The 71,061-nt window shown below is 43.7% G+C and overlaps 2 protein-coding genes and 2 non-coding genes across 5 annotated transcripts; 3 read left to right on the top strand and 1 right to left on the bottom strand.

Moving 5' to 3' along the window:
* The first annotated feature begins 18,025 nt into the window (after positions 1–18,025).
* Positions 18,026–36,410, top strand: AMMECR1L (AMMECR1 like). 2 transcript variants are annotated; one of them, XM_055398666.2, is made up of 9 exons: positions 18,026–18,291; positions 19,713–19,822; positions 28,583–29,027; positions 31,209–31,319; positions 31,620–31,734; positions 32,363–32,453; positions 34,062–34,158; positions 35,021–35,074; positions 35,772–36,410. In XM_055398666.2, exons 3-8 carry the CDS (start codon positions 28,621–28,623, stop codon positions 35,046–35,048), a joined length of 849 nt encoding a protein of 282 aa, XP_055254641.1. In that variant the 5' UTR covers positions 18,026–18,291; positions 19,713–19,822; positions 28,583–28,620; the 3' UTR covers positions 35,049–35,074; positions 35,772–36,410. The 2 variants fall into 2 exon arrangements, with proteins under 2 accessions (XP_055254641.1, XP_055254640.1); XM_055398665.2 differs by lacking the exon at positions 35,021–35,074 and having other exon boundaries at positions 18,030–18,291.
* TRNAY-GUA (transfer RNA tyrosine (anticodon GUA)) lies at positions 27,391–27,462 on the bottom strand. Its single transcript has one exon. It is a non-coding gene; the product is annotated as a tRNA-Tyr (tRNA).
* A 5,539-nt stretch (positions 36,411–41,949) lies between the features above and the next one.
* POLR2D (RNA polymerase II subunit D) lies at positions 41,950–55,283 on the top strand. The gene is made up of 4 exons (XM_055398668.2): positions 41,950–42,068; positions 43,850–44,030; positions 49,057–49,152; positions 52,093–55,283. Exons 1-4 carry the CDS (start codon positions 41,996–41,998, stop codon positions 52,169–52,171), a joined length of 429 nt encoding a protein of 142 aa, XP_055254643.1. The 5' UTR covers positions 41,950–41,995; the 3' UTR covers positions 52,172–55,283.
* On the top strand, positions 48,606–48,678 carry TRNAG-UCC (transfer RNA glycine (anticodon UCC)). The gene has a single exon. It is a non-coding gene; the product is annotated as a tRNA-Gly (tRNA).
* Positions 55,284–71,061: the final 15,778 nt, after the last annotated feature.

Genomic DNA, 71,061 nt, shown 5'->3' with positions numbered 1-71,061 from the left:
GTGATGGATGGGCTTGGTTGCACTGCTGTATGTGGAATCTTTCCAGACCAGGGATCTATGAACCTCTGTCTCCTGCACTGGCAGGTGGATTCTACCACTGAGCCACCAGGGAAGCCCCTTGTTAGTTCTTTTAATAGAAAACATCATCTACTGGCACACATAAATGATGAGTCTGGAGGTAGCTGCTACCTCCAGGCATGAACTGTTTCAAACAATACAGTCAACATGGTTTCTCTCCAGCTCCTCCAAGGTCATGAGCTACAAGGTGCCACGACCCCAGCCAGTAGTGCCAAGCGAAAGGTAAGCTGCCACTCTTGCTCAGCAACTGTTTGTGGCCTGAATTAGGTCATGGAGTCAGGCCTGACCATTCACTAGGATGAGAAGGATGAGATGCCAGACCTAGTCCCAGCCTGTCCTTACAGTGAAGAATGAAGCTGAGCCAACCTGAGGGCTGGGCGAAAGTGTGGTAAAGGTATGTTCCTGGGGATCTCACAATACACTACCCCAGGTCTTCACCCCGGAGCTCCCTCTGGCCAGGTCAGCAAGAGTTGGTTCATTTTTATGATTGAACAGTATTCTAGTTTTAGACTAGTACAAATGAAGCTGCTGTGACAATTATATAAAGGTTTTTGTGAAGACACAATTTTTCAATTCTCTACAATAAATATCTGCTGGTGCAATTGTTGGGTCCTATTGGGAACTGAACTGATTGGGCTTCCCAGGTGGCTCAGTGATGATCTTCTTGCCAATGCAGGAGACACAGGTTTGATCCGTGGGTTGGGAAGATCCCCTGGAGAAGGAAATGACTACCCACTCTAATATCCTCACCTGGAAAATCCCACAGACAGAGGAGCCTGATGGGCTACAGTCCATGAGGCTGCAAAGAGTTGGACATGACTTAGCAACTAAACCACCACCACTATGGAAAGTATACGTTTAGTTTTTAAGAAACTGCTGAACAATTTTCAAAATGATTGAACCATTTTACATTCCCACCAACACTGTATGAGGGACCCACTGTCTCTGGATCCTTGCCAGTATTTTGTATAACCACTACTTTTTATTTCAGCTCTTCTGACAGGTATGTAAGAAAATTCCAGTATGGTCTTAATTTGCCCAGTGATACTGAATATCTTTTCATGTGCTTATTTTCCTTCCATATATCCTCTTCAATGAAATGTTTATTAATGCATTTTGACAATTTCCTAATTGGATAGTATGTTCTTTACTGTGCAGTTGTGAGAGTTCTTTCTATATTCTAGATATGAGTCCTTTATTGAATATGTGACCTACAAAATTTTTCTTCCTTTCTGTAGTTTGTCCTTTTATCCTTTTTGAGAAGGTCTTTCACAGAGAAAAAAAATTTTGTGAAATCTAATTTATCACTTTTATTCTCTTATGGATGGTATTTTTATTTGTCTGAGAACTGTTCCACAAGCCTTAGATTCTGAAGATTTTCTGCTGTTCTTTTCTTCTAAAAGTTTTATAGTTTTACACTGTAAAGTCTATGATTCATCTTGAGTAAATATCAAGTGAAAAAGCCTTACTGTCAGGTAAAAGTTGCATGGTTATGCCAAGATTTGCTTTTCTTTTCCTTTTCTTGTTTTCGTGTTGTCTGTCTAAGGATGTCTAATTACTCCAGTACCATTTGTTAAAAAGACTCTCTTTTCTTCCACTGAACTGCTTTCTCATATTTCTGAAAGAAAACAGTTGGCTGTACTTCTGTAGGCTATCTCTGCTTTCTCTATTCTGTAACCTATTTGTCTCTTAACCAATTCCATGGTCTCTTTTTTCCCAGTTTCACTGAGAAATAACTGACATACATCACTGTATAAGTTTAAGGTACAGAGCATGATGGTTTGATTTACATATATTGTGAAATGACTACCATAATAGGTTCAGCTAACATTCATCATCTCATATAAATACAATAAAAAGAGAGGAAAAAAGGGAAAGAAAGTTCTCTTTGAGATGAGAGCTCTTAGGACTTACTTTTAACATTGTTCCTTTATGTCAACCATGTATAAAGTGTTAACTATAGTCATCACATTGTGCACAATATCTCTAGCACTTATTTGTCTTATAGCTGGAGCTTTATACTTTTTGACAACCTTCTTCCAATTGCCCCTTCTCACACCCTTTGCCTCTGGTAACCACAGTTAGTTCAGTTCAGTTCAGTCGCTCAGTCGTGTCCGACTATTTGTGACGCCATGAATCACAGCACGCCAGGCCTCCCTGTCCATCACCAACTTCTGGAGTTCACTCAAAATCATGTCCATCGAGCCGGTGATGCCATCCAGCCATCTCATTCCCTGTCGTTCCCTTCTCCTCCTGCCCCCAATCCCTCCCAGCATCAGAGTCTTTTCCAGTGAGACAACTCTTCACATGAGGTGGCCAAAGTATTGGAGTTTCAGCTTTAGCATCAGTCCTTCCAATGAACACCCAGGACTGATCTCCTTTAGGATGGACTGGTTGGATCTCCTTGCAGTCCAAGGGACTCTCAAGTCTTCTCCAACACCACAATTCAAAAGCATCAATTCTTCGGTGATCAGCTTTCTTCACAGTCCAACTCTAACATCCATACATGACCACTGGAAAAACCATAGCCTTGACTAGATGGACCTTTGTTGGCAAAGTAATATCTCTGCTCTTTAATATGCTGTCTAGGTTGGTCATAACTTTCCTTCCAAGGAGTAAGCATCTTTTAATTTCATGGCTGCAATCAGCATCCGCAGTGATTTTGGAGCCCCCCAAAATAAAGTCTGACACTGTTTCCACTGTTTCCCCATCTATTTCTCATGAAGTATTGGGACCAGATACCATGATCTTCGTTTTCTGAATGTTGAGCTTTAAGCCAAACTTTTCACTCTCCTCCTTCACTTTCATCAAGAGGCTTTTGAGTTCCTCTTCACTTTCTGCCATAAGGGTGGTGTCATCTGCATATCTGAGGTTATTGATATTTCTCCCGGCAATCTTAATTCCAGCTTGTGCTTCTTCCAGCCCAGCGTTCCTCATGATGTACTCTGAATATAAGTTAAATAAGCAGGGTGACAATATACAACCATATAAGCAGGGTGACAATATACAACCTTTACGTACTCCTTTTCCTATTTGGAAACAGTCTGTTGTTCCATGTCCAGTTCTAACTGTTGCTTCCTGATCTGCATACAGGTTTCTCAAGAGGTGGGTCAGGTGGTCTGGTATTCCCATCTCTTGAAGAATTTCCCACAGTTTATTGTGATCCACACAATCAAAGGCTTTGGCATAGTCAGTAAAGCAGAAATAGATGTTTTTCTGGAACTCTCTTGCTTTCTCCATGATCCAGAGGATGTTGGCAATTTGATCTCTGGTTCCTTTGCCTTTTCTAAAACCAGCTTGAACATCTGGAAGTTCACGGTTCACATATTGCTCAAGCCTGGCTTGGAGAATTTTCAGCATGACTTTGCTAGCGTGTGAGATGAGTGCAATTGTGTGGTAGTTTGAGCATTCTTTGGCATTGCCTTTGGGACTGGGATGAAGACTGACCTTTTCCAGTCCTGTGACCACCGCTGAGTTTTCCAAATTTGCTGGCATATTGAGTCCAGCACTTTCACAGCATCATCCTTCAGGATTTGAAATAGCTCCATTGGAATTCCATCACCTCCACTATCTTTGTTTGTAGTGATGCTTTCTAAGGCCCACTTGACTTCACATTCCAAGATGTCTGGCTCTAGATGAGTGATCACACCATCGTGATTATCTTGGTCGTGAAGATGTTTTTTGTACAGTTCTTCTGTGTATTCTTGCCACCTCTTCTTAATATCTGCTGCTTCTGTTAGGTCCATACCATTTCTGTCCTTTATCGAGCCCATCTTTGCATGAAATGTTCCCTTGGAATCTCTGATTTTCTTGAAGAGATCTCTTGTTTTTCCTATTCTGTTGTTTTCCTCTATTTCTTTGCATTGATCGCTGAGGAAGATTTTCTTATCTCTCCTTGCTATTCTTTGGAACTCTGCATTCAGATGCTTATATCTTTCCTTTTCTCCTTTGCTTTTCACTTCTCTTCTTTTCACAGCTATTTGTAAGGACTCCTCAGACAGCCACTTTGCTTTTTTGCATTTCTTTTCCATGGGGATGGTCTTGGTCCCTGTCTCCTGTACAATGTCACGAACCTCCGTCCATAGTTCATCAGGCACTCTATCTATCAGATCTAGTCCCTTAAATCTATTTCTCACTTCCACTGTATAATCATAAGGGATTTGATTTAGGTCATATCTGAATGATCTAGTGGTTTCCCCTACTTTATTCAATTTAAGTCTGAATTTTGCAATAAGGAGTTCATGATCTGAGCCACAGTCAGCTCCAAGTCTGATCTATTTTTCTATGAGTTCTTTTGTTTGCTTATTTTTAAATTCCATATATCAGTGAGATTTTACAGGGTTTGTCTTTCTCTATCTGACTTACTTTACTTAGCATAATGCTCTCAAGGTTCATCTGTGTTGTCCCAAGTGGTAGGATTTCTTCACATTTTATGACTGAATAATATTCCGTTGTCTACATACAACACAGCTTTTTTATTCATTCATCCATCTGTGAATAATTAGATTGTTTTCATGTCTTGGCTACTATAAATAACACTGCTATAAACATGGGGGTGCAGACATGTTTTTGAGTTAAGTGTTTTTGGTTCCTTTAGATATGAATGAATGGAATTGCTGGATCATATGGTAATTCTGGGCTTCTATGGTAGCTCTGGGAAAGAATCTGCCTGCCAATGCAGGAGACGTGGGTTTGATCCCTGCGTCAGGAAGACTCCCTGGAGAAGGAAATGGTAACCCATTCCAGCATTCTAGCTTGGGAAATCCCATGGACAGAGGAGCCTGGCAGGCTACAGTCGATGGGATTGAAAAAGAGTTGGACACAATTTAGCATCCAATGGTAATTCTATTTTTAATTTTTTTGAGGACCCTCCGCATTGTTTTCCATAGTGGATAAGGACCCATTTATAATCCAGTCCTTAGTTCACAAAGGTTCTCTTCTCCATGTCCTCCTTCAGTTCAGTTCAGTTCAGTCGCTCAGTCGTGTCCGACTCTCCGCGACCCCATGAATCACAGCACGCCAGGCCTCCCTGTCCATCACCAACTCCTGGAGGTCACTCAAACTCACTTCCATCGAGTCGGTGATGCCATCCAGCCATCTCATTCTCTGTCGTCCCCTTCTCCTCCTGCCCCCAATCCCTCCCAGCATCAGAGTCTTTTCCAGTGAGTCAACTCTAGCATTTGTTTTCTCTTTTTTTAGGGTGGTTATGATGGTCATTCTAACAGGCATGTTAACTCATAGTGGAGTTTTGGGGTTTTTTTTTAGCTATTATGGTTTTTAAATTTATCTATTTATTATTGGCTGCACACAGGCTTTTTCTACCTGCACTGAGCAGGGGCTAGTTTTCATTGTGGTGAATGGGGTTAGTTGCTCCAAGGCATGTGGGATCTTCTTTGCATCAGACCACAGCACCAGGGAAGTCCTCACTGTGATTTTAATTTGCATTTAAAGGCAGAGGAACCAGAGATCAAATAGCCAACATTCGCTGGATCATGGAGAAAGCAAGAGAGTTCCAGAAAAACATCTATTTCTGCTTCATTGACTATGCCAAAGCCTTTGACTGTGTGGATCACAATAAACTGTGGAACATTCTGAAAGAGATGGGAATACCAGATCACCTGACCTGCCTCTTGAGAAACCTGTATGCAGGTCAGGAAGCAATAGTTAGAACTGGTCCTGGAACAACAGACTGGTTCCAAATAGGAAAAGGAGTACGTCAAGGCTGTATATTGTCACCCTGCTTATTTAACTTATATGCAGAGTACATCATGAGGAACCCTGGGCTGGAAGAAGCACAAGCTGGAATCAAGATTGCTGGGAGAAATATCAATAACCTCAGATATGCAGATGACACCACCCTTATGGCAGAAAGTGAAGAGGAACTCAAAAGCCTCTTGATGAAAGTGAAAGAGGAGAGTGAAAAGTTTTGCTTAAAGCTCAACATTCAGAAAACGAAGATCATGGCATCTGGTCCCATCACTTCATGGGAAATAGATGGGGAAACAGTGGAAACAGTGTCAGACTTTATTTTTGGGGGCTCCAAAATCACTGCAGATGCTGATTGCAGCCATGAAATTAAAAGACGCTTACTCTTTGGAAGGAAAGTTATGACCAACCTAGACTGCATATTAAAAAGCAGAGACATTACTTTGCCAACCAAGGTCCATCTAGTCAAGGCTATTGTTTTTCCAGTGGTCATGTATGGATGTGAGAGTTGGACTGTGAAGAAAGCTGATCGCTGAAGAATTGATGCTTTTGAACTGTGGTGCTGGAGAAGACTCTGAAGAGTCCCTTGGACTGCAAGGAGATCCAGCCAGTCCATTCTAGAGGAGATCAATCCTGGGTGTTCATTGGAAGGACTGATGCTAAAGCTGAAACTCCAATACTTTGGCCACCTCATGCAACGAGTTGACTCACTGGAAAAGAGTCTGATGCTGGGAGGGACTGGGGGCGGGAGGAGAAGGGGACAACCGAGAATGAGATGGCTGGATGGCATCACCACTCTGTGGACATGAGTTTGAGTGAACTCCGGGAGTTGGTGATGGACAGGGAGGCCTGGCGTGCTGTGATTCATGGGGTCGGGGAGAGTCGGACACGACTGAGCGACTGAACTGAACTGAACAACTAGTGATGTTGAGTATCTATTCAATAACTGTTGGCCTTTCATATATTTTCCTTGGAAAAATGTCTGTTCAGTACCACAGCCCTTGATTACTGTAGCTAGACAAGGAAGCCTTAGTATCAGGTAGACTGAGTCATCCCATTTTTTCTTTTTCAAAATTGCTATAGATATTCTAGTTCCTATTCCTTTCCATATAAATTTTAAATTAAGATTTTCTATGTCTACAAAAACCCTTGGTAGAATTTTTAAAGGAAATGCAGTAAATCTTTATTTATATAGATTAACTTGGGGAGAATCAGTATCTTTATTATATTGATTCTTCCAATCCATGAACACACTGTGTCTTTTTGTATTTTTAGATTTTTTTTTACTTCTTTCATAAGCATTTTATAGTTTTCATGATATTGATACAAGCCTTTACATATTTTATTAGATTTATATCTAAGTGTTTGATTTTGGGGAGAAATTGTAACTGATATATACATATACATAATATATACACATATATGTTTATACAACATATAATTTTTATATATTATATATTTTATTAATATTTGGCTGTGTTGAGTCAGTTGTTGGACACAGGATCTTCCTTGCAGCATACAGGCTCTTAGCCATGGCATATGGTATCTAGTTCCCTAATGAGAGGTCAAACCGAGGCCCCCTGCAGTGAGAGCATGCAGGTTAACCACTGACCACCATGGAAATCCCTAACTGGTATATATTTATAATTTCAGCTTTTATTTCTAGGACATGGAAGTATGATTGATTTTTGTGTGTTGATTTCTTTTATCCTGTGGCCTTGCTTAACTCATTTATTAGTTCTAGAAGTTTTTGGTAGTCCCCTAGGGATGTTCTACATAGACAATCGTGTCATCTACAAATGGAGGCAGTTTTCTTTATTGCCTTCCAACTTATATCCTTTTATTTCCCTTTCTTGCTGTATTGTGCCGCTGAAAATTTCTAGGGCTGTGTTAAATACATACTTCACTTTTTAAAATCCTTCTTTTGCTAACAATAATTTTTCTTCTCGTAAATCATCTTCAGCGTGTTTATTTTTAGTCTACCTGTTAAATATTTACTGTGCACATACTATGTACGTGCATGCCTGTATGCTGCGAGCTAAAGGGATGGAAGTGAAACATACCCAGTTCTGTTTTGGAAAAGCTCTCATTCCAGAGATAGAAACAGACCAGGAAATACATAGTAGCCCTCCTGGGAGGGACCAGCATCCAAGAGGGTGAGTAAGGCTACAGGTACAGGCACAATGGTTGCTCAAAGGAGCCCGTGTCTCCTCCACCTCCGCCTCCCTGCTAGTTTGGGCAAGGGAACTGGGGGCATGGAAACCTGTGGAGAGGCCCCAGTCATTCCCAGCACCTAGCTTGGGAGCAGCTCTTCCTCACAGCACAGTGGATAATGCAATCCAGAAGATCCAAAACCTCACTTCTCTAAGGTTCCAGCTGTATAAAGAAAATGAAAAGGAGAAAATTCAGTTCTCAAGGGGGATTTTTAAGTCCTCTCTGAGTAGGCAAGAAATAACTATATAGTGGCGGTCTTGTGTCTAAACTGGGCTGCTGGCAGGGGTGGAGCAATTGTTGTCCTGTCAAGGTGCAGAGTCAAAAATACCCATGTTCACTCTCCAGTCGACACAGGGAGTAGTGGGCCTACTGGCATGTCCACCCATGCACAGGTCTGCCCCCTTCCGCCTCCCTGAGCAGAGACACGCTTCCCCTCCCCATCCTGGGCCCTCTTTGCTTGTTCTCCTTGCATCCTCCTTCCTACAGCTTCGTGGATGGAAGAAAAATAATCATGAGACTGAGATGTCTGGGCTCTCTGCTTCTCTGGAGAAATGTGTGCCATGGTTCTAAGGCTCTAAAGCTTAGAGCTTTTCCATCAGTTAAGATGAGAAGTAAGAAAATACTCATAGCCTTCGAAATTCACGTTTGTGCGTCCAGTGCTATAGTTATGTGGTACTTCATGCTTTGACGTATTCGACATATCAGCTGCTTGGCTTCAGCTGGAAAGCCTTCACAACAGGGGTCGGTGAGCAAAGACGTCTTCAGGCATAGCGAGTGGCTTTACTCTGCCTTGGTGTGCGCTCTCAGCGATTCAGTGTTTTCTGCTGTCCTCTGTCTGCTCAGTGACTTCTGTTCAACACGGTTACTTCTGTTTTCCCTGAGCAATCCCCAAGTTAACTGCCATTTTCCTGAGCATGAATAAGTCTCTGGGCTTGTGGCTTCTCACTAGCTCCTTCCTTCTGGGGCCCTGCCTCCTGCCTTTCCTTCTGTATTGGTTAGATGTTAGCTGCTTATTCAGTCTTATTTTCCCCCATCATGTCTGCACATCAAGATCTCAAAACAGAACAGTGAAGGAAAAATAGATGTCTTCAATTACTCTTTTTGGTTTCCATCTCTGAGAAACACAAAGTAATTATATTAAAAGACTCCTTCTTATATTTGTAAGGCATTTACTTTTTTTAATTAATTAATTTCTGTGGTTGTGCTGGATTTTAGTTATGGCACGTGGGATTTAGTTCCCTGACTAGGGATCGAACCCAGACCCCCTGCATTGGGAGTGCACAGTCTTAGCCACTGGACTACCTAGGAAGTTCCACGTAAGGCTGGACTTTTGTAATGTGCCCACTGACCTCAGAGAGGGCAAAGAAAGGAAAGCGTGTCTGATCTCTGGCCCTTTCCTTCCCCTCATGTGTATCTGACCAATGCAGCTTTAGGAGCTATAAGTTCAGGAAGTCAGCAAGCCCTAAGGTACTAGACAGTTCAGGGATGGTGCCAGCTTTCAGCATTATTGGAATAAGGCTTCAAACTTCAAAGATTTTAACCCAAACCTGAAGGATGTGCTACTGGCATATTCCCAGTAAAACAGAGGGCAATCTTATTTTGGAGGAACCCTGACCTGATGGCTGTGCCTGTTACCTGTTACTGCTCAGGCCAAGCCCACATTTCTCTATTCTGCTCTGTGATGCTAGGACTGGAATCTGTAAACTATATCTCCTAGAAGCCCTTGCCATCTAATTTCTTGTCAGGTTCTGCCAATGAGACGTGCTGGTGGGAGACTGGAAGATGGTAAAGAAAGCAGCCCCTCTCATCTTTGGCGCCTGCGGCTCTCCTCAAGGGCTCTCCTACAGACTCTCTTAAGAGATCTCAGCACCAGACATGCAACAGTCTGTCAATCCGGCACCAGCCTGTGGTGGCCCATCCATTTTGTCTGAAACACCTCATGCATTTCAAACAAAAGTTTCTATTTCCTAGATCTTAACTGATAGGATACTTGTTACCAAGATTAGGAGTTATTTCCGACCTCCTGGAACATTCTCAACTTTCTAATGCATCTGAGGCGCCTGCCACTTCCTGCTCCTTGGTCTATGCAGGAAGATGTCATGAGTGTGATGATCAGGGTGATGTTCTGTGGAACGCCAGGAAGATTCAGTTCTCTGCTGGCACAGTGACGGCAGTGAGGAGAGGTGACATAAGCCTGAGGCTAGACAACTGAAGATCTATTGCTGCCATGCCTCCTCCTGACTGGGTCCTGACGATACAGCAGCCATTTTTAGGATATGTATTTGAGGATGAACTACACTGAGGCTGCCAAAAAGACAGGATATTTTGGGGGAAAATCTTAAAATCGCCAGATTCAGAGAAAGGAATGATTTTTCTTTTTTCCTATTTTTTTGGTAGTACCACGTGGCAGAAAATTGTTTTAAAATAACTCTGGATAGACAAATTGTGGCATATTCATTCGATATGTATTGAATAACATAGTAGTTTATGAAGTAAAGAAAAGTAGTGAACTATAGCTGCAGAGAACCAGAGATGAACTCCTAGGACATAACACTGAGCAAAAAAAACTAGACACAAAAGAATCCACACTGTATGAAGCAATTTTTATGACGTTCAAGAACAAGGAAAACTATTCCAAGGTGATAGCGGTCAGAATAATGGTTAGCTTTTGAAGATAGATTAATACGGGTGGAGGCACATAGAAGTGTTCTGGGCTGCTGGAAATTTCTGTATCTTAATTCGGACGGTTGTCACATGGACGTATACTAAAAATTTACATCCAGTAAGAATTTGCTGAGCTGTACACTTATGAATTGCACATTCTACATGTGTATCTCTCAGTAAAAAAGTAATACAAAGTTCTCAGTACATACAAGACATTAAAAGTATTTGTAAGATAAACAGATGTGTAACTTGAGCTGCTGCTGCTGCTGCTGCTAAGTCGCTTCAGTCATGTCTGACTCTGTGCGACCCCATAGATGGCAGCCCACTAGGCTCACCCATCCCTGGGATTCTCCAGGCAAGAACACTGGAGTGGGTTGCCATTTCCTTCTCCAATGTGTGAAAATGAAAAGTGAAGTCACTCAGTCATGCCCGACTCTCAGTGACCCCATGGACTGCAGCCTACCAGGCTCTTCCGTCCATGGGATTTTCTAGGCAAGAGTACTGGAGTGGCTTCCCATTGCCTTCTCCAGTAACTTAAGCTACTGCATGGTAATCAGAAGGGGAGAAGGTGGAAGTAGTGACAGATTTCCTCTTCTTGGGGTCCAAAATCACAGCTGACAGTGACTGCAGCTATGAAACCAGAAGATGATTGCTTCTTGGCAGGAAAGCAATGACAAACCTAGACAGTGTGTTGAAAAGCAGAGATATTACTCTGCCAACAAAGGTCTGTATAGTCAAGGCTATGGTCTTCCCAGTGGTCACGTACAGTTATGAGAGCTGGACCATAAAAGAGGCAGAGTGCCAAAGAATTGATGCCTTTGAAGTATGGTGCTGGAGAAGACTTCTGAAAATCCTCTGGATGGCAAGGAGATCAAACCAGTCCATCTTAAGGGAGATCAACCCTGAATATTCACTGGAAGGACTGATGCTGAAGCTCCAGTATTTTGGTCATCTGATGTGAACAGACGACTCATTGGAAAAGTCCCTAATGCTGGGAAAGATTGAGGGCAGAAAGAAAAGAGGGCGTCAGAGGAGGGATGGCTCCACCACATCACAGATGCAATGAACATGAACTTGGGCAAACTCTGGGAGATGGTGAGGGACAGGGAGGCCTGGCATGCTGCAGTCCATGGGGTCACGGGGGACGAGACAATAACAACTTGAGCTTTCCAACCTGGTTTCATTTATATCACCAATAATATTAGCAGAAGTTTAGGAAATTTTTGATGAACTGTGTATCAAAGTGAAAGTGAAAGAAAGTGAAGTCGCTCAGTCGTGTCTGACTCTTTGCTACCCCGTGGACTGTAGCCTACCAGGTTCCTCTCTCCATGGGATTCTCCAGGCAAGAATACTGGAGTGGGTTGCCATTTCCTTCTCCAGGGGATCTTCCCAACCCAGGGATCGAACCCAGGTCTCCTGCATTGCAGGCAGATGCTTTAACCTCTGAGCCACCAGGGAAGCCCTGTACCAAAGTGACATACAAAGTTTAAAAGCTTATCTTCTCAAGAGTAATGTGGTTTAACTCTAACACAAAGAAAACACTGTGGGACTTAGTTTATTTATACTCCTTCATATATCTGAAAACATTCAGCTCATGTACACACTTGTATATATAAAGATTTATTTTAATCAGGTAAGTATTCTCTTTTTAAAAAGTAATTAGTTAATTTTTACCTTTGGTTGTGGTGGATCTCCACTGCTGGGCACGGGTTTTCTCTAGTTGCAGCAAGCAGGGGTTACCCTCCAGTTGTGGTGTGTAGGCTTCTCATTGTGGGCGCTTCTCTTGCTGTGGAGTCCAGGTTCTAGGGTACACGGGTTTCAGCAGTTGTGGTTCGAGGGCTCTAGCATGCAGGCTCAGGAGTTATGGCACACAGGCTTAGCTGCCCTGTGCCATGGGGGCTCTTCCCAGACCACCAGAACCTGTGTCCCCTGATTTGCAAGGTGGATTCTTTACCACTGGACCACCAGGGAAACTCTTTTTTTTTTTTTTTAACTTTTTTTCCTGCTCCAGGATTCAGTCTAGGATCAGGTTACATTTAGTGGTCACATCTCTCTAGTTTTCTTATTTATTAAAAAATAAAAAATAAAATGTTTGCCAGGCTGTAGCATGCAGGATTCCAGTTACCCAACCAGGGATGGAACTTGTACCCCCTGCAATGAAAGCACAGAATCCTAACCACTGGACCACCAGGAAAGTCCCCTCAACATTGCTCTTAAGTACCCAAATGAACTCACCCTTCAAAGGATACACAAGAGTATACAAAAGATACACAGACACATTTGTGGAGGCCAGGGCACAGACGCAGATTCTGTATCTACTACAAAGGCCAGACTCATGGCAGTCTGGAAAGTGGGACAAATGAGATCTGTAACTGCTGCTGTTTAGTCGCTAAGTCGTTTCCTACTCTTTGGGACCCCATGGACACAAGCACGTGAGGCTTCCCCGTCCTTCACTATCTCCCAGAGTTTGCTCAAATTCATGTCTAGTGAGTCAGTTATGCTCTCTAACCATCTCATCCTCTGCTGCCCTCTTCTCCTTTTGTGTTCAATCTTTCCCAGAATCAGAGTCTTTTCCAATGAACTGGCTCTTCACATCAGTTGGCCAAAGTACTGGAGCTTCCTCTTCAGCAGCAATCCTTCCAATGAATATACAGGATTGATTTCCTTCAGGATTGACTGGTTTGATCTTGCATTCTTAGGGACTCTCAAGAGTCTTCTCCAGCACCACAATTCAAAAGCATCAAGTCTTCAGCACTCAGCTTTCTTTATGGTCCAATTCTCATACTGTACATGACTACTGGAAAAAACATAGCTTTGACTATATGGACCTTTTTTGTTTGGCAAAGCGAGGTCTCTGTTTTTTAATATGCTGTCTAGGTTTGTTGTCGCTTTCCGTTCAAGGAGAAAGCATCTTTTAATTTCATGCCTGCAGTCACTGTCCACAGTGATTCTGGAATTCAAGAAGCTAAAATCTGTCACTGCTTCCAATTTTTCCCCTTCTATTTGCCATGAAGTGATGGGACCAGATGCCATGATCTTAGCTTTTATTTTGTTTTTTGTTTTTTATTACTTTCTTTTTTTTACTTTGTTTTTATTTCTCTCTCTGTTTTTTTAATCTTAGTTTTTTGAATGTTGAGCTTTTTTACTCTATTTGACTCCCATCAAGAGGCTCTTTAGTTCCTTTTCACTTTCTGCCGTTAGAGTGCTATCATCTGCATATCTGATGGTGTTGATATTTCTCCTAGCAATCTTGATTCCAGCTTGTGATTCATCCAGTCTGGCATTTTCCATGATGTCCTCTGCAGAAGTTCAATAAACAGGGTGACAATATACAGCCCTGTGGTACTCCTTTCCCAATTTTGAACAAGTCAGTTGTTCCATGTAAGGTTCTAATGGTTGCTTCTTGACCTGCAAAAAGGTTTCTCTGGAGACAGCTAAGATGGTCTGGTATTCCCATCTCTTTACAGTTTTCAGTTTGCTGTGATCCACACAAAGGCTTTAGTGTAGTCAATGAAGCAGAAGTAGACGTTTTTCTGGAATTCCCTTGCTTTCCCTATGATCCAATGAATATTGGCAATTTGATCTTTGGTTCATGGATCACAGCCTTGTCATGGAGAATGGGTTGCGTAACTCAATGAAGTTATGAGCCATGACATACAGGGCCACCCAAGACAGGTCACAGTGAAGAGTTCTGACAAAATGTGGTCCACTGAAGAAGGGAATGACAAACCATTCCAGTCTTCTTGCTGAGAGAACCCTGTGAACAATATGAACAGTATGAAATCTATAATTCCCATTAATATATCCTGTGAAACCTTATTTCATGGTCACAGGTTGGTAAATGTCTTTGGTGTATCAATGCATTGTCCATCGAAGCTGTACATCCAAAAGAATGCATGTGTTTGCTTTGCAGGCTGATTTCATGCTTATTTAACACCCTAATACTAATGAGGCTCAAAGTGACAGCGCGATATTTGACATGTTAACCCTATCATAGCTTTATAAGTATAGTGTTATGGTGTTTCAGTCACTAAGTTGTGTCCGACTCTTGTGACCCCATGGACTGTAGCCTTGCAGGCTTCTCCGTCCGTGGGATTTTCCAGGCAAGAATACTGGAGTGGGTTGCCAATTCCTTCTCCAGGGGATCTTCCCAACCCAGGGATTGAACCTGGGTCTCCTGCATTGCAGACAGATTCTTTACCAACAGCTACAAGGGAAGCTAAATGGTGTATTGCCTTCCCATTGGGGAACTGAACCCTGGTCTCCTGTGTGACAGGCGGGGATATTCACCACTATACTAACGAGGACAGCGGCTTTTATAGTATAAACATTTAAATTCACAGGGACTACTACAATCCCCATTTTACAGATGATAAAACGAAATCACTAAGATACTAACTTGCCCCAGGTCACAGGTGTTCATAGCAGGACCAGAATTTGAAACCATGAAGTCTGATTCCATTCTTTTTCAAATTATTTTTTTTTAATTATTTCTTTAGTTTTTTTTGGTTGCACATGTCTTCGTTGCTGTGTGAAGCCTCTCTACTTGCACCACTACTCTTCGTTGCAGTGCACAGGCTTCTCGTTGCAGTGGCTTCCCTTGTTGCAGAGCACAGACTCTAGGGCATGTGGGCTTCAGTAGTTGCGGCTCCTGGGCTCTAGAGTTGCTGTGCATGGGCTTTAGTTGCTTCGGGACATGTGGGATCCTCCAAACCAGGGATCGAACCCATGTCCCCTGCACTGGTAGGTGGACTCTTATCCACTGTACTACCAGGGAAGTCCCTCCATTCTCTCTTAATCATTATTTTAAAAATTGAGATATAATTGACCTAGAACATACTTTTTAAAATATTGAGATATAATTGACATATAACATTGTATTAACATAAGTTTAAGGTATACAATGTGTTGGTTTGACACATTTATATACTGTATTATGATGACCACCAGGAGAGTTAGCTAATATCTCTACCATGTGACCGAATGATCATTTCTTTTTTTGTGGTGAAAACAGGATCTCTTACATTACCATATATTCTTAACTATTCAAGGTCAGAATAATGGGAAGACAGGGAGATGGACGATTTGATCTAAGGGTATTTTGATAGAGTGGTACAGAAGATTAGGGTGACATTTCAGGACCATGCATAGCGCTTGAGCCACTTAGCTCTCTTGTATTTCCCCTTTCCCAACCACTAATACATTATTTCCCACTGCTTTCTGGCTTTCTTCTTCACTCAATCATTCAGGCTACATATAATTATTGTATGCCTACTATGTACCAGGTTTCTGAATTACGTGCGAGAAATGAGACTAAGACACAGGCCCCTCCATATTTATGGCATAAACTGCTCTCGTTTCTTCCTCCTTCCTAATCCTAAATTCACTGTTTATTTCTTGCACCAGTTCAGGCTGTTGCTTGCTGATGTGAGGTGACCCCAAAGCGACTTTTTAAAAAGAGCGAAGAACTGAACTGAACTGAACCCTTTGCCTTTTGGCCTCAGTAAACAACAGCAACAGTATGTGGGTCCTACTTCTCAGTAAAATGCCTTTTCCCAGCTCAAGGTAAGGTTTTTGTGTTTTTTTTTAATCTGAGAGTGTTTCAAATCCAACCTGGTTCCATCATTCACCTCCTGGCAGCGTGATCACCAGGAAGCAATAACCTCCTTATCTGTGGATTGCTCAGTGACAATATAGTACCACCCCGGGAGCAATAGACTGAGGCCCTTTTCCAGATGCCATGTTTCAAAACTTTCAGCTGGAAAGATCTTCACTATGTGAAACTTATTGAGATTATTTAAAGTCAATATTTGGTCTTCTTCAGAAACAAATGACGTCTCTCTTGCTGCCTCCTGATTTTGGCTCTAGACCATGGGATTATTTGAGTTTTTCAGTCTGACAAGAGGTTAGAAACTGGCCAACGTGGGCCTCAACAGATAAGCGCGTCAAAACTGACAGGAATTATGAAGACTGCTATGGATGGCTTAAAAACAAAATCGACCTCCTGTTCTGCAAGGCATCATCGTCTCTTCTTGCCACTGCTGCGCTTTGCCAGGTTTTTTGAGAGTTCCAGGTCTGAGAGGCACCAATCACTCCGTTTCCTAGGTTTTTGTTGCGTGCAGGTAATTAAGCTAAAAGTCTGTAGTAGTAGATCTTATTATGCTTTAGTATATTATGCATTCCAGAGCAGAAGGTTTTTGCTGGAAAGCTTCACTGTTAAGATATGATTTGCATTTTTTACTAGATACTTGTCTTTGCTCCTTGAGGATTCCTTTGTGCATAAACAAAACTGTGGGCTTGCCTGTGTGTTTTTAGCAAGACTGGAAAAGCTTTAAAACAGAGCATGCTTTTGCTGCAGAGCCTAAACTATTCGGTTAAAGTGGAGGGGGGCAAGGCAGAAATAAGACTTTTAGTGCAACTCCATCTGTAATTAAAATGAGTGCTAAGTCATCATATGAAATAGCAAACATGTGAAATTACAACTATTTACTCCTAATTTTAAAAAACTGGCTTTTGTAGTGCTGTTTTTGAGGCCCCTGCCCTGCCAGTACTGAGAAATGTGCTTAGTCGCCCTACTGAATTAAGCCTGTACTGTGGCAATTCCACCTGCGTGGTCTCCAGACTAGGACGCAGGAGGTCAAGACGGAGACGGGCTGTTGGCACCACCCGGGTCTGGTTTGCCCTTTCTCGTCCATGAGAGCCTGGAACATCTCTCCCGCGGATCTGGCCAGAGCCAGGGGGTCGGCTATCATTTAAAGCTCGTCTGAGCTGCCCCTTCCTGGCTGCTTTCTAAGGCTGCGGCTCGGTCGGGGGAAGCGACGCGCGCCGGGACGCTTGGGTGCTAACGCGGGGGAGGGTGGAGCTGCGAGGCCGCGGCACCCGGGCACCCGGGCTGGCATACCCAGCAGGCACTTAGGCCTCTTCGCGGCGGACAATGCCGCCCAGCCGGCCGCACTACAACTCCCGGCGCGCTCTGCACTCGCTCGCAGAAGCCAAGGGGACCCGGCGTGCTCTGCGCCGGCCGGCCTGACAGCCCAGCGCACCCCTCGGCCCGCTCAACGACCCGGGGGGGAACTAGCCTGCAAACCTCGTCTCGCGCCTCACCGCCCTCCCCTCTTTATTCCAACTGCCTGAGGTTCGGCCACAAGCATCGGAAGCCATCTCCTAGATTCAACCCCTAGAGTCGGCGCCAGCCAATAAAGTTCGCAGAGTCCGGCCACGTGACGGCCGCGGGGCGGTGCTCCGGCAGCCCCCTCACCTCTATGGTTCTGGCGCCTCGCTAGAGGGCGTGTGGTCCACTGGAGGACTCCCTACATTCTTCCTCCATTACCTCACTGCCTCCGGTGGCTGCCGGGATACCGGAAGACTCGGGTCCCGATCGGCTCGGTCCTCCAGCTGCCCGGGGAATACCTCTAGCAGTTCTTCGCCGCCGCCGCCCCGCAGCTTCCTCCTCCACCCGCCCCCTGCCGGCTTTCCTGGCCCCGCCCCGTCCGCGCCGCGCGTCCGGCCCGCCCGCGGCCCGCTTCTCCCGGGAGCCCCCGCCCAGGCGCATGGCTCCATGAAGCAGGAGGCGGAGGCAGCGCGCGAGAGGTCCCGTGTGCCCCGGCTCCGTCTGGGCCAGGAGGAAAGGTGGGAAACTCGGGCCGCGCCGCGCCCCGCCCCGCCGGCTCGCGCTCTCCGGCCCCGCCGCCGTGCCCTCCGGGCCTCCTCTCTCCGCGGCGCCGGGCGGCGCCGGGGAGCGGGCCCCCGGGCTCGGCGGGGGTCCCGGGCGGCGTGGGGGCGCTCCGAGCGGCCGGGGGGCGGCGGCGGCGGGGCCTGCGGGCCGCGTGTGCCCAGCGCGGCGGGCGGCCGCGCGGGGAGGCCGGGCGGGGCTCCGCTCTCTCCTCCGCTCCTCCTGGAAGCGGTCTCGGGTCGTGTAAAGTTTGGTGGTCTCCGGCGCCGCCTGGCGGCCCTCTCCCCCGTCCCGCCGCCCCCTCCCCCGCTCGGCGTCTGGATTCCACCCCCGCGACTCGGCCTCAGCTGCCCTACCCGTCGCTGGGTCGCTCCCGACTCCTGCGAGCGCCCCGCGCTTCCCTTGCATCGCCTTTTCCTTACCTTTTACCTTTCTCTCTGCCCGCTTGGCCCCTCCCCGCTCTGGCCTCTCCTCTCCCCCCTGTATCTCGCCCTCTGCTTGCTAAACTCTTTCACACGCACGCTCTCGCCTTTCATTAACCTTTTTTTTTAAACCCCACTTTAATTCTGTCCTTCCTCATCCACCCAAAGCCCTTATTTTCATCATCTCTCCACCTGATACTCTGGGTTTTATTCCTCCCTCCTTCCCAGGCTGTGGATTTTGCCCTTCATTACTCGCCCTCCTCCGTTCCCTGTCCTGATCTGAACTCACTTTGCCACACTCGCTCACCTTTATCCCTCTGGGCCTATCCTCTTTCACTGCCCTCTCCTTGGATAGAGTGGGTGGGGCCTGGAGTCTCCTGTTTACATCTTTAGGAATGACTCCTATCTACTACTGGGGGGAGGGGAGAGTTGGTGAGGAGATTATGAGGAGATTTATGCCAGCCTAAGAGTAATGATGACTGTTACCAACAGTTACCATCTCCGCCTGGGATAACAAGATGGCCTGTCCTGGGGACCCTGACATGCTGTCCAGTAATCCTTCAGTACCATGTTTGCAGAGGATTTGGGAATCTTGTTTGTAGTCTGAAACCAGTAGAGAACCTTGAGATGGTGTATCTTGGCCTGAGAGCAACTTTTGATCTAAATTAGTGGTGGAGGAAGTTTTAATGTGTGTTTCATGTTCAGGTTCAATAAAACCTTTAATCTTCCTTGTTCTCCCTTCTTGGTGTTGACGCCAGGAATGAGGTGATTTAGTGCAGGGGGCTGCCCTTGCCACCTTATATTTAGATTTTGAAATGCTTTGAATCAAGGAAAGCCTATTCCTTAGCTTTTTTTTTTTCCTAGAAATTACTCTGTTGCAGTCCTTTCAAAAGCCATCTCTTACGTCCAAACTGCCTTGATTTTGTTCACTCACTGCACCTGCATTTCCATCTTAGGTTCAGGAAGAAGGAATGGAATCGGAAGGAAGAAAATTCGTTTCAGAGGCAAAATAGCTCCCCTCCTCTGTTGTAGCTGTTCCCCTGACAGTACAGACTCTCTGCTTTCAGTGAGTATTAACTTGGACATACTTAGAATGGAATTGTGTTGCTTTTACTTTTTGTTTTTTTGGTTTTAGGCCTGTGCTTGGACTAGAATATATGTTTACTTTGTTCATTTCTGTTTTTCCACTTACATGAGTGTCCTAAACTTGATGAATCCTTTCACTTCCACTTGCTGGCTTTTAAAATAATTTTAATTGGTAAAGAAGAAGTTTATTTTCTGTAACCCTATTAGAGTGACTTAGATGGTTTTGTAGCATTACACTTAGCCTTGGGTTACATAAAGGTTTGCCTCCCGCCCCTTGCCAAGTTACTCTTTAAAGACAAAGATCATAACTCAGAGGTTAATACAGTTTCTATCAAAGTCAGTTATCAGATGTCTTCCATGTGGTTATAATTTTCAGAGAATTTTGGAATATTTTGCCCTAAATCTGCTAGGGTGATACTGTTTTCTTAAAAATAACTAAAATTCTACCTGTAAACAGAGTTCTGGGAAATTTTTTATTACTGCTGGGTCCCCTCGAGTCTGTTGATGGTATGCAAACACTTGTAAAAAAGTTTTTCAGAATGCTTGATATCTTATTGGAGCCTCACAGTCTCTCTGTGAGGAAGGCAGGGGACAAATATTTTCATTTTACAAATGAAAGAACTGAGGCCCAGAAAGATCTGGCATCCTGCCATAGCTCACATAGTTAAGGGAGGGGATCTAAAAAGAAAACAAAACATTTGATTTCGTACATTCATGTTTTTCCTTAAGCTAAGTTCACACGAAGGTGTATAGTATTGTGTGTTTTTCTAAATCTGTAAATTTAAAAAGCAATTGTATAGGGAGATCTGTTTATCGCAGGGAAAACTTTTACACAGCAAATGTTTCAGATATGTATGTGTGTATGATCCGCTTTCAGAAATATAGAGATGATTATTTGAAATAATGTCCCAAATGTTTTGTGGGTCTTTCATCTGACTATTTCTTGGAATAGTTCCTTAAGTAGGCCAGAATATAGCTTATGTGCCATTTCACTACTCAAATAATTATTAAATTGAATTTCAGTTCACTTCTGTGTCACAAAGGAAACAGCAGTCTGTGCCCTTCTGTATAAACTTGGTTTAAATAGACATCTGGACATTAATAATAGCAGAAGAAAATGCAGGGACTCCCCCCCACTCCCACCCTTTTTTTTTTTGCCTTTTTCCTACCTCCCAAGTCTGTTTTTTTGTTGTTGTTGTTAAAAGGTCATGCCCCTGAATAGCTGTTTTGAAACTTGTCTTCCAAAAGTGAACCTATTTTTTTTCCCTACCTCCTAGCCTTTCTAGATATTTTTATCTAGAAAATTATTATTGGTTATTGGAAATTAACTATTTTGACTCTGTAGTTTTGATAGTACTCAATATATATCAAGATTTTTATAATAGTACCGTGTTTAGCAAATTTAGTTTCTTTTTGTTATATGGCTTCAGACTTAAAAGAGGACTCTTGTAGAATAGAACTGTGCACAGCTGTCAGCCCATTATTCCTTATACTTCCTGGCATCTCACAATGAAAAGATCAATGGATGCCTTATTAGAAGTATGGGTCTCCAAAGAGGAAAAGCATCAAGGTCATTAGAATAATAACCCCGTATTAATAGTAGTAGCAGACGCTTTAATAGTAGTTCTGTGCCAAAGATCTGCTAGATGTTTTTCATGTCTTACTCAATGAATGCTCACAAATAATCCCTCTGTGGTAGCAGCAGCCTAGATCCACAGAGACGGACAGCCTGCTTGAGTTTGCATAGCCTGTACCTGCTAAATCAGATTTGGGATTTGAGCCTAGATGATGACCCCATAGCCTGGACTCTGTCCTTTGAGGATGGGAGCTGCTCTGGGAAGGCATCAGCTTGTTTTCAGTGGACTTTGGAGCCTTGGAAGGGACCTCCAGTGAGGGAAGAAGGCCCTCCTGCCCAGCCAGCCGTGTCTGTCAGGATGTTCTCACAACCTCCCCCTCAGCACTGGTCTCCACATCTTGTTTAAAAATATTAGCAATTTATGACACATCATTTCCATTAACTTCTGAAATTGTAAATTGCCCTCCTGACAAATAATGCTCTTAAAGTGCTCCATCATTTAAAAAAGTAGGAGAGTTCTTGTCACATGCAGTTTAGAAACTAGGCACGTCCTCTGGAAGAAAAGCCTTGAGCAACTGACAGATAAGCAGCCCCTGAGGCCCAGCCTAGGACCGACCAACTGCTGTGATTGGCAGAGAACAGCTGCCAGCATAAAGCAAACCACGAAGTTAGTGTAGGGGTATTTGACCTGGTTTTTAGAATGAATGGTCCACATTAGCTCTCCATTTTCCTATGAATTAAACCACTCCTTGGTTTGGGCCGAGTAGAATTGACATTGTTGATAAGAATAGATACTTGTATTTCAGTCATCTTCAGCTTCTGACACACTCAACAGTCAGCACCTCACGGGGGAACAGAGTAAAGATCAGGTTGTGCCTTAAATACTCATTTTATTAAAAAGGCTAACTTAAATGAAGTGGCTGGGAGATCTGTAAATAAGATTGTTGGTACCATATGCAGGACTCTGGGTTAGTGTTGTGGGAAAAAAAACAGAAATGAAGCCCAGCTTCTGCGACTGAAGGTACTGGTGAGTTCAGTGCTGGCTGGAGTTCAGCGGCTTTGTGCGCCCCTCACCTTCCCCTAAGAGAGACCGCAGAGGCGCCTTTGCTGTGGGCCCTTGCGAGGGTCAGGATCCCTTGAGCACTGTGTGTCAGATAAAGGCATGGTGACTGTCAACCCTGAGAGCAACTGCATTGGACACTTGCTAGGTTAGGAGGCCTTGAGAGGCAAAACAGTGACTCCTGCTATTTCCTCCAGCTGTTTGTGGAAGTATGGGTATTGTCTCCATCTGGTAGAAATCCAGTTTTAACTAGATTGTTCTCATTGTTCTAAAGTAGACGGAGTGTAGGAAAATGACATCACTATTATAGGCTCTTAAAATGGCCTTGAGGTTAGCCAACTGAAGGCTCCAGAAGGGTCTTTGTGGTATATGTGTTTATAAAGCAAGGATTTTTACCTGATTCCAGTTACTTCAGATGAACCAACTTGACAGTAACCATTCGGTTACTCCTATGACCATTGCTGGTAGTTTTTATGACGTTTTGGGGAAGGGTGAGAACAAAGGCATAGTTTTCTAAGAGAGGTAGAATATGTATGCCACTAGGGGTATTTTTAGTCGGTCACAGCAGGTTAGTCTGTTGCATTGAAATACTGTTATTCTGAGGGATCTTACACCATGTCCTCAGAAACAGAGCTGTTGGAGAATCAAGTATGTCTTTTGTCCTTGTGGGACAGTCCTGGGAGCCAGGTCTGGGACACAGTTGTGGTGAGATGCCCAGTTTGTTGGAGTTGGGTTAGGAGAGTCTCACTTTAGAGGGAAACCTGATGGAATTGATAGGTAGTGCTTGCTATGTAAATAAAAGTACTCACTACCAGCACTTTCACAGTCTGTACTGTTTAGTTAATATTTGCTTTACGCTGACAGATAAGTAAAATTTTGGCCCGTTTAAAAAACAAACCTTAAATAATTCAGTAGGGTGAGGCAGATGGAGTAAGTAGGCTGTGGATGAAATAAGTATGGCCCTTTGTTGAAAATTATTAAAGCTGGGTATTGGGTTCATTATACTCTTTTACTTTATGTTTGAAGTTTTCTATAGATTTAAGTTTTCTGGAATAAATTTTAAAGAAATGCCTTCTAATATACTTAGCCTTCTAATATAGGCTGGGCCTCAGGGGCTGCTTATCTGTCAGTTGCTCAAGGCTTTTCTTCCAGATGACGTGCCTAGTTTCTAAACTGCATGTGACAAGAACTCTCCTACTTTTTTAAACGATGGAGCACTTTAAGAGCATTATTTGTCAGGAGGGCAATTTACAATTTCAGAAGTTAATGGAAATGATGTGTCATAAATTGCTAATATTTTTAAACAAGATGTGGAGACCAGTGCTGAGGGGAGGTTGTGAGAACATCCTGACAGACACGGCTGGCTGGGCAGGAGGGCCTTCTTCCCTCACTGGAGGTCCCTTCCAAGGCTCCAAAGTCCACTGAAAACAAGCTGATGCCTTCTATATAAAGGGAGGAGGGAGGTGGGAGGGGGGTTCAGGAGGGGGAACTTATGTAAACCCGGGGCGAATTCATGTCAATGTATGGCAAAACCAACCAATATAATATTGTAAAATAATTTGCCTCCGATAAAAAATAAATTAATTACAAAAAATAATAATAATAATATACTTTTGATGCAGAAAGTCTCTAACTCTGCCTTTAGTCACTAATTGAGAATATTGATTGAATTGTTTGTTTAGTGGCCTCCAGAGAAAACCTGTTTCTGAGGATCCACAAGGTTTGGGTTGGCTCTGTTGATTACAAATCACAGCTGGGGATGGTGTAGGGGAATTGCTAAATGTAATCTCTTGGTATGCCCCACTACAGAGCAGTGGTTGTACATTATGGGTAGGCCAGGGGTCTCCAACTACAGGGCTCGGACCAGTACCTCCTGTCAGATCAGCGGTGGCATTAGATTAAAAATAAAGTGCCCAGTAAATGTGCTTGAATTGTCCAGAAACCATCCCCACCTCACCCCTGTGGGAAAATTGTCTTCTCTGAAACTAGTCCCTGGGCCAGAAAGATTGGGGACCACTGGTGTAGGCAGAATCTTCCTAAGCTTGATCTCACCTGCCTTGGCATGGTTTGAAAACCCATTGCTCTGTTACAGGGTGTCTCACCCTTCAGAGAGCTGATAGCGCCTTTGTGGGAACAACTGAGTTAGCACTATCTCGTGCCGTTTCTCGCTTCCTTCAAGCGGCCTGTGGCGTGAGGAGAATGAGGAAGGATCTTTTTTAACTCACTGTTATCTCATCCCTTCTCCTTGCTTCTTTGAATGCTGGGACTCTAGAGGCAGAGCCTCAGGGCCCTGTTGGCGCTGTTAAAGCTCTAGCTCTCGAGAGAAGGTGCCTCTGCTTCGCTGAACACATGCCCTAAACCCTCTGCCCACAGTTATGCCAAGGAGGAAAGTCAAGTAAGAGCTCAGAGGACAGTGACATCCTTGTGGACTCAAGTGGCGATGGCAGGGGTGCTGATCATTGTCAGGGTGGTGGCAGAGCTTTGGGCTTAGGTTTTGCTTTTTTTTTCCCTTGCTCCTCCTTTTTTAAAAAGTTATTTTGGCTGTACTGGGTCTCTGTTACGTCTCGAGGGGATTCTCTGGCTGTGGTGTGGGAGGGCTCCTCTTGTTGCAGAGCACGGGCTTGGTAGTTCAGTGCACAAGCTTAGTTGGCTCTGTGCCCCGTGGGAATCTTGGTTCCCCGACTACGGGTGGAACCCGTATCCCCTGAATTGGAAGGTGGATTCTTAACCACTGGTCCACCAGGGAAGTCAGCTTCCCCCGGCTCCATTTTTGTCGGCAAAATTTTGCAAGCTATTCTTTCAGTTGTTAGTATACCCTTGATTTTTTTTTTAATCACGCCCTTAGGAAAGAGACTGACTCCAGTGGATATTATTGGCAGGCTTCGTTCTTCTTTGTGGCTTGGTGGGAAGACCCAAGCCTTGTAGTCTGACAGGATCGTGGTCCAAATCCTGACTCTGTCACAAGTGCCACTCAGTGGCAGATTATCTTTCTTATTACACCTAAGTGTCCGCCTTTGTAAAATGATGGTAATGTCATCCTTGCTGGGTGATTCTGAGGATTAAGTGAAATCCTGTTTAAAGGGTATCTGTTTAGTGCTCTAAGCCTTGAGTGTGCAGCAAAGTCCTAGCCTTTCTGGAGTCTCCACCTCTGGGGGGACCAGTCAGATGAGAGCTCAGATGATAAGAGCAGCTAACTTTATGCCAGAAACTGTATGGAAGCACTTCACATTGATTAAACTCAATTCTCCTAACAGCCCCATGAAGCAAGTACTATTGTTATTCCCAGTTTGCGGAAACTGAGGCATAGAGGAGTTAATCCTGGAAGAATCGCATTTGAACCCAGGCCATTTGACTCTGGAGGCAGCATTTTCAACTGGGACTTCCTGCTCCCTCTCTTAACAGTCTGAACAAGACAGTGATATCCACACTCAGAAACAGTCTGTTGATTGGAGATTTTACTGTATCACATGCATGAGCCTTTCTCAAAAAGAATCCTGTTGCAAGCTAAACATTGAAATGTGCAAACTGTTAACTCTTCTGCTAGAGACAACTTTCTTACAAAGAATTGTCCTAAACACAAAAATGTGTATTTTGTTAGGGATCAGGATATATCAGAAACAAAAGCACTATTTGTGAAATTTTTGTATCTCATTCAATCTAAAGTGACACAAGTTGTGTTTGTAGAAATAATGGCATTGGAAATGAGTATGTACATATCTAATTTTTTTTAAAAGATTGTACACATTACAACCAAAATACTATACAATACAGTAGAGTAGTGCCTAAAAAGGCAATTGTGCGCTGCATGTTCAAATTCAGAGACAATTTTAGATGAAAGTTATATATATATATTTTGAGTAGGAGGCTAAAACTTAGTGAAAAGTGAAAGTTAAGTTGCTCAGTAGTGTCTGACTCTTTGCAACCCTATGGACCGTAGCCTACCAGACTCCTTAGTTCAGTTCAGTCGCTCAGTCGTATCCGACTCTGCGACCCCATGAATCACAGAACGCCAGGCCTCCCTGTCCATCACCAACTCTTGGAGTTCACTCAAACTCATGTCCATCGAGTTGGTGATGCCATCCAGCCATCTCATTCTCTGTCGTCCCCTTCTCCTCTCGCCCCCAATCCCTCCCAGCATCAGTCTTTTCCAGTGAGTCAACTCATCGCATGAGGTGGCCAAAGTATTGGTTTCAGCTTTAGCATCAGTCCCTCCAATGAACACCCAGGACTGATCTCCTTTACAATGGACTGGTTGGATCTCCTTGCAGTCCAAGGGACTCTCAAGAGTCTTCTCCAGCACCACAGTTCAAAAGCATCAATTCTTCGGCAATCAACTGTCTTCACAGTCCAACTCTCACATCCGTACATGACCACGGGAAAAACCATAGCCTTGACTAGATGGACCTTTGTTGGCAAAGTAATGTCTCTGCTTTTTAATATACTATCTAGGTTGGTCATAACTTTCCTTCCAAGGAGTAAGCGTCTTTTAATTTCATGGCTGCAGTCAGCATCTGCAGTGATTTTGGAGCCCCCAAAAATAAAGTCTGACACTGTTTCCAGTTTCCCCATCTCTTTCCCATGAAGTGATGGGACCAGACGCCATGATCTTTGTTTTCTGTATGTTGAGCTTCAAGCCAACCTTTTCACTCTCCTCTTTCACTTTCATCAAGAGGCTTTTGAGTTCCTCTTCACTTTCTGCCATAGTGTGGTGTCATCTGCATATCTGAGGTTATTGATATTTCTCTCAGCAATCTTGATTCCAGCTTGTGCTTCTTCCAGCCCAGCGTTCCTCATGATGTACTCTGCATATAAGTTAAATAAGCAGGGTACAATATACAACCTTGACTTACTGCTTCGGAATTTACCAGGCAAGAATACTGGAGTGGGTTGCCATTTCCTTCTCCAGGGGATCTTCCCAACCCAGGGATCGAACCTGGGCCTCCTGCACTACAGGCAGATGCTTTACCGTCTGAGCCACCAGGGAAGCCTTAAAAAGAAACTAACATGTAGTGATTTGTGAAAAAACAAAGTACATTTTTCTCAAGTTAGCAGGATTTTACAAACGTTGGTATTATCAACATTGAAATAACTAGGGTCTATTTTCATGAGTCTCGATTATTGACATAGATAACAGAAAGGATCTTGATCATGTTACAGCTATATATCTTTAGCTTGGGCTTCTTAAGAAAAAGAATTTAATGGAAAAAGATTCCTTCCTCGCCTTTATCAGCTGGAACTCTGGTTTCCTGGCCCATCTGATGCCACATTTTGTCAGACTGATGGCTTTGCATCTCTGCCTTGCTGTGACAGGGCAGAAATGGCTACCTCACAAAAGGACTGAAGCTTGGGTCATTTCTGTAAATAAAGGTTTCTGCTTGGTTGTAGCTTTTTTTTGAATGGGGTCTTGAAAGTATAGAAGTGTAGAAATTGGAGTATGTTCAGAAGTGAACCGAAGAAAATAAGTAAGACTGCAGAATCGCTGTGAGGACAGAAAGGTGGGCGGGAGCCGTGTGTTTGCGTGCTCTCGTCAGAACAGCCGCTGCTTTTCATCCTCGCAGAGGTCTGGAGCTAAAGTCACACAGGTACGCTGAGGTTAGTGATGAGGAAAATGTGGAAAGGATGTGGTTAACAAGGAAAAACATGAAAGTTCCTCTGGGATTCTTTAAAAACAGAGTGGTTCAATTTGGAGCCTGTGAAAAATGAAGAGAAAGCATCCTGATGAAGAGCCTATCAGGTCAAGTGCAGTCTTTCAGCTGGTCTTGAAATGTCCCCATTCGCCTGCAGACTGGCTGCCACTCTACCCTTCTTTCTGCCCGAGGAGACCTGGGCAAGGGGGAGCTGTTTTGGACCTGCCTCTATCCATAATGATCATAACCTTTATGGAAAGTGAAAAATAGTTTCCCCTCAGGTAACGGTTAGGTGTCCCTGGTCTGGAATGCAGTCTCTTCCAGCCCACTGGTCTGACCCCCTTTGTGAGCAGTGTGACCTGTGTGAGAAAGAACTCGATGACTCCCACTCCTTCCATGTAGACCCTTTCTCTTTGGTTTTTGTGTTCTTCTAACTAACCATTTGGATTAATGCTTGGGTGTTCCCTTTTGGATTAGGGTTCTGCAGCATTCCAGACCTCAAGCACTGAATCAGGATGGGAAAAAGACGCTGTGTTCCTCCACTTGAGCCCAAGCTGGCAGCAGGTTGTTGCGGGGTCAAGAAGCCTAAGTTATCTGGAAGTGGAACGCACAGTCACGGGAACCAGTCCACAACTGTCCCCGGCTCTAGTTCAGGACCTCTTCAAAACCACCAGCATGTGGATGGCAGCAGTGGTCGGGAGAATGTGTCGGACTTAACTCTGGGCCCTGGAAACTCTCCCATCACACGAATGAACCCCGCATCGGGAGCGCTGAGCCCTCTCCCCCGGCCCAATGGAACTGCCAGCACCACCAAGAGTCTGGTGGTGAGCGCAGAGATGTGCTGCTACTGCTTCGACGTCCTCTACTGCCACCTCTATGGCTTCCCGCAGCCGCGGCTTCCCAGGTTCACCAATGACCCCTAGTGAGTAAAGCAGCCACGCACTGGGGACAGCGAGAAAGGCGCGGCACCCCCTTGCTGGGGCCAGTTTCTTGCAAGAGTCTTCTACTTACAAAAAGCTTTAACATGGTTTGGGCAAAGGTTAATGGGGAAAGAATGATGAAAAATATCCAGACAATATCCAGAATATCAAAAGTGGATACTAGGCTACATTTGAAGGAGTTGTTGGCTTGTCATTAAAGTTACATTCTGGGAATCAGGAGGGTTTTAATTGTGATTGTCTTTTGGTTTCATATGGCAGTGAGTAGGTCATTCAAACCCTCATGTGGAGAAGTCACACCACCACACCATTGTGGACCCAGGCATTGCTGCAATCCAAGTGAACTACCAGTGTTTGAGGGCCAGGCTGGAGATGAGGAGCTCATTCAGTGGGAGCTGACATGCTCTTAACAAGAGTCCCATCACTTACTATCAGTCCCGTGGTGCTGCCAGCACCCCACCAAGAATGCCAGAATTTGTTTTGATGTTTTTAGGTCAAGACTGTCCCAAGTTCCTGTGAGGTGTCAGCGACTTAAATAAGGAGTATGTGTATGTAGAGGGTGACGCCGAGTGAAGAAAGGCATGCTAAGGCTTGCTTTCTCAGAAGTGGAAGCAGCTTCGAGGTGGGTTTAAAGAGCAGTGCTGCTGAGGTGCTTTTAGAGGACTCACTGACTAAGAACTGTTAGTGCCTAGGAACTGAGGACTGGGTAGGGATTAGACAGGTATGAAGAAATAGTCCTTGCTCTCAGGAGAGTTGGACAGGTCACACACAAAAGCTAAACAGGGTGTGTCTCACACTGTCTGGGCAGAGGTAGAGGGGAAGTCAGGCTGATTGTGTCAGAGGAGAGGAAATGAGAAAATGTGCTTGCGTTTTAGGGAAGTATTGCCATGTGACATCTGTGGACAGAAAAATCCTAACTAAGTAGATGGAGAGTCTGAGCCTTGATCTGAGTGGGATTAGGTATGACCCTTGCAGGAGAGGGACACAGACTTTGAAGAGGAAGTGGTGTCCACAGCTTTGTAGGGTGTGGGGACAGTGGAATTGGAAGGGTTTTTGAGTAGGTTTTGGAACATTAACTTTGGCTGGTGCTGTTCAGGTGTTTTACTGAAAGGAGAAGATGGGTAGGTGGGAGATCTTGCCTTGTAATAATGATCAAAGGTAACTTTAAAGATGTAAGTTGCTTTTTAGCAGTGTTAAGAATCTTAAAAGAGGTAAAGGCTTAGGAACATGGAAGAATTTTGGGAAGAGAAGGCAGCCCCGTAACCTGTGTCTAAATATCTATTAGTGTCTATCTGATATAGCTTAATGCAGCATGACTTTGGCCTAGAAAGTGGTAACTTCTGCTGAAAATAAGCTTTTTTAAAAAAAGAAAGAAAAGAATGATTTTTGACTGCATTGGATCTTAGTAGCGGCCCATGCGATTCTGTCTAGTTGTGACGCTTGGGGTTTAATTGTCCCTCAGCACATGGGATCTTAGTTCCCCAACTAGGGATCAAGCTTATGTTTGCTGCGTTGGAACACAGATTCTTAGCCAGTGGAACACTAGGAAAATCCCAGAATCGGCCTTCCTTTTTAAAGTATTTATTTGGCTGCGTCGGGTCTTAGTTGAGGCACGTGGGTCTTCACTGCATCATCCATGATACTTTGTGCGGCGAACAGACTCTAGTTGTGGCGCTCTGGCTCAGTAGCTGTGACAGGCAGGCTTGTTGCATGTGGGATTGAACCCATTTTTCTGGAATTTATAAACAGAAGAGACAGAAATAATGATGGGTGCGGTATGGGGTTGAGGGGAGAAGGTGTGCAGGCTAGTATGTCTTCAGGAAGGAGGGAACTGGGAGACCTAGACACAGAGAAAGAGGGTAAACGGGAGGAGGAAGACGTGGAGGACTAGAAGAGGGAAGAGTCCTGAGCAGAGGAAGAAGGAAACAGTGCATCCGTGTGGAGCGCAGCGAAGCTGAGAGCAGGGGCTGCAGGGAGGCTGCCGGAGCCTTTCTCTGTGCCTCATGGCCGTTTCCTCTCCATTTCCACCTCGGGGCCACACGGCTCCCAGAGGCCACAGCCTTTCACACAGCCCACATCAGAAAACAGTCGTGCTGGGGAAGAACAGGCGGACAGGAATAAAGCCAAGGTTTTCTTCTCTGATTGCTGCGTGCTTGCTCTTTCAGTCCACTTTTTGTGACATGGAAGACAGGGCGGGACAAGCGGCTTCGTGGCTGCATTGGGACCTTCTCAGCCATGAATCTTCATTCAGGACTCAGGGAATACACGCTAACCAGGTAATGACACTACATGTCAGATGGGTAGATTATTTGCAAAATTTGAAAATAACTGCCTGTTTCTTCTGAGTGGTAAAGCTTGAGTGTTTCTTTTTGATAGTCAGGAGCTGTGGGGGCTTTAATCTGGTGAGTCATTCAGCAGTTCAAGTTTAGACAGTTGGTAAGATCGGGTTGTTTTTAGCATGTTCGTGTTGATGGGTAGTGAATGTTTTCTGCAGAGCTCGAGCCATAAACTTGCAGGCTCATGATGTTGGCTCCCAGTTCTGAAGCAGCCTCACTTATGTTTTCTGTCCCCTCCAGTGCACTTAAGGACAGCCGATTTCCCCCCCTGACCCGAGAGGAGCTGCCTAAACTTTTCTGCTCTGTCTCCCTCCTTACTAACTTTGAAGATGCCAGTGATTACCTGGACTGGGAGGTGAGAACAGCCGCATTTGGAACTCTGCATCTCTCGTTGCATATGGGTTCGGGTTAGTACATGGTAATGTATCTCCTTCATTGAGCAAGGGTATAAGCATGTGAGAGCTGAGGTCAGAGGCAGTTGTAGGCAACCTGGGTGACAGAAAAGATACCTCGATATTAGAAGCAGAAAAAAATCCCTCTCTTGCCAGTCTACTTTCTCCCATGTCTTTTTCCCATGTCTAATAAATAATGGGATAAAGGAGAATGTCCTGATTCTTCTTGGTAAGCCCTTGAGTAAATGTTATTAGGAGCCATATGTGAAGTCAGGAACTCTGATCAAATCCTGTAGCCTGTTCTTGAATATTAAAGGTGGAGTATTCACAATTATTGGATGCGTTATTGAGAGAATTGATTTATGTAGCCTCCATAGTCTCAGAGGTGGCTACACATAGACTCTCCCTTTCCCTGAAGCAGCAGTTTCTTTGGCTTCTATGCCTGAGAGAGTGTCAGTCATGAAAAGCATGAGGCTCCCCTTTTCTCAGCCCTGGGTCAAGCTGGTCAGGGGACAGTGTCAATTTACATGAGGATAATTGAAGTTCCATTAGAGTAAGTAAATGGCATTTATTTGTTGTGTGTTTTTGTAGGTTGGGGTCCATGGGATTCGAATTGAATTCATCAATGAAAAAGGCGTCAAACGTACAGCCACTTATTTACCTGAGGTTGCAAAGGAACAAGGTGAGTTAGACAAATGGAGTGATAGCCTTCACTGTGAATGATACCCTTCACAGTGTTGTCAGGTAGAGGGCAGGAGTGTGGAATGTGTTGCCTGTCAGTCCAACGTAACTAGGTATGAGTGACTTTCTTTCTCTCCGTATCTATCAAATTCTTACAGAATATGAAATATTCTCCCCAAAAGAGCTGGGAAGGAAAAGGGGTAAATACTTCTCAGGTGCCTGTTTCACTTACTTTCAATGAAGAGTAGTATTTCTTGGCTCCAGAACTGCAGTGGTAATTGTGGGAAAAAAGAACTCAGTAGTTCCCACAGTGGGACACTACAGGTAGGAAGTGGGTTGGGCAGGTTTTCTCTTTAAAAGAATATTCAGAGGAATACCTTAAAATGGTGTTTATGCATCCTGCAGTGTACAATCCAATTTTCTTTCTTTCTTGGAACTAGGCTTTTTTTTTTTTTGAAAATAATATCTAGTAGTTAGATATGCGGAGAAGGCAATGGCAAGCCACTCCAGTACTCTTGCCTAGAAAATCCCATGGATGGAGGAGCCTGGTAGGCTGCAGTCCGTGGGGTCGCTAAGGGTCGGACACGACTGAGTGACTTCACTTTCACTTTTCACTTTCACACATTGGAGAAGGAAATGGCAACCCACTCCAGTGTTCTTGCCTGGAGAATCCCGGGAACAGGGAACCCTGGTGGGCTTCCGTTTATGGGGTCACGCAGAGTCGGACACGACTGAAGTGACGCAGCAGCAGCAGCGGTTAGATATGAAACCGAAATAGAGAAAACTACTAAGCTCACTATATCAGTGAACTGATTATGTGGAGAGGGATTGCCTTGTTGGTTCCCGTCATGGAAAGCAGTGGGGATGTGGCTTAAAAAGGAGGAAGCCTTTTAGCCACCTCTTTGAGGTCATAAATCTGCCTTTTCTGTCCAAGGAGATGGACCAGGAATGTTTCCTAATAGTGAGATGTGATGATAATTTAGGTAAATAATCAAACACTTTTGCTGTTTGAAAAATGATTAGGAAAATTAAAATCAAGGCACCTACTGCAGTGATTCATGGAGTTCTGTTTGGTTTTCGATTTGATATATTTGGTTGTATCTGGTGAAAATATTTCTAGAACAACACAGCAGTAGATGTGCAAACAACTTTCCCATCCTTCCTAAGGGAATAACTTCTGTCCTGCTGTCAAGTCTCTGTAGTAGAAAATGATCCCTCGAAATCATCAAAATGAAGGAAGGCCACATGAAGGAATGCAAGCTGCAGAACATGAAATCTCCCTTCTCTCAGAGCAGCCCTGGCTACAGCACTAGGCCAACTAAGTTGGGACCGTATTTGCTCCTAGATAGTTGTCCTGGGATCATACCTGATAGGAAAGACTCAGAAGAAGGGGAAGGCCACTGATGGTGTGTGCTGGGCATCCTCACACATCTCAGGCTCTCCTTGGACTGCCAGTGAGGCAGACAGGGCTCCGGGATGTGGGGGCAGTGCCCAGCCTGCTCTGCCCCCAGCGGATCCGGCTGCTGCCCTCCTATCACTGCGTTAGGGCACTGCCTGCCTAGTTTTGTGTCACTGTGCACTGATCTCCATGTGCCTGTCTTCTCCTCAGACTGGGATCAGATCCAGACGATAGATTCTTTGCTCAGGAAAGGTGGCTTTAAGGCTCCAATTACCAGTGAATTCAGAAAAACCATCAAACTCACCAGGTAAGCCACTGTCTCATTTTCCTTGTCATTTTAACTTAGTTGGGGTTAGATGGAAGATACTTTAGACAGGGGAAGAGGAAAATGTTCCCTGCTAATGTCTCCAAACCAAAGAAGTATTTGTGAGGTTGAAGCTCTGAGGAAGCAGTGGCAGCAAAGGCAGAGACTCCCCAGCATCCTGGGCGTGTCCACAGCTCAGGTGATGGCATAGTGGGGGCAGAGGAGCTGCTGAGCAATCGTGGGTGTCTTTGCCAGACCCACTTGTTGGGAGGCTGAGTGGGAAGACTGAAAGCAGGAGAAAAGGCTCTTAATAACAGAAGTCCTGGGTCAGTCGAAGTCACCACATGCAGTCAGGTGGCGTGTTGATGGACTAGTAACAAGGAAACGCCTCTGCCTGTTACGAGCAAATACATCTGTTGGGGGGCTGTAGTAAAATCGGCATGAACTGGACCCTAAATCCCAGCTCCACCACTTCAGCTGTGTGACTTGGGCCTCTCTGAGCAGAAAAAAAAAATCCTGCCTTGGGGTTGTTCTCGAGTGTGGTAAGGTCATGTATGCAGAAATCCTAGTCTGGGGCCAGGCAGTATTGTAGGCGGCCAGTAGATGCCAGTTCTCTTCCCACCCCTATTGCAATTGGAAATACTGAGAGGTGTAGCTTTTGTGGGTTTGTGTGGGCCTCTGTTGGCCTCTTCATCAGTAAAATGCTGAATAATCATGTAGTAACCTCACAGCTCTATTTGAAAGATAACCCCATGTTTTTGAAATGCTTTGGATTCCAAAAAAGAAAAATCTTCAAATACAAAGCATTATTATTATCATTATTATTATAATTTATTTGAACAGCCATTTCCCTGTCAAAATTCAGGAATAATCACCTTGCAGTGGAGGAGTGATTACAGAGGGAAAGAGATGGCTCTGGGTAAGGATTGTCACACCCAGCTCCTGTGGTCTGTAGTAGGCTCCATAGGTTTGTAACACCCCATGCTTTGCATCCTGACTCATGGCTCTTTTTAGAGCAAGGCCAAAGTGCTATGAATTCTGTTCTGATGACCCTGTGATATATGATATGGCACATTCATCTGGGAAGTGAGACCCGGGATCTTTTAACCTGCTTCATCAGAATTTGACCCAGAATTAGGTATCTGTTCCCCTTTTAGTTATAAATAACTTGTTTGTTGCTTTTCTGCAAGTTGAAGTTGCATTTCTGTCAAATTTATCACATTTTAACCTGAAACAGATAACGCATTTTACACTGGGCATTGGTGCAGCCATCTTCCCATCTGCCACCCATATAATTTGACCTTGAAATTCTTCATCCAGACCCTAGTAGCAGATTGCTTAAGAGCAGCCTAATGATAAGCATATGAAGTGTTTAAAGGTGGGGTGTGCAGAAAACACACTCTCGGGGTGAACTGTGACTGTGCTTTTTCATCTTGTTCATTTGTAATAACAACACCGTTTTCTTGTGCTGTCTTTCATTTTCTGTAAGTAAGATTGCTCTTGGTCTTCCATTTTATTCTTTGAAAATGTGGACTAAGCTTTTGGTTTACTCTGCTGCGTGATTTTAAAATGAAGTATTTGGGGTTCCTAACACCCTTTCCTGTTTCCTTACACAGGTACCGAAGTGAGAAGGTGACAATCAGTTATGCAGAATATATAGCTTCTCGACAGCATTGTTTCCAGAATGGCACTCTTCATGCCCCGCCCCTCTACAATCATTACTCCTGACACACGGCTGCATGACCAGTCCCACCCCCCTGTGGCCACCAGTGGCTATGACATCATTGGAGCAGATGCCTCCTCTTCCTGGTCCAGTTACTTCTATTACTGCACCATTTTATGATGCTAGCTTCCGTTGCCAAGTCTGCCTCCAGCTGACTGAGGTGGGGGGAGGGGCGGGGTTATATTGAATGAAACAGAACTTGAGGGCCCAAGCCTTATCTCAGCCTTTCCTCAATACGGGGTTCCGTTGGATTGGGGCTCCTCCATGACTAGTGAGAGTTCTGTGTGGGCTCAGAAGACTTTGGCATGCAGGTGCCGCTGCTGATTTGCTGCCTGTGTGTCGGGCACACAGTGGAAGCTGGAATTGATGGTCCATGAAGGCTTACCCCACACACACCTGCAGCCTCCCCAGATCAAGTAGGTGTATTCCCCTGGCAGTCTGGGCAACGGAGACCAACAAGAAACATTTTTAGGTTGTTTTAAATTCCTTTTTTTAAACTTGCAGTTTATTGCGTACCAAGAGTTGATCACAACTTCCATGCTTCATAAGCGGACGCCATGTTAGGGTCGAATGTGGGCACCATGAGTCCTCCTTGGCTCCTGGACAGAGACCCACCTCAAGATCAGAAGCCCTTTGGATGGCGTTGCAGATCTCATTGCTCAGTTAGCCTCGAAGGTTCTAATTCTCATCCCACTCTCAGTTGGATTTTCTGGCACTCTTCCTGCATCGAGTCTTCTGGTACTGAACCGAGCTCTGTGGTTTGGCCTGCTGAGGATGGACTGGGATGCCTGCGGGAGGTCCTGATGGCATCACTGCACGCAGTGTCAAGGGAGAGACCTCTTCCTTCCCACCTGGCTACCTCACTCCTCTACCGGTAGCAGTGCCTATAGCTGGATCTAGGTTCTCAGAGACGTTCCAACAAGCACTTGGGTTGGGTTTTAGAAGGATGCGTCGTCATAGGAGAGAATCCAGGGTCTCCACGCTGTCTTTCTTTTCAGGCAAACATCCTGAGAGACCTTTAAGCAGAGGAGTTCCTTTTTCTAGTTTGCCTGTAGAAGTGGGAAAACTGTTAATGTTTCAGTCCTTTATGGGGACTTTAGAACAAAGCTGTGTAATTAAACAAGGTGAATCTTTATCTTGCCTAACACGCTGGGAAAACTCCACCCCACTGTGGCAGAGTTCCAAATAGCTTATTTTGTTTTAGGCCATTCATACTTTCATGTGGCATAGTTCCCTTTCCCATTCTTGCTGATTCCAAATACCTGTCAGCAGGTTTCTCCTCCCTCTTGCCTATTCTTCACTCATATGGTGGCAAAGTTCATAGAAGTTTGGAATTTGGAAGATGCTTTGAAAACATTGTCACAGAGGCACTGCTGAAATGATTCACAGGAAGAGGTGGCCAGTTGGAAGAAAAGACCCTACAGGTGATACACTGGTTTCCAACAATATGCTTAGAGAACTCTAAAGTGGATTGGGTGTCAACCCAGTGAACACCATGTTTTGATTTAATTTATTTTTAATGTTTATGTGGTAGTGGTGTGGCTTTCCGAAATGGGCAAATATTCAAGTCAAAAGATCTTTTGAGTTTTCTTCTGCCAGGAGCGGGGGGGGCGGGGGGAGCAGGGACACAGTCTAAGGAATGACACTCATGCTTTTCTAGGCATAGCTGTCCTGTATCTTGAAGAGATGGGTTAGGGTGAGCAGTGTGCCTGGCAGCACCCTCCGCTGTTGTTAAGGATGTGGAACGTGCAAGGGAAGCGTGGGCTGATGTCCAGATGTGCGGGCCGGGCTCCAGCGTCATCTCGCTGCTGCGCACCCCACATCCTGTCACCTTTCCCTCGCACTGTTAGTGAAAACAGGCGTCTGAAGATGAACGAGTTGTTTCATGATTTCCTGCTGCTGAGAATAAATGTCTTGTTACAAACAAATGTGACGACAGTTACTTTTAGGTGCCATGGATTGATGTCAGGGTGGTCAGCTCTGGACTAAACCACCCACCTCCAATTTGTACAACAGTATTGATACATAGGGCTACACTCATTACTGTTCAAGTCTTCTGTGTTAAAAGTTGTGTTTAATTTCTAAAGTTTAAAAAAAGCAAAAAAAATGGTGCTAAACTTTCACCCCTGAGCACGCTCGGTGAGACTGGTCATGCAAGCATTTACAGTGCCATGCTCTTTCAAGCCTATTTTTTCTTGTAGAAATGTTGCCCTATTTGTCTTTCCCAGTGTATAGTATTTTTTTTTTTAATTTTATTGAGGGTGGGGTAGGAAACCTGCCATTTAAGAAAAAAACAGAAAATTTAAAACCCCAGGAAATGGGGGGAAAAAAATCAGTGCACAAGAACCGGGCTTAAGCCCAGAACCACACTGAAGTGGGCTCAGTGGTTTTTGGAGTGAAGAAGCCTTACTCCACGCACATTCCCTTATGCTCCCATCCAAGTCCAGCAATGGAGATGCTCGAGTTCCTCTGGCTTTTTAGTAAGAGGACTTGGGAGTCGACCAAGGAAAACCGTTTGGCCCTGTGAGGAAGGGCGCTCAGTGTCTGTCCTGAGTGGAGCCTAGTCAGGAAGTGGTCTGGAAATAAATGGTCGTGGTCACCTCATGAAGATGTGTGGCAGGTGGCTCTCAGGAAAAATACCAAGTCTGGATCATCCATATGGCAGCTTTGCGTAGGGAAATGACAACTCCGAACTGGAACTGACCTGCCTTCCATGTTGCTTGACCAAAGCAGTGATGAGGGTGGCCAGTATATGTGGTGTGAGTGGTAGGTTTAAAGAGAAGGGAATGTTTTCTTCTCAGTGTTTCCTTTGTCCTTGGACTGCTCAAGTTGAACAGTAACCACCATTTTTAAGGGACCAGCCCACTGTGGCTGGTTTGGTTCGGAGTTCGTTTCATCCCTAGCTGTGAGTGCCTTTCAGTCTGGAAAGTTGGCTTGTCTCATAATACCCACAGCTAGGACATTCTCTCTGTAATTTCTAATTGTCCTTGTTCATTAAAGAGAATGTCTGATCACTAGAGTTTATCCGTGTTGGATTGTTTCCACTGTGAGGTTCTTAAACTTTTTTGCTTCGTAACATTAAAGCAACTCATGTTAGAGACCATTTCAACACGAAAGGTTTGTAGTTCAGACATTACGTATATTTTATTGTTTATAATAAAAACCATCTATACTGAAGTCCTGGGTGTTAATTTTAATATTTGCACAAGATCTGTTTTCCATGGTATGTTAACACCTACAATTTCACTAACTGTTGATGTTATTTTCTATTGAGATTCTGGAACCTAGGGAGCTATTTGTTCTTGTTTATTTTCATTCTTATTTCCCTGAAGCAAGAGACTTTGTATGGCCTTCAGTGCAGACTTTAGACCAATTCTTTGTATTACACTTGGTTGCCTCTTGGCTATATAACTTCTGAGTGCGAATCATTGAACTCTAACAAAGTATTGTAGAGAATAAATCATAATGGGTAAAAATTGTTCTTTGTCTTGTCTTTTTTTTTTTTTGAATAGTAGATAGTAGTAATTTTTGAATAGTCATTATTAGAGATAGCCAACCGGATCACATTTATTCAACCTGCATGTTTTTGTATGGTGTTGATCCCCAATAACCTTTCAGTTTTATACTTTTTTGTGGTTGCTAGCAGTAGTCTTGCCTGGAAAATCCCATGGATGGAGGTGCCTGATAGGCTGCAGTCCATGGGGTCGCTGAAGAGTCAGACATGATTGAGTGACTTCACTTTCACTTTTCACTTTCATGCACTGGAGGAGGAAATGGCAACCCACTCCAGTGTTCTTGCCTGGAGAATCCCAGGGAAGGCGGAGCCTGGTGGGCTGCCGTCTCTGGGGTCGCAGAGTCGGACATGACTGAAGTGACTTAGCAGCAGCAGCAGTACCACTGGTTTTTTAACAGCCAAATTTTCTGAACTAAAGTTCATAGTTCTTAGATTTTCCAATGAAGTTGACCTTGCCCAGAAAGCTACAACGTGAAAGGGGGTAGTGGGGAACTGCTCAAATGTAAGATAATTCATGAGGTTAACTAACCCAACAGTGACCCTGGCACATTGTGTGGTCTGACCTAAAGGAAAATATTTCTTAATTTTGGATGGCCCAGAAAGGATAAGGTGTGTTTGGAGAAAAACCTAGGAATAACTTCAAACTTTACATTCATATACTGATATTGTTAGTCTTTGGCTGAAATTATTTTCAAGGATGTAATTTTTTTTTAAAGATACCCAGATCTGAATCCCTGATACTTGGCCACAGGTGTACGTTATCAGGGTTAGATGATGATTTTGGAAATAGATTACAACTGATTAAACAGACTGGGGTAATAACTGGAGTGTGTGAGAGGAATTTTGCTGCTTCAAGAGAAATTACCGTTCTAGAGTAGTGTTTCATATTTGTAATACCACCTGTGGTTAAACAGCATGGAAATCCATGTCTTTGCTGTTGTTTTTCTGTGGTGGTAAAATACAGAAGCGTTAGTCACATCCGACTCAGTGACCCCATGGACTCGCACATAAAATTTGCCATTTTAAACATTCTGTTGTCTGAGAAATGTTAACGAAGCAGTGTGGTCAGAAATCAGAGTTCTTTTAAGGATGTAGGAGGTGCTCCAAGTCTGGTCTCAATGTGCTTCCAGATAAATCGAGGGTCTGTGACCTTGGCTTGGATATCTGCCTTTGAAAGGCACTCACTGGGCTGGTTGAAGAACTTGACTCCGAGCCAATACAATACAAAGAACCACAGTAGCTCTTGAGGAACTTAATGATCTCTTTCTCTGTATCTTCTGTCACTTTCTTTTATGATGGAAGGTAAGTCCAGATCTTGCATCAGCTACTTTTAGTGAGCTCCTCTTGGGTACAGCTCTAGGACTGATTCATTTTTAAATTCAGGGCCTTGCACTTACGTATTGATAATGAATGAAAATGTGGACAAAAGAGCTGGTGAAACATCAGTGTGGATTATTTGTTGTTCTTTCTTCTCTACTGTTGACGTCTCTTCCTGCTGTGTGTTGGGTATCTGGCTAGTACTGGGGCCAGCAAATGTTAAGGTCCAGTTAAGTAGTAGGTAGGTGCTCTGCAAAAGCCTGTTGGATGGACAGATGGGAGAAGGGGGCCTACGCTGAGCTCAGGACTGTATCCCACAGCCAGCTGGGGCATGTTCCCAGACTGCTTCTCTGGGCATTGGTCTGCAGCTCTAATGAACTGTGTAGGAAAGCACTTTGAAGCAGTAATAAACTCTGCCAGCACTATATAACCTACCATTAATTCACCTGATACATTTCTTTTGGAAACACGTATACAAGGCAAATTGACTTTTATAATTTAAAGGAATCATAAAGGTATACAGGTGCATACCCTTGTCTGGTAATATCTTCATTTTTTGTGAACAGTTTATATACTTATCGATGGTTCATTCCTGAGCCAAGCAGTGCACTATGGTTATTTCCTTCATTGTACAACCATCTATTTTTTTCTCAAGTTGGAAACAGAATCATTTTTCACTTGCTTACTTATTCTAAGTATCATCCAAAATGTTCCAACTGGCTTCTCAATATCACTATCCACATGTTCAGAATTATTGGAAAAAATCCACTACAAATCAAACATTTTAAATGCTTAGAGGCATTGGAGGAATTACACTGAATGTTTTCAGAGTCGCCTACCCATCTTCCCATCAACCGATCCTTGGGTCGGTTATTGCATTCCTGCATCTCATCCAATCCTTCCCCTGCGCCCTGGAAACTGGTATCCTCATCCACATTTAACAGGTGAGATAGCTGCGGCTCAGAAATGCCGAGTGAGCAGTCCCCACGACTCGCGGCGAAGGACCTGCTGTTGAAGAAAGTGACGGTTTTCTCCCGCCGCGGCCGCAGGACACGCCACCCCGCCGCGGCACTTGCAGAGAGCTGCAAGCCCCCACCGCTCCGGCCCTCTCCCCCGGCGCCTGAGGCCGCTTGGCCCCGCCCACCCCGCGGCCGTGCCGCCTACCCGCCGCGGCCCGCCCATCTCCAGCGGGGCCCCGCCCCATCTCCAGGAACACGCCCCTTCCGTGCGGCGGCCGGAAAGAGCTTCCGCTTCCGGCAGCGCGGGTGCTGGTTCTCGGCAAGAGGATGGCGGCGGGCGGAAGCGATCCGCGCTCTGGGGATGTGGAGGAGGACGCATCGCAACTCATCTTTCCCAAAGGTGCGGCCTGGGCAGGCGTGGCGAAGGGGCGGAGGAGGAGGAGGGTGCGGGCCGGCTGGGCACGGTGCCGCGGGAACTGGCCAGCTGGAGTCCACACCGGCAGCCCTGGAGCCGTCGGCGCCCACCTCCGCACCGCCGCGGGTGGCCTCTTGTTCGTGTTTAACTTGTTTTAGTCCATAAACTGGGAAGTGCTGGACGGTTGCGTCAAAGATAAAGCCAACCCTAAAGGGGTAATGGCAGGTTTTAATCGTTAATATACTACTGCAGTAGGGAAAAACGTGAAACGTGGAATCATCTAGACTTGGGATTTGTACAAAGGGCGTTTTAAAGGGAGAGTGAAGGAACAGGGAGAGCGGTGAGCAGGGGCTCATCAAGGGTCAGGGAAGTGAAAAATTACGAGAAGTGGGGGTTGGTCCATTTGAAGCGCATTTGGATTTGTTAACTGGTGGTTATGGGGTTAGGCGCCTTCCCTCCCACACCCTTCGCTCTGAGCTGTGAGACAAGGGCCCTGTCTTCAGATGTTGTCGGGAACAAACAGATTCTTTTGACAGACTTAAGTTTTCATAAGCAGCCATTGTAAAGGAGCTAGAGTCATCCCAGGGATGCAGCCTTGAGCGGTTAGAAATCGTGTTAGTGTTTTCTTCAAGGCTTTGCGGGAAAACCTTGAGCCCTAGTCGAGAAAAGGGCGCACAGGAACTTGGCCAGAGTTTGGTTATGAGAGAAGAGAATCTTTGTCAGATGGCAGCGAGTGAAGCACGGTTTGCTATCAGGGAACTTCTATGCTGTGTGATGGACTTAATGTGTAATTTAAAAACCCAAAATAACTAGAAAGTTTAAGACTTCAAAACGTATCTTACAGGTACTGGAAAACACGAAGTTGGTGAACAGCAACAACACAGTGGGGAAAACTTTAACAGTACTCTCCTTTTAAAAAAAAATTGCTACTAACATATGCGGAGTAAAACATTATAAAGTCCACACCTTTTCACCCAAACAACTATAAATAGTTTAGTGTTTATCCTTCCAAACCATGCTTATTTATAAATATATACTTATACATATACCCTTTATTCTTTGCAAAAATAGGATTGTGCTGTAGAAATCATAAATCGTGTAGAACTGTTCTATTCTTTTAAAGGACCAGATAGTACTTGATGGGGGGTGGTGGTGTTCAATTGCAAAGGTGTTATGTCAGCTCTTTTGCGACCCCTTGGACTGTAGCCCACCAGGCTCCTCTGTCCATGGAATTTCCCAGGCAAGAATACAGGAGTGGGTTGCCATTTCCTTCTCCAGGGGATCTTCCCCACCAAGGGATCAGGCCCAGGTCTCTTGCATTGGCAGGTGGATTCTTTACTGCTAAGCCACCAGGGAAGCCCATTTAATGGTTGTACCATAATTCTATTTATTAATGTATATAGAGATTGATTTTAGTATTGTATTTCATAGACTCAGGGTGAAATATTTCCGAGGACAGCTTCATGGATGTCGTAGACATAATGGACATGTATGTTTGTTTTCTTTTTTAAGGTGTGATAACTAACTGAGAGCTAGGTGGTTTTCTGAATTTCATGATAAACCGGTTTTTAGTACTTGGGTTTTGCCTCGGTTCTTTTTATTTAAGGTGTTTTGTTTGTTTGAACACTTTGTACAGTTGTAGGATGTGAAACCTCTGGATTCCTGCAGGGTCAGAAATTTGCTGATAGTCACTAAGGCAAATGAACATTTAGAAGCTGACTTGGGAAGAAATATTTTCAGTTGACATTTATGCTTCTCGCAAATAGAGTTTGAAACAGCTGAGACGCTTCTGAATTCAGAAGTTCATATGCTTCTTGAGCATCGAAAGCAGCAGAATGAGAGCGCAGAGGATGAGCAGGAACTTTCCGAGGTCTTCATGAAAACATTAAATTACACTGCCCGTTTCAGTCGTTTCAAAAACAGAGAGACCATTGCCAGTGTCCGTAGGTGAGTGCGAAAGAAAGTTCTTATTAATCCAGCCTGTTGGACATCCGCATGCAGAGTGCTCTCACCACCGCCATCCCCACTCTCCCACCCCACCCCCCTGCTACCTCACAGGCGTCGTCTGTGTGATTCATGTGAGTAAAATGATGGCTTTGACAAAATTTAAAGTAGCTTGTTAGGCCAAAATCCTCCTTGCCTACTTTTTCTGTACCCCAAATCCCACTTACCTGCCTGCAGAGTGACTACTGTCAAAAGTTTGTTGTTAGCCCTGCAGAGCTTATTCCATGAATTCATATACATACATGTCATAAACACACAGCCCTGTTATGTTTTAAATAAAGTGGACTTATATATTTATTATTCACCTGCTATGTCTTAGAGATCTCTTTATTTATTTGTGTGTCGGGTCTTAGTGTCTGTGCATCAGCTCTTCATTGCAGCATGCAGGCTTCTCTCTAATTGTGACTTGCAGGCTCCAGAGGGTGGGGCTCAGTAGTTGTGGCATATCCCTTTAAGGGGCCCTTTTGCATGTGAAATCTAGTTTCCTAAGCTGGGCTCGAACCGACGCTCCCTACAGTGGAAGTGCAAAGTATGGAGTATTAACCCCTGGACCACCAGGGAATTATCCTGGTGGAATATATTATTATATAATTAATTATATAATATAATATATAATTTTATATATTATGTATAATGTAACTTATTATTATATATTATTAATATATTATTTGTATATAATATATTTACAGGCAAGAATACTGGAGTGATTGCCATTTCCTTCTCCAGGGGAATCTTTCTGACCCAGGGATCGAACCCGGGTCTCCGGCATTGCAGGCAGACTTTTTACTGCCTGAGCCACCAGGGGATCTATTATGTATAATATAAATTATTATTATATGTTATTAATATATTATTTGTATATAATATATAATTATACAATGTTATATAATTATATTATTAATATATAATTATATTCATTAACGTAGCAAGAGGGACTACCCTTGAGGTCCAGTGGTTAAGAATTCGCCTTTTGATGCAGGGGACCCAGGTTCCATCCCTGGTCAGGGAAGCAAGATCCCACATACTTAATGGCATGGCCAATAAATAAACAAACAAACAGAAATTTGGATTATTCTTTTGGATTTTTGCCTTTCAAACAGTGACCAGTTTTTAGCCTTTATCCTCCCTAAGGCATTTCTTCTCAAATTGAGTTGGATATGCTCTGGGAACAGTGAGGTGCTGGAGCATACAGGAGGCCCCAGAGAAAACAAGAGCTATTTTAACATTTCTTTGATTTCCTTGGGGATGAACTTTATTTGTATGAATTAGATAGTCGAATTAGATAGTCACCTGAAGTTTGATATAAATCAAGTCACTGGATAAGTCCATTTTTAAAAACTGGGTAGCATCTCTTTCTTGAAGTATCAGTTTTATTTGATGGTGTGTGATTTAATACATTTCTACATTAAAGCAAACAGATACCAGTATACTGTGAAGTAAAACAAAAAATGTATATGAGTTCTTGAATTGAATCATGAGACTTCAGTCCTTGCAGTTGCAGAAAGTCGTCATGCCCCCAGATTGCCTGGGGGTGCTTGTTTGCTCCACTCCTGTGAAAATGTTTGAGAAGTAACTGTCCTAAGGAAAAGCAGATGAACAAAAAGATGTATGTATGCAGACACTTCAGAGAATTATAGTAGTCAAAGGTGAAAAACAACCTAAATATTCAGTAGTAATTCAATAAATTGTGGTAAATCCATTTGATGGACTCCTATATTGTCGTTAAAAATTATGATAGAAAATAACATTGAAGGATGTTCGCATAAGTTAAATGTGCAGAGGGAGTTCCCTGGCGGTCCAGTAGTTAGAACTCAGTACTTCCCCTGCAGCAACTCAGTTCAGTCTCTGGTTGGGGAACTAAGATCCCATAAGCTGCTCAGTGCAGCCAAAAAAAAAAAAGTTAAATGTGCAGAAAATGAAGTGATAAAACTATGTGAAGTACAGACTGTTGTGAAAAGTGTGAGTGTATTCATGGGGAAAATGTTTCATACAAAACTGCTAATTGTTTGACCAAAAAAATGACTTGAATAAATGAAGGTGGACGTAAACATTTACAAATAAAAGGTCTTAATACTATAAAAATGTAATTTCTCTTCAAATTAATGTATACATTTAGTGCCATTCTAAATCCTCAAGGGAATTGATGTATATATGCCCTCCAGGCTCCTCTGTCCCTAGAATTTTCCAGATGAGAATACTGGAGTGGGTTGCCATTTCCTACTCCAGAGGATCTTCCCAATACTCTCTCTCTCTAATATGCTCATGATAAAGCTTAATTTGCCATATAATTCAACTAAGATGAGATGTTAATAGATTATAGTGGCTGAGGCAAGACACCGATTATTTGAATCCTACCAGTGAGTAGCACAGTCTATCTGAAATGGTACCGAGGAAAATATATCCTCAGCAGTGAAAAATAAATAATAATAATAAATACATGAGTACCCCCTAAAAGATAAATTTGTAAGTATTGTCAGGAAAAAATTTAAAAAAGAAAAATAAAAGGGAATTTGCCCTATAGGACGTTAAAATACATTAAAAAATGACAGTAATTAAAATAGTGACACTTTGGCATGAGGATAATCATTGGGACAGAATAGGAAATTAAGGAACAGATTCAAATCCAGATTTATTATATTTTATATGATTCCAGTATATGACAAAAGTGGCATGCTAAGTTAGTGGGAAAATATTTTAAAACAGAGTTTTAACTCTGTATACCTTATTCCAAACTGGTTTCTTTAGAAATTAAGAACGTAAATGTAAACTATGATGCATAAAAGTACTATGTGATAACATGAGTGAATGTACAATTTTGACTGTGGTTAGTAGGACTTAGCAGCAGCATCAGTAGGACTTTATATGTGGGGAAGGTTGATAAACTCTAGTTGGCTGTAAGCTTTGCAGGAGCGAGGACTTGATCATATTCATCACTGTCAATTTCATTAAAGGCACTAACTAGTTTTTAGTTGAATAAGTAACTGAATTTGCAATAAATATCTTTAAACTTCCTTATATCAAATAAACTGCCCTACTTAAAATTTAAGTATGAGTAACCTGGGAAACCGGAGAAGGCAATGGCAAGCCACTCCAGTACTATTGCCTAGAAAATCCCATGGATGGAGGAGCCTGGTAGGCTGCAGTCCGTGGGGTCGCTAAGGGTCGGACACGACTGAGCGACTTCACTTTCACTTTTCACTTTCCACTTTCACACATTGGAGAAGGAAATGGCAACCCACTCCAGTGTTCTTGCCTGGAGAATCCCGGGGACGGGGGAGCCTGGTGGGCTTCCGTCTATGGGGTCACACAGAGTCGGACACGACTGAAGTGACTTAGCAGCAGCAGCAGCAACCTGGGAAAGGATTGATAATCCTTAAGAGCTCTAAAAAGTAAGATGACACCAGTTTACAAAAATGAACTTAGTCTGTAATGACTAGATTTATATCACAACTTCAAATGACTGTCTAATTCATATGAAGTAATGTTTATCTTCAAGGAAATCAAAGAAATGCTAAAATGGCTAAGTAGATTTGAAAAGAATGGGAAACCACCCACGTCTCCCGCACTGGCAGGCAGATTCTTTACCGCTTGAGCCACCTGGGAAGCCCTCTTCATTCTTGACCCATTCCTCAGTAGGCTTGGGTCTTTGACTGATGTTTTTGAAGCCTCCACAGTGGTCCAGTGATTAAGAGCCTGCCTGTCAGTGCAGGGGACACTGGTTGATCCCTGGTTGGGGAAGAGTCCACATGCCCGAGGGGCAGCTGATTCCATGCGGCACAACTACTGAGTTTGCGCTCTGGAGCGCCTGCGCCTCTGAGAGAAGCTGGAGCACACGGGCAGAGCAGCCCTCACTCGCTCCAGCTAGAGAAAGCACGTGTGCAGCCATGGAGACCCATCGCAGGAAAAAATAAATAGATAAATGTTTTTTAAAGTTTAGAAAGTTTAACGTATCGTTGATGGCATTGAGTCTTGATAAAGTATTCTACTAAAATGATATTATCTTTTTAGAAAAAATAGTAGATGTATGAGAATCCAGGATATGATTTGTATTAATGGTGTTCTTTTTTACAGTTTGAACTAGAAGTACATTTAAAATAAGATGTAGCTTATACACAGATTTGTGCAAAGTAAGATATCCCTGTATTTATTTCTTCAGTTCAGTTCAGTTTAGTCGCTAGGTCGTGTCTGACTCTTTGCGACCCCATGAATCACAGCACGCCAGGCCTCCCTGTCTATCACCAACTCCCAGAGTTCACTCAAACTCATGTCCACAAAGTCGGTGATGCCATCCAGCCATCTCATTCTCTGTCGTCCCCTTCTGTTCCCGCCCCCAACCTTTCCCAGCATCAGAGTCTTTTCCAGTGAGTCAACTCGTCGCATGAGGTGGCCAAAGTATTGCAGTTTCAGCTTTAGCATCAGTCCTTCCAATGAACACCCAGGATTGATCTCCTTTAGAATGGACTGGTTGGATCTCCTTGCAGTATTTCTTAGATACACGTAAAAGAGAATTTGAGGCATTCCCTGGTGGTCCAGTGGTTAGGACTCTGCACTTCCACTGCAGAGGGCCTGGGTTCAATCCCTGGTCAAGAAACTAAGATTCTGCAATCCATTCAATGTGGCCAAAAATGAAGTAAAAAATTTTTTTTGAAAAAGAGAATTTCCTCCAAGTCAGAATGCCTAATAGATCAGGGAAAATCTAACATCGTGTGTTAAGACAAGTTTTCATCACAAGAATCCTCTGCTTAGGTGTGCTCAGATTACTTTTGTCTTTGCCTGATTCATAGCTTCCTGCTCTCCAGGAAGAGAAACAGGAACAGGAATTGATTAGAAAGTGGGATTTTGCAGCAAACCTAATCTTAATGGAAAGATTGCAGATGCTTTACATTTTTCTCTTCCTTGCTAGCTACATTTCATCCGCTTTTTCTTATTCATCATTTGGCTTGTTTTGATATTTCTCCCCTGTTATCAGCTTGCTGCTCCAGAAGAAGCTTCATAAGTTTGAGTTGGCCTGTTTAGCCAACCTTTGTCCAGAGACTGCTGAGGAGTCCAAGGCCCTGATCCCAAGGTTAGTACTGGTGGTGAAAAGTTCTCTGTGTGTTGAATAAATTCCTACAAGTAGAATTACTGTGTTTAAAAGCTGTGTGATATCTGGATATCACCAGCATTGGGCTGGCCAAAAAATTCCTTTGGTTTTAAAAGTAAAAATAAAAACACATTTTTTATTTTCATTGAGAACTTTATTGAAAAACATATTCACCATTTTGTTCCACTACCTTCTGCCATTTTTCAAGCAACTTCATAATTCCATCTTCCCCAAACTTTTTATCTTTTTGATCAAAGAACTGTTCCAGGTTCCTTTTACTGTTTTCTATTGAAAAGGAAAAAATTGAAATTCTTTCCATTAATAGAATTTTGTGCAGACCGAAATAAGTGGAAATCTGAAGGTGCAGTGTCTGGTGAATTTGTTGTTCAGTCACTTCATCGTGTTGGACTTTTTGCAACCCCATGGAAGGACACAGCAAGCCAGGCTTCCTTGTCCTTCACCATCTCCTGAAGCTTGCTCAAACTCATGTCCGTTGAGTCGGTGATACCATCCAACCATCTCATCCTCTGTTGTCCTCTTCTCCTCCTGCCTTCAATCTTTCCCAGCATCAGGGTCTCTTCTAATGAGTCAGCTATTTGCATCAGGTGGCCAAAGTATTGGAACTTCAGCGTCAGTCCTTCCAATGATTATTCAGGATTGATTTCTTTTAGGATTGACTGGTTTGATCTTGCTGTCCAAGGAACTCTCAAGAGTCTTCTCCAACACCACAGTTCAAAGGCATCAGTTCTTCGGCGCTCACTTTTTATAGTCCAACTCTCACATCCATGCATGCCTACTGAAAAATCATAGCTTTGACCATGTGGACCTTTGTCGACAAAGTAATGTCTCTGCTTTTTAATACTCTCTAGTTTGTTACGGGTTTTCTTCCAAGGAGCAAGCATCTTTTAATTTCATGGCTGTGGTCACCATCTGCAGTGATTTTGGAACCCAAGAAAGTAAAGTCTGTCACTGTTTCCATTGTTTCCCCATCTATTTGCCATGAAGTGATGGGACCAGATGCCATGATCTTCGTTTTTTTGATTGTTAAGCCAGCTTTTTCACTCTCCTCTTACACCTTCATCAAGAGGCTCCCATGAATGTGGTGGATGAAGAAAAACTTCCCAGCCAAGCTATAACTGTTTTTGCCTGGCTGTCAAAGAAACATTTGGTCTTGTGGTATCCTGATGGAAGCATTTCTGTTTACTAATTCCTGACACTTTTTGTTGAGTGCTGCTTTCAGTTGATCTAACTGGGATCTTTTCCAGAAAGAGCTCATAATAGAGGACTCCCTTCCGATGCCACCATGTACACAACATCACCTTCTTTGGATGAAAACTGGCCTTTGGCGTGTTGGTGGTAATTCACTTTGCTTGCCCCAGGATCTCTTCCATTCTGCATTATTGTACAGTATTCACTTTCATCACTTTTCAAACTTTGTTTTTAAAACGAAATGTTTTTGTTATATTCATGTAGAGAATTCCACAGGAAATATGGTCAAGAAGGGTTTGGTTTGGTTTTTTTTTTTGCATAACTTATGCTGAACCCACACATGAAAGCAATTAACATAACCAAGCTGGTGCAAATGATTTTCAGTGCTTGAGTCAGATATTTTGAGTATGTTAGCTATCTATCTCCTGCGTGGTATAGCATTGATTATTTTCTCAATTATTGTGTTGATTTCATTGCTATCAACTTCAGCTGTTCTGTCTGACAGTGGGACATCGTCCAGCGAGAAATCTCCAGCACAAAAATTCACAAACCACTTTTGACATGTTCAGTTAGTCACAGCACCTTCTCTATACACTGCACAAATCTTTTTTTTTGCACTTCAGTTGTGTTTTTACCTTGCTTGAAATAAAGCATGATAGGCCAAAAATGTTGCTTTTTTTCTTCTGTCTTCGGTATTGAAATGGCTACATAAAAATTCACCAATTTTGATAAGTTTTTTTTTAATGCATGCTGATATGACAGCTGCCACAATATAGTCTAACAAAATTGTTTTGAATGAAATTAAAGACAACTAAGTGCTAATAGAGCCATCTTAAGGGAAAAAAATGAACTTTTTGGCCAGCCCAGGAGAATGAGTGCCTTTGTAGTAAGACCAATGTTTTTATAGTATACCACTTGTTGGCAAAAATGTGAAACAGCTGAAACTCTGGTTCAGAGTACAGATTTATACAGTCACTTTGGAGAATAATTAGGCTACATCCAATAAAGTTAAATACACCTCTTGACCCCCAAATTCGTTCCTGGGTATGTGTCCTAAAAGCAGTTCAAGCATAGTTTAAAAGGAGACATGTATTCCAGTGTATATTGCTGCATTATTAGTGATAGTGGAAACTTGCCAACAGTCTTCAGTCTGCAAGACTGGGTAAATAAATCTTTGTGCAGTCATGCAATGCTTATTATAAAGCAGTGAAAAAAGTGAACTAGAACAATGTAAGATAATGTCAACATATGCCAGAATGAGCGTTGAGTGAAAAAATTGCAGAGGGACACATCCAGTGCTGTTTCTTATAGTTTTAAAAACAGTGCTATGCATTGCTTATAGGTACATTTATGTATGCAGTAGTAAGTATAAAAATATATGTAGGGCTAATGAATGCCAAATTTAGGATGATTGTTACTCCTCGGGAAGGAAGAGAAGGTGTTGGAGTAGGGGAGCACACACAGAACCATTGATTTGTGTCTGTCAATATTTATTAATGAGTCAAGTAGGGATTCTTCTGTACCTTTTATGTATTTGAAATACTTGATAGTGTTTTCAAAGGAAAGGAAGGAAACTGAGTTGAAACGTAGAGGTGTCAGTGTTTAGGGGTGAGCCGAGAGGTGAGCCAGCGGTGCTCCAAGATTAGCACCTACGAAAGAAGAGGCTGGGCGCTGTCAGTGCTGTGACACTCACTCTTGGTTTTCTTCTTGTAGCCTGGAGGGGCGGTTTGAAGATGAGGAGCTACAGCAGATTCTTGATGACATCCAGACCAAGCGCAGCTTTCAGTATTAATCTCCAGATACCACTGCTGCTGGGGAACCATGCCACGTCCCCAGCACAGCGCCCCCGGCTGAGAGTCTAGGGCTGACTCGCACGGAAATTCTGTTGCAGAAGACACTTGGTCTTCCTTTGGATAGAACAACCCAGTGCTCCGTCTTGGTTTAGGTTGCTGTTTCAAGCTTGAGTGTTGGCCGGTGATGACCTGTACAACCTTGGAGAGGCCTTGCAGTAGCTGCTCATGGCTGCCTGAACTTGCCTCTGGGAAGGATGAGGTGGGATGATGTGCAGATAAGCGACACTACTGACTGCCTCATATCATGGTCTTTGGCCCTTGTGTTATTTTGATTCCTAACATTTCATGTTTTAATATCAATGTGTTCGTAGTTTTTTAAGCTCTTCTAGAACATGCAAAACTAGTATGGGAAACAGTCTTACCTAAATTCAAAAGGAAGAATGAAACCAGACCTATATCACTGTTTGAAATTGTTAAATAGAGGACGTAGAGCCTTGGCATCATTGTACTTAACCCAGGAGACAGGAAAGGGGTTTCTGAGAAAAGCCCGTCCTCTGTCATCCTGAGGATAAGTGCTGGGTATTGTGGAGCACACAGCCTTGTGACGGACAATCACCGTGCCTTTTTCTTGGATTCTTGCAGAACGTGTATGTGGAGTATGTGTTCTTAAAGCACTTACTTCGTCACTTCCAGATTCAGACTTTCCTATCCTAGGCTGCATGTGAAGCAGGGAGCACTTTGCAGTGTCCTCACGTGGGATGTCAGACCCAGATGTCTGGCCGTCTGCTCAGCACTAGGCGTTCTGTGGTGATTTGCAAGGAGGGAGCCTACAACTTGCTGAGCCACTGGAGTGACATCACTTGATCTGAGACTGGTTGCACAATAGCTAAATATTGTGGCTCTCAATTTTCAGAGGGGAAATGGGCCTGTTTTCTTTTCAGTGCAGGGGTTTTTCTTTGAAGTATTATTTATGCCAAGTGAATTCATGATCCAGGGATAAGGATGGGGGAAGAACGAAGTTGGCTTTAAAAAAGTCAAGGCCGTTTTATGTCAGCTTCCAAGGCAAAAATCAAATTTTCTTATTTTTATAAATTATTTTCAATTTCTGAAATGACATGGTTTCTAAGTCACCATTATTTGAAGGAAATGTCAGTTTTACGTCAATTAAAGGAATATTTGAGGAATTACTCTTCATCCTTGGGCGACTTCACTTCTTTGAGACTCATCAGCAATCTCAGTTGTAAAATGTGGATAATAATAGATACTGAAAACTGAATGAGATAATTAGTAAAAAGAGCCTGTTAGTATCTGACATACACTATACCCCAGTACATGTTAGCTGTTATTAGCTTGCTTCATAGAAATTGGTGCACGAATTTGGTAGCCTACCCACTGGCACTGGTATCAGACAAAGCAAACTGACTACTTTTTGAAGCTTGTAGAATTAATTTTTAAAAGAGGCAGTTACATGGTTGGCACCAGGCAATGGAACAGAAAACAGACTTAGATACCAGACTCGAGCTGTAATCCAGGCATGTGTGCCGTATGGCAGGAGCAGGACCCTGCCACCATCACCACGGTGTTCCCACCTAATACTCAGGTGAGCCACCGGAGAATTTTACACTGTGTAAAGCACCTGGCATATAGTTCAGTTCAGTCGCTCAGTTGTGTCCGACTCTCCGCGACCCCATGAATCACAGCACGCCAGGCCTTAGGCACTAATAAATGTCAGGTAGTAAGGCAACTAGAAGCAGATGTAAAAAACAATAGCTCATATCGGCATGATGGGTAAAAGCAGCCTCATGCTGTGTTGGAGATGTGCAGCCTGGTCTGTGCCTTCTGCTGGACTGGCTCTCTACAGCCACGGACAGCAGCTCACCGTCCAGTGAGCAGAAGGCTTCGCAAGCCCTTGGATTGTCTGTGCAACATCGCTAGACTTCAGTCCCAGATAGCAGCTCACTGTCCAGTGAGCAGAAGGTTTCGCAAGCCCTTGGATCGTCTGTGCAACATTGCTAGACTTCAGTCCCAGATAGCAGCTCACCGTCCAGTGAGCAGGAGGCCTCACAAGCTCTTGGATCATCTGTGGAGCATCGCTAGACTTCAGTCCCGGACAGCAGCTCACCGTCCAGTGAGCAGGAGGCCTCACAAGCTCTTGCATTGTCTGTGGAGCATCACTAGACTTCAGTCCCGTACAGCAGCTCACCGTCCAGTGAGCAGGAGGCCTCGCAAGCTCTTGGATTGTCTGTGGAGCATTGCTAGACTTCAGTCCTGGACAGCAGCTCACCGTACAGTGAGCAGAAGGCCTCGCAAGCTCTTAGATTGTCTGTGGAGCATTGCTAGACTTCAGTCCCGTACAGCAGCTCACCGTCCAGTGAGCAGGAGGCCTCGCAAGCTCTTGGATCGTCTGGAACATCGCTAGACTTCAGTCCCGGATAGCAGCTAACTGTCCAGTGAGCAGGAGGCCTCGCAAGTTCTTGAATCGTCTGTGGAGCATTGCTAGACTTCAGTCCTGGACAGCAGCTCACTGTCCAGTGAGCAGGAGGCCTCGCAAGCTCTTGGATCATCTGTGGAACAGCGCTAGACTTGCACTGTTTGCAAAAGCAGAACTCAGACACACTGAAATAAAGATGTCATGTTGTCAAAGCCTCACCTCACTGGAAAGCTAAATGAACCAGAGAAGCTTTTCTGAAAGTTCTAGTCATTTTCCTTTTATAAAAATGTATTAAACTTGAGTCTTGAAAAACAGCATTACCGAGTGCAGCCTAAGCACAAGCTGCATAAAATGACTCTTTTTTGCTTATAAAACAAAAATAACTTATTTTATGCTTTTCTCTCAAACCCACACGTTGAAGCCCACACAAAGACTTGTGTATGAATAATTACAGCATTATTCATAATAGCCCCAAACAGGAAACAGTCTGAATGCCCACCAGCAGGTGGGTCGATCAACGGGATCTGATACAGCCATGCAGTGGAATGCCAGTTAGCAATAAAAGGATGAGCCACAGAAATACCTGAACCATTGAAACACGCAGGGCATGTCGGTTGTGTGACATTCTTCCAGCTTTTTATTAAAATCTAAGCCTGCTGCTGCTGCTGCTGCTAAGTCACTTCAGTTGTGTCCGACTCTGTGTGACCCCATAGACAGAAGCCCACCAGGCTCCCCCGTCCCTGGGATTCTCCAGGCAAGAACACTGGAGTGGGTTGCCATTTCCTTCTCCAATGTGTGAAAGTGAAGTCGCTTAGTCGTGTCCGACCCTTAGCCTAGAAGAGCTAAAAGGCTAGTGCACTGATCACACCTGTATGTTCATCACCTACATTTAACACATCTGTCATACTTGCTTTATTATATTTTTCCAGGAAGCATTTTAAAGCAGCTTGACACTTCATTAAAAATTCAAGCATGCATTTTTAAAATACACTCCTCTCTAAGTTTGCCTGTTGCACTTATAAGAACACCAACAAGAATTTCCTGGTACTTAGTTCAGATTTCTCCTGGGGAAAGTTCTGGGCCAAAGGTCAGTCCCAGTGCTGGTATAATTTAGTATATAAAATCAATCGTTATTAAATATCTAAACACTTGTGAGAAATATTGGGATACTGCCCTCAAGTTGTTGGATGAAACTACCCCTGGGTGAAAAGAATGGGCCTAAACAGTGCAGGCCCTGAACAGTCAATGATGTATCTGCATGTGGCTCTCCTGTCTCCTTTCAGCATCGGCGGGAGGTCAGTTTGGGACTAAAAAGTGGAATGTTTGAGTGGTGACAGCAGGGTGAAGGCAGTTCTGTCTGCTGGAGTCTTGCAGTTTTGTGTGCCTCACTCCCTTTGAGTGACACTAAGGTGGTGCTGGAGAAGACTCTTGAGAGTCCCTTGGACTGCGAGGAGATCCAACCAGTCCATTCTAAAGGAGATCAATCCTGGGTGTTCACTGGAAGGACAGATGCTAAAGCTGAAACTGCAATACTTTGGCCACCTCATGCGAAGAGCTGACTCACTGGAAAAGACTGATGCTGGAAAAGGTTGGGGGCGGGAGGAGAAAGGGACGACAGAGAATGAGATGGCTGGATGGCATCACCGACTTGATGGACATGAGTTTGAGTGAACTCCGGGAGTTGGTGATGGACAGGGAGGCCTGGCGTGCTGTGATTCATGGGGTCGCGGAGAGTCGGACACGCCTGAGCGACTGAACTGAACTGAAATGAAAGGAGTGCTTCATGGGCTTCCCTGGTAGCTCAGATGTTAAAAAGAATCCACCTGCAATGCGGGAGACCTGGTTTCGAACCCTGGTTTTGGAAGATCCCCTGGAGAAGGGAACAGCTTTCCACTCCAGTATTCTTGCCTGGAGAATTCCATGGACAGAGGAACCTGGCGGCTACAGTCCATGGGGTCACAGAGAATAGGACACAACTGAGCAACTTTTGACTGATAAATGATGAAGGAGTGCTTAAGTAGTAAGTGTTGAGTAAATATATCGTCCCTGTTTTTTTAGTAAATACAGGAGTGCAGGGAGAGCAAGAATATACTTGAAATAATACAGTTGGAAGCGAGGGCTTGGTGAGACAGGGTGGAGGTGGAGAAGCAGCCCAGAAGACACCTGAGAATTGTGGAAGACAAGGCAACGCTGTCCAGCGAAACAGATAGGACTGTTCTGTATCTGCTCTGTCCGGTGTGGTGGCTGCCTGCTACTGGTAGCCCTTGAGCACTTGGGGAACTGCACTGTAAATGTCTTAAATTTAAAAATGTGACTAGTCACGGAATCTCCCCAGTGGTCCAGTGGCTATGACACTCAAAATGCAGTGGGCCCGGGGTTGATCCCTGGTCAAGGAACTGGATCCCACATGCTGCAACTAAGATCCAGCGCAGCAAAAAGAATTTTTTTTTTTTAATTTAAATAGTCACATGTAGCCAGTGGACAACACCCTCTTAGCTCCCAACACAAATGTCCTGCAGAGCACTGACAGTATTTCAGCAAGATTGACAGTGCTCACAGGAGCAGCAGTAATCATGGCGGGCCATTCATCCAAACTGCATCTGCAGAGTTTTGAAGGCTAAAGGCGTGCGTCACTCTGCGTCACTGAGTCCAGTTTCTGTGTATGGCACAAATTCCGGTTTTGAAAGCCTGCCTCTACAAACTTACAAAGGCTGTTTCAAGGTAACGTTTGGGAATAGTGAAAAGTTGAATACTTCATCTTGTGTTGAAAACCTCTTCCCTAATTAATTCTGCCTTTTAAGTAGGCTTAAAACTTGTATGTTGAATTTAAAAAGCAAAACTCCAAGGTTTATTACCTTTAAAGGCTTCCGATATTTATATTTTATAATTCTACTAATAAATGTGGTTCAGGCACCGGATACTCCTGGATTCAAACTGAAGTGCTTTAAAATTCAGACCAGCGTCTATCTCCCAAGCCACATCAATACCAGCCTGTGACCACACATGTCCTAAATATGTTCTCCTTGTTAATAGGGAACTTAACAGTTCTCCATGCTGAAAGGCATGTTGAAGTCAGAAGACGTGTAAGAAGCAATAAAAGCAATACTTTCCAAACTTAATGATAGAAGACTTTAAAAACGTGAAAGACTACATAAAAATTTGATATTGTGTAAAATCACTGAAAAGGTAATTGAGAGAGAAGACAAGCAGAAGGTGAAGATGTTTATAAACAGCTTTTACAAATAAATTTTAAAATATTAGGACCCCAATTTCAGAAAGGACATAGACACAAGTTACATTCAATTACCAAGTTAATGGGGAGATGTGCACCCCCTTAGTTTTCAAGAGTGTTTAAATGAGGTGACATTTTTCTCATTTAAAAGGTACAAAAGAATACCCCCTATTTACACATAGTGAGCAGCTTCTTTGTGTCAGGTGCTGCTTTATACATATGAGGATACAGAAACAAGATACAACACCTTGTAGAGTCTGCAGCCTTAGTGAGACAAATGAAAAGAAAACATATCTCCCGACTGAAGTTTTTACTCTCCTGAGTAATACAAAGACCACAAAATCATCCCTGAGCCCCTCCGTCCACCTCTATGCTGTTTTTGTCCGGGACTTTAGATTGACTCTGTTTTTAATTACCCTCAACACACACACAAATACATGATGTTTACAGTTGATGCACAGACTTGTCCATATTTTTAACAATTTACTTGCTCATCATTGCCTCTCTGCATCCCTCCCTCCTCCTGGGTTTTCATTTTCACAGAGATGTTCCTTTGGTGGTTCTTTGAATAAGAAAATGAGAGTATAACGTTCTCAGCCTTTCTTTGGCCAAGTATGTCCACCCTCATTTTGAGTTGTAGTTGTAGAATTCCATGTTCGACATAGACATTAACTTTCCAGGGTCCTTTGAGGATGCTTTTGTTGCTGGTAAGATTTCTGACAATCTTGATGTTCCTTTGTAAATAATCTGTTGTTTCCAACTGCTTTTATGATTTCCTTGTTTCTTTGTGTTTTACAATTTCACTTCAAGGTGTCAAGGAATGGAGTCAATCTTACATTCTTTGGGAATTTTTGCTGCTGCTGTTTATGGATTCATGCCCTCTATAATTTGGGACAGTTCTTAGTCATTGCCACTTTTAACTGCAGCTTATTTCCCGTGCTTCTTCCTCTCTCCCCCCCTTTTTTTTATTTGTTTTGACTACACCATGCAGCTTATGGGATCTTAGCTCCCCGACCAGGGGCACTGGACTGTCAGAGAATTCCCCACTGAGGTTTTTTTTTTTTTTTTTTTAACAGCTTTACTGAAGTAAAACTGACATACACATTTGAGGTTTACAAATTAATTTATTAATTAGTATATTCTTTAGTATAGCCACAAAACTGAGAAGCCATCACCAGAATTAAGTGTGAAACATTCCATCATTTCAAGAGAAACTTACACCATTAATAGTCTCTCCCCTCCTCCTCCCCATTCCCATCCTCTTCAGTCCTGCTCACTGAATTCTTACGTCAGTGACTGTACTCTCTACTTCATAAGTTTCAACTTGATGTTTTCCAAATCACCTTGTTCTTTTTTCCACAGTGTCTTATTCTTTCATAATGGTTTCTACTGCTTCTTTCATAACTTCAGTTCAGTTCGGTTCAGTCACTTAGTCGTGTCCGACTCTTTGCGACCCCATGAATCACAGCACACCAGGCCTCCCTGTCCATCACCAACTCCTGGAGTTCACTCAAATTCATGTGCATTGAGTCGATGATGCCATCCAGCCATCTCATCCTCTGTCGTCTCCTTCTCCTCCTGCCTTCAATCTTTCCCAGCATCAGGGTCTTTTCAACTGAGTCAGCTCTCCGCATCAGGTGGCCAAAGTATTGGAGTTTCAGCCTCAGCATCAATCTTTCCAATGAACACCCAGGACTGGGCTCCTTTAGGATGGATTGGTTGGATCTCCTTGCAGTCCAAGGGACTCTCAGGAGTCTTCTCCAGCACCACAGTTCAAAAGCATCAATTCTTTGATACTCAGCTTACTTAACAGTCCAACTCTCACATCCACACATGACCACTGGAAAAACCATTGCCTTGACTAGACGGACCTTGGTTGGCAAAGTAATGTCTCTGCTTTTTAATATGCTATCAAGGTTGGTCATAACTTTCCTTCCAAGGAGTAAGCGTCTTTTAATTTCATGGCTGCAGTCACCATCTGCAGTGATTTTGGAACCCAAAAAATAAAGTCTGACACTGTTTCCACTGTTTTTCCATCTATTTCCCATGAAGTGATGGGACCAGATGCCATGATCTTAGTTTTCTGAATATTGAGCTTCAAGCCAACTTTTTCACTCTCCTCTTTCACTTTCATCAAGAGGCTTTTGAGTTCCTCTTCACTTTCTGCCATAAGGGTGGTGTCATCTGCATATCTGAGGTTATTGATATTTCTCCCAGCAATCTTGATTCCAGCTTGTGCTTCTTCCAGCCCAGTGGAGGTTCCTCATGATGTACTCTGCATATAAGTTAAATAAGCAGGGTGACAATATACAGCCTTGACATACTCCTTTTCCTATTTGGAACCAGTCTGTTGGTCCATGTCCAGTTCTGTTGCTTCCTGACCTGCATATAGGTTTCTCAAGAGGCAGGTCAGGTGGTCTGGTATTCCTATCTTTTGAAGAATTTTCCACAGTTTATTGTGATCCACACAGTCAAAGGCTTTGGCATAGTCAATGAAGCAGAAATAGATGTTTTTCTGGAACTCTCTTGCTTTTTCGATGATTCAGCATATGTTGGCAATTTGGCATTTAATTTCTACTCTCTTTCAGACTGGTTATCTCAAGTTCTTGTTCTGTATTTGTTAATTTTGCCCTTTAGAGAGGAAATGTGTCGAGTTTATTGACATGTTTTTACAGAGGGTTCTGCAAGTCTCCTAGGCTTCTGGTATCAGTGGCCTTGGAATATTTCTTACAATAACTTCTCAGCATAGCAATTTCTACATCATAGAATGTGTAGCTTAAATTTGAATTCAAACCCACATGTGGCACAAGTTTCAGGTTTTGAGTTCTTGGAGGAGACATTTTTTTAACCTGAAGTCTTGAATGAAGGACAAGTGTCCTTGTCCACCTGGTTCTTTTGGCAGAGTCCACATTTCACTCACAAGCTGGAATCAAGATTGCTGGGAGAATTATCAACAACCTCAGATATGCAGATGATACCACTCTAATGGCAGAAAATGAAGAACTAAAGAGTCTCTTGATGAAGGTGAAAGAAGAGAGTGAAAAAACTGGCTTGAAACTCAACATTCAAAAAACTAAGATCATGGCATCCAGTCTCTTCACTTCATGGCAGATAGAAGGGGGAAAATGGAAGCAGTGACAGATTTTATTTTTTCCTGGACTCCAAAATCATTGTGGACGGTGACTGCAGCCACAAAATTAAAAGACGCTCCTTGGAAGAAAAGGTATGACAAACCTAAATTATGTATTAAAAAGCAGAGACATCACTTCGCTGACAAAGGTTCATATAGTCAAACCTATTGGCCACCTCATGCGACGAGTTGACTCACTGGAAAAGACTCTGATGCTGGGAAGGATTGGGGGCGGGAGGAGAAGGGGACAACAGAGAATGAGATGGCTGGATGGCATCACCAGCTTGATGGACATGAGTTTGAGTGAACTCCGGGAGTTGGTGACGGACAGGGAGGCCTGGCGTGCTGTGATTCATGGGGTCGCAAAGAGTCGGACACGACTGAGCGACTGAACTGAACTGAACTGATGGTCTTTCCAGTAGTCAGGTATGAATGTGAGAGTTGGACCATAAAGAAGGCTTAGTGCCTAAGAACTGATGCTTTCAAATTGTAGTTCTGATGAAGACTCTTGAGAGTCCCTTGGACTTCAAGGAGATCAACCCAGTCAATCTTAAAGGCAATAAACCCTGATTATTCATTGAAGGACTGATACTAAAGCTGAAGCTTCAATACTTTGGCCACCTGTTATGAAAAGACGACTCATTGGAAAAGACCCTGATGCTAGTAAAGACTGAAGGCAAAAGGAGAAGGGGTTGGCAGAGGATGAGATGTTTAGATAACATGACCGATTCAGTGGACATCAATTTGAGCAAACTCTGGGAGATAATGGAGGACAAAGGAGTCTGGCATGCTGCAGTCCATGGGGTCAGACATGACTTAGCGACTGAAAAACAACACATTTCACTGAGGAGACAGAACTTCTGGTTCCTGGCATTATGCAGGGGACTCAGGAGAAAGATAATGTGGGCGATGGTAGAGCTGAATGTTTGTCAGCGACAGGAGACGAAGGGCAAGCTGCGATTTCACTCATGCCTGTCACTGACTGCACAAGTTTTGGTTCCTTGCTGGATAAATTCTATCTACTCCATTGTAAAAACAATCTGGTGATATCTGGATAGTAAGTCTTCTTTCTCATCATAGATGGCGTGGTAGCACTGAGTTGCATTAAGGACGGCTCCTGCCATTTACCTTCATTTACCACTCTATATTCAGGTCCTGTTCCTCAAAACCAGAAAAGCCTTGGATTCCTGTTCAAGATGGTGGAGTAGAAGGTAGCACTCCTCTCCTCCTGCTGGAGCACCAAAGTTGCAGCTAGCTGTTGAACAACCATCAACAGGAAGATGCTGGAACCCACCAGAAAGATACCTCACTTCCAAAGACGAAGAAGCTACAACAAGAGGGTAGGAGGGGTGCAATCATGATAAAATCAAGTCCCATACCCACTGGGTGACCCACAAACTGGGGAACAATAATATTAAAGAAGTTCTCCCACTGTTAAGAAGGTTCTGAGCCCCACATCAGTCTTCCCAGCCTGGAGATCTGACAAAAGGACTGGGAGTCCCCGGGGAATCTGTGAAGGCCAGTGGGATTTGATTATAGGACTTCCACAGGACTGAGGGAAACAGAGACTACAGTCTTGGAGGACACAAACAAAATCTCGTGCAAACCAAGAGCTAGAGGAAAGGAGCAGTGACCCCACAGGAGACTAAATCAAAACTACCTGCTATTGTTGGAGGGTCTCCTGTGGAGGTGTGGGTTGGCAGGGACTCAACACAGGTCCTGGCTTTGAAGTTCCCCCTTGGTGTAAACCCTTTTGGAGGTCACCATTAACCCTACCATAGTGCCCATAGACCCCAAGTCTGGGTCACCAGGGAGGGAACACAATCAGCTACCAGGGAGGGAACACAATCCCACCCATCAACAGATAATTGGATTAAAGTTTTACTGAGCAAGGCCCTGCCCATCAGAGCAAGACCCAGTTTTTTTACATCACCAGTCCCCTGAATCAGGAAGTTTACATAAGACTCTTAGCCTCCTCCATCAGAGGGCAGACAGAAGAAGCAAGAAGCAGCACACTACTGCAGCAGCTAGGAAAAGCACATTACAGTTAATCAGGATGAAAAAAGTTAATCAGGATGAAAAATGTTACTCAGGATGAAAAAGCAGATGAAGGGACAAGATAAAACCCCAGAAAGACAACTAAATGAAGTGGAGATAGGCAACCTTCCAGGAAAAGATTTCAGAATAATGATAGTGAAGATGATCCAGGATCTTGGGAAAAGAATGGAGAAGATGCAAGAAATGTTTACCAAAGACCTACAAGAACTAAAGAACAAACAGAGATGAATAATACACTAGAAGCAACCCAGAGCAGAATAACTAAGGCAGAAAAATGGAAAATAAATGACCTGGAGGATAGAATGGTGGAAATCACTGCCGCAGAACACAGAAAAAATAATGTTTTAAAAAAATGAGGACAGCCTAACAGATCTCTGGGACAACATTAAATGCACCAACATTCCCATCATAGGGGGTCCCAGAAGAAGAAGAAAGAAAGGACCCGAGAAAATATTTGAAGAGAAAATAACTGAAAACTTCCTTAACATGGGAGAGGAAATAGTCAACCAAGTCCAGGACGCACAGAGAGTCCCAAGCAGGATAAACCCAAGGAGGAGCACACAAGACACACAGTAATCAAACAGACAAAAATTAAAGACAGAGATAAAGCATTAAAAGCAACAAGGGAAAAATGACAAATAACATACAAGAGAACTCCCATTAGGTCACCAGCTGATTTCTCAACAGAAACTCTACAAGCCAGAAGGGAATGGCACGATATATTTAAAGTGATGAAAGGGAAGAACCTACAACAAACAATACTCCACCCAGCAAGACTCTCCTTCAGATTTGATGGGGAAATCAAAAGCTTTCCAGACAAGCAAAAGTTAAGAGAATTTAACACCACCAAACCAGCTTTACAACAAATGCCAAAGGAACTTCTCTAATCAGGAAACACAAGAGAAGGAAAAGGCCTACTGAAAATAAACCCCAAACAATTAAGAAAATGGTAATAGAAAATGGTAATCAAGAAAATACATATCAATAATTACCTTAAATGTGAATGGATTAAATGCACCGACGAAAAGACAGACTGGCTGGTCGAATGAATACCTGTGCGTGTATACATGTCCACTTACCGTGTCACTCTGCTTGATCTCGCAAATTGTGTATAGTTATTTCATATTGTTAAGTCAGTCATGTCCCCATTATGGCATTCTATTGTAATTATCTTTTTTTTCGGTCTGGTTATTGATTGTGAAAACTGGTAAACATCTTCTACTATCAAAAAAAACTAACAATGCCTTGTCAAAAAAAGAAAACCCCCTTGCCATTTCCTGCATCATGAATCTCTGGTTCGTACAGTTACTTCTCCTTTGTCCTTACTCTAGGCCTCCAGTTCCATCAGGTGGTCAAGGCATGTTCACATATTTGAAAGTCACAACTTGAAAGTTCATATGTAGGGGATTTACTGTATAGCAAATACCTTGGGTGCTCCCAGAAGTGAAGGTGAGTAGCATGAGTAGTCGTGGGCCCAGAGAGAAAGAAAGTCAGCACTAGAGATGGGCTTTAATGGTAGAGAGAGGAAATTGAGTCCAGTAGGGAACCCTGTGGGGCTTCCCCGGTGGCTCAGCGGTAAAGAATCTGCCTGCAGTGCAGGAACCACAAAAGACCTGGGTTCGATCCCTGGGTTGGGAAGTTACCCTGGAGGAGGGCATGGCAACCCACTCCAATAATCTTGCCTGGAGAGTCCCATGGGTAGAGGAGTCTTGTGGGTTACAGTCCATTGTGTCGCAAAGATTGGACACAATTGAAGTGATTTAGCATGCACACATGCAGTGAACTCTGCAGCTATAGTGGGTGGACACCAGTTCTTAAAGGCTTCTAACGAGGATACAGAGGCCTGACTGGTGAAGTCACTTGCCAAGGCCACACGGATAGCTCCAGCGAGCAGCGTGAAGGCCAGGGAGACAACAGTCTCAATCACTATGGTCCTTTCTGGATGGACCCTGTTCTCTAAGGAAGCTGGCATTCCTCCAGGACCTTCTGTCAGTTATGCAGTGATGTTTGTGGATAATAGGATCCAGAAGAGCGTGCTGCTGGATCTCAACAAGGAAATCATGGGTGAACTGGGTGTGACTGTGGTGGGCGACATCATCGCTATCCTCAAGCACACCAAAGTGGTGCGCTGCTAGGATGTGTGCAAAGTTGCCACCAAGTTGGCGCCCTGCAGCCCCAGTCCCGTCCCAGGTGCGAGTTGCTGAGGCACCTGTAGGGATTCTTTTCCATTATAGGCTGTTATGAGATACTGAGTACAGCTCCCCGTGCTATACAGTAGGTCCTTGTTGGTTGTCTGCTCCGTGTATGGTGGTGTGTCTATTTTAATCCCAAGCTCCTAGTTTACTGGGCCCCCTTCCCCCTTTGGTGGCCAGGGGTTTGTTTTCTGTCTGTGGATATGTTTTTGTTTTGTGAATGGATTCATTTGTTATCAGTTTTTTTTTGGATTCCACATATAAGTGAAATCATGTTTGTCTTTGGCTTGCTTCACTTAGTGTGATAATCTCTAGGTTCATCCATGTTGCTGAAAACACAGAGTCTTATTTCTCAAAAAACAGAGCAAGTATCTTAAGTACAGAAAAAGCTCTCTATCCAGAGCTGATTCTCACTTTTTCTAGTAGAGAAATTGGCAGAGTATGTTATGGTCACTTGTTTGTGGACTATACTCATCTGTTAAACAGGTGAGTTTTTCAAGAGCTAAATGGTTTGTAATCAAAATAGTTTTTATTTTGCTGGACCTTGAGGGCATCATGCTAAGTGAAATAAGTCAGAGAAGGACAAATGCCACATGATCTCAGTTATATGTGGAATCTAAAAAACCAAGCTCACAGAAATAGAACAGACGTGTGGTTGCCAGAGGTGGGGGGTCAGGAGTGGAGGAAATGGGTGAAGTTGAGCAAAAGGTACAAGCTTCCAGTTATAAGTCCTGGGGGTATAATGATGATGACTGGAGTTAAAAATACTGTATTATATATTTGAAAATTGCTATGAGAGGGGCTTCCCTGGTGGCTCAGATGGTAGAGAATCTGCCTGCAGTGCAGGAGACCCAGTTCAGTCCCCAGGTTGGGAAGATTCTCCAGAGAACAGCATGGCAACCCACTCCAGTATTCTTGCCTGGAGAATCCCATGGACAGAGGAAACTGGCGGGCTACATATGGTCCACTGGGTCACAAAGAGTCAGATGCAACTGAAGTGACTTAGCACACGCACAAGAGAGGAGCCCTTAAAACTCTTCACGGGAAAAAAACTTGTAACTATGTGAGGTGATGGATGTTAATTAAACTTACCATTATGTTATACACCATCAGTTCAGTTCAGTTGCTTAGTCGTGCCCAACTATTTGCAACCCCATGAACTGCAGCACACCAGGCCTCCCTGTCCATCACCAACTTCTGGAGCCTACTCAAACTCATGTCCACTGAGTTGGTGATGCCATAAAGTAATACAAAGTTTCGTGTCAATTATATCTCAATATAACTGGAGAAATACATAAAACGTACTTTTTATTTTTTTACTTAAAGTAAAAATTAGATGCTTGAGTAAACAGACACAAAAGAGGTGAACATTTATACTTCCCTTCCTTACGGAGCATTTAAGAACTGAACTTGCCTCCTTACTCAGCTCAGTGAACTTTAGCATGGACAGAGGTCTGCCAAACCCCTCCCCTGCTCTGTTCTCTGTGTGGACAGGCGAACTCAGAATGTGCAGACCTGCTGACCCCTGGATAGACTGTGTCAATCAACTTTGGCTACGCTGAGGGCTCCTGAAAACGCGTTAACAGGGTCCCAGTGCCGCCTGGAGCCAGTCTGGCACACACTTCCTTTTTACTGCAAACTCACAGCTGGGGAAACCACACAGCTCTTCATCTACAATCTCACAGCTTTCAATATCTCTATTTTCATTTCAGTATCACATGAAGGAGCTGACAGTTGTATATGCCTCTGTGAAGTAGAAAAGCCATTATCAATGTGTCCTGTTCTTGGTGGGAAAAAATGAGCTAGTTTTAACAATAATAATAGCTTGCTTTTCTATATAAGACAAGATACAGAGGTCTCTGTCTTTACCAGAGGCAGCTCTTGGTAAAAGAATGTTCTTTTCAGCAGCTAGTCAGATCTCACCTTCTCCAGTAATTTACTTCTGCCAGTTATAAATTTTCAATAAGCAGGTGCTTTTCAAAACATTTAATGACCTAGAAGCTAGGCCAATGACCTGGATGTTGTCAGGGAGTAACTCTCTAATTGCCTGATCACAGTGAGGTCCTGGGGAGACAGGAGTAATCAGAGGTTACTTATGGAAATATTTCAGTATTTTAGTAACTAGTATGGCCCCGGGTTTATATCAGCTGAATCTCTCCTTTCTGTGTCTCTCTCACACACACCTACCCACGGATGTCTTGCAACTCCCAGGTTTATTTGCATTTGAAATAGAGAAGGGGCGAAGGCAGACTGCCCTTGAGCCCAGGTGTTTGTGGCTAGATGCTAAGTGTTTCATATATCGTATCGAAACTTCACCACAACCCTTGGGGAATTTTTAAAAACACTCCAAAGCAGGCCTTTATGCTTTAATGCTCGCTAATGATCTTATAACCTTTTCCATATCTGATCATTCATTCATTCAACATATTTTATTGAGCACCCACCAAATAGACTAGGATTCAAAAAGGCGAGCTAGATGAGAAGGTTCCAGCACTCCTGGAGTCTACATTCTAGTGGGGAGAAACGGACAAGAAAAGCAATGAAGCAGATTAGCCTGAGAAGAGTGCTATATTAGATATGGTGCTTGGGGCTGGCCTCTTTAAAGAGTTGCGATTTGAGCTTCTGAGATGGTGAAATCTAGGGGGAAAAGAAGAGTTCCAGATAAGGAGAGAGGATGCAAAGTGGAAAGGCGTGGGGTGGGGACAAAGGTGCAGAGAAAACAAACTTGAGCTTCAACCACTAGGGCAAAACTAGCAGGAGCCGAGATGGCAGCAAGGGGTTTGGGTTTTATACTCTTTACATTGGGAAGCCATTGGGAGGCTTCAAGTAAGCGGGACATAAGCTCTGGTTTGTGTCTGAAACGGGTCATTCTGGCTGCAGTATAGGCAATGGATTGGAGTTGGGTGGAAGAAGAAACTAAGATGAAAAAAGAAGAGAAAGGAGAACAGTTAGGAGCCAACTGCAATAATCCAAGCAAACACGGCCTGGACTAGAGCAGAAGTCAACACGCTTTCTGTAGAGGAGCAGGGAATATTTCAGTCATTGTGGGTTACATATGATCATCATCCCAGACTCTTTGTCTTTTTTCTTAATCCTTTAAAAAATGTAAAGCTCTTCTCAACTAGATACAGGCACATTCTGCCTATATCTGGACTAGAATGACAGCAGTGGAGAGGAAATGTGGTCAGGTTTACAATTTGTTTTGAACATTCCATGAAAGCATTTCATTTCACCAAAGAAGAAACTGAAATCCAGAAAAATCAATATTATGCAAGCAGTAAATCACAAAGGTAAGATGCAAACTCCAGAAGCTATTTGAATCCAGGACTATGTGACCCAGGATATTTCTGGTGATAGAGAATATTTAGGACACAAATGGGATGAGGCTATAATAGAAGCATTTGCATATGTCCAAAGGGTAAACCCTGGGCTGGGGATTGAATTTGCCAAGTGCTCCTTAAACTCTCTAACAGGCATTAGAGAAAAAAACAGAGGCAGTGCAGGCCAACGTCAGTTCACCATGTGCCAGAACCAGGACTCTGACCCAGGCCTATTGACCTGGGGTCCAGTGTTCTTGCTTCATGAGCCAAACCTGTAGTTGTGTATACAGTATTCTAAAGGCAAATTTTTATTTTCTCTAAACATCAGAACTGAGTATTCAAAGAAATTATATGCATTGTCTTCTTTGGTCTTTAATTCAGGCACATAGTTTGTTCTGTTTCTGATTTGTTGTTGTTGTTGCTGTGTTAAAAAAGCCTTGCTTTCTTGGCTTCTCAGAAAAATCTTGGGATTTCCCTGGCAGTCCAGTGATTAAGACTCCACACTCCCAGTGCAAGGGGCATGAGTTCGATTCCTGGCCAGGGAACTAAGATCCCATGTGCCATACAACATTATCTAGAACTCTGCATTATCTAGAGGGATCTCTAGAAGTAATCTACTTTAATCCAGTGGGAGGTGATATATGGAGCTGTGTTCAGATGTTTAAAAAACATAAAAGGATGGCAACTGCAGCATTAGTTGTACCAGCAAAAGATTGAAAGTAACCTAAGTGCCATCAGTGTAGGATTCATAAAATAAATGATCGTTCAACCATAAAACAGAAAACTGAGAAGCTGAGACTAAGAAAAGCGCCAAGACAGGTTGCCACAAAAGGAAAGATAAGAAACGTTGTTTCGCAACCTTCTTGTGTAGGAAAAAATAATGTCTTTATATACTATTTCCATATATTATATAATATATAGGAGGGAAGGGGAAGAGTACAGCCTTTAATATAGATGATACAACAAAAACTGGTTAGAACTACCTAGAGGGTACTTCCCTGGTGGTCCAGTGACTGAGAATCTGTCTTGTACTGCAGGGGACACTTGTTCGATCCCTGGTTGGGGAACTGAGATCCCACATGCTGCAGAGCAACTGGGCCTGAGTGCCACACCTAGAGAGCCCACAGGCAGCAACCACAGAGGCTCGCGCGCTGCAGCTACAGAGTTTGCTCCATAAAGAAGTGTCCCACATGATACAGCAAAGTTCCTCCGTGTCAGAACTAAGACCTGACGCAGCCAAAAGAAAAAGAATAAACAACTAGGCCCAAGATGGTGGAAGACTCGACTGCCAGTAGACCTGGAACCTCATTATCCGCTCACTGTAATACATCAGCTAAACGACACACCCGCAGAGCTCCCCCACGAGCTCTGAGGCACAAAAGGCCAAACGTGGGTGCTGGCACAATCGCTGGAAACACTCGTCCCTTCCCCCAAATAACTGGAATAATCCTCCCACTTGTTAGCCTATGAAATTACACAGCCCATAAAACTAACCACCCCAGATTTTGGGACTGCTCTTGCCAGAGGAGATGGACCGCACTCTGGGGAGTGTGTTTCTCCCAGGGCCTCTCACCATCTGAGATGGCCCACACTCTATCTATGGCACGTATAGCTCCCTAAAGAAACCTGCTACCCCACTTAGTTCTCAGGACAAAGTCCTCTTGCCTCTGCTCATGTCCTTCACAAGGGTCCTATATTAACATCTACTTACCACTTTGTCTCTTGCTGAATGCCTCCGGTGCTTAAAGAATCCGAGCTTCCTGAGACCAGATGTGCTGTTTCAGCTGGGAGACTGTGGGTTTAAGTCCAGTCTGAAGTGTGACGGCTCAGAACCCCAGTCTGAGGTGTGCAGTTTCATCGTTGGAGGACACATCAGAAACTGGTCAGAGAGGCTGCCTTCTGAGAGGTGGCTGAATGACAAAGCGATTCTCTTTTCCCTCTTGTAACTTGGATTTTGTGCCATTTGAATGTAGCACCTATTCCCCCCAATTAATAAGGAGCAATTGTTCATTATTTCCTTAAAGAATGTTTCAGATATACACAAAAATACAGTAGTTTATGAGCTCTCATCTGCCTGTCACATAGCCCATTCCTGTCATCTAGCTCTTACTTCCCTCCCATCCCATTTTATAAATTGAGCCTTTACAGAAACAAATACACTTCTACAAGCAACGCAAAGCCTGCTGTTGTTCAGTCGCTAAGTCGTGTCTGACTCCCGGTGACTGCACGGACTGCAACACGCTGGTTCCTCTGTCCTCCACTGTCTCCCGAGTTTGCTTAAACTCACGTCCATTGAGTTGGTGATGCTATCTAACCATCTCATCCTCTGCCTTCCCCTGCTCCTTTTGCCTTCAATATTTCCCAGCATCATGGTCTTTTCCAATGAGTTGGCTCTTCACATCAGGTGGCCAAAGTAATGGAGTTTTCAGCTTTAGCATCAGTCCTTCCAATGAATATTCAGGGTTGATTTCCTTTAGAATGGACTGGTTTGATCTCCTTGCAGTCCAAGGGACTCTCAAGAGTCTT

This window comes from Moschus berezovskii, chromosome 2 (genome assembly GCF_049115385.1).
Source record: "Moschus berezovskii isolate FMDL1 chromosome 2, NW_MosBer_1.0, whole genome shotgun sequence".
NCBI lineage: Eukaryota > Metazoa > Chordata > Mammalia > Artiodactyla > Moschidae > Moschus > Moschus berezovskii.
The sequence above is the reverse complement of the archived record's forward strand: the minus strand, read 5'-3'. Positions and strand labels throughout refer to the sequence as shown.

Coding starts and splice junctions, on each gene's coding strand:
- AMMECR1L (XM_055398665.2), top strand. CDS start 28,621: ATGGGAAAAAGACGCTGTGTTCCTCCACTTGAGCCCAAGCTGGCAGCA. Junction 29,028..31,208: donor AGGTTCACCAATGACCCCTA/GTGAGTAAAGCA, acceptor TTGCTCTTTCAG/TCCACTTTTTGTGACATGGA. Junction 32,454..34,061: donor TGAGGTTGCAAAGGAACAAG/GTGAGTTAGACA, acceptor TCTTCTCCTCAG/ACTGGGATCAGATCCAGACG.
- POLR2D (XM_055398668.2), top strand. CDS start 41,996: ATGGCGGCGGGCGGAAGCGATCCGCGCTCTGGGGATGTGGAGGAGGAC. Junction 42,069..43,849: donor GCAACTCATCTTTCCCAAAG/GTGCGGCCTGGG, acceptor TCTCGCAAATAG/AGTTTGAAACAGCTGAGACG. Junction 49,153..52,092: donor TCCAAGGCCCTGATCCCAAG/GTTAGTACTGGT, acceptor TTCTTCTTGTAG/CCTGGAGGGGCGGTTTGAAG.